The sequence below is a fragment of the Rissa tridactyla genome, chromosome 4 (genome assembly GCF_028500815.1).
Source record: "Rissa tridactyla isolate bRisTri1 chromosome 4, bRisTri1.patW.cur.20221130, whole genome shotgun sequence".
Lineage (NCBI taxonomy): Eukaryota > Metazoa > Chordata > Aves > Charadriiformes > Laridae > Rissa > Rissa tridactyla.
In genome coordinates, this window is record NC_071469.1 from 24,098,668 (window position 1) to 24,170,756 (window position 72,089).

Genomic DNA, 72,089 nt, shown 5'->3' on the forward strand with positions numbered 1-72,089 from the left:
TGCTGCATTAGTTGGCTACAAACTCTTCAGAAGGGACAGGCAAAGAAGGAGAGGAGTTGGGGTGGCTCTGTACGTTAGGGAGTGTTATGAATGTCAAGAGCTTAATGATGGTGGCAATAGGGTTGAGTGTTTATGGGTAGGAATCAGGGGGAGGGCCAACAAGCCTGATATCATGGTGGGAGTCTGTTATAGATCACCCAACCAGGATGTAGAGGTAGATAAAATATTCTACAAGCAGCTGGGAGAAATCTCAAGATCACTGGCCCTTGTCCTGGTGGGAGACTTCAACCTACCAGGTATCAGCTGGCAACACAATACAGCTGGGAGGGAACAGTCTAGGAGGTTCCTGGAGGGTGTTGGGGATAACTTCCTGACACAGCTGATGGGGGACCGACTAGGGAAGCAGCCCTGCTTGACCTGTTGTTTGGAAATAGAGAAAGACTCGTGGGGAATGTGATAGTTGTAGGTCGTCTTGGGCATAGCGATCATCTAATGGTAGAGTTTTTGATTCTCAGAGAAGCAAGGAGGGGCATCAGCAGAACTGCCACCATAGACCACAGCGCAGACTTTGGTCTTTTCGGGAGCCTGCTTGACAGAGTCCCTTGGGAGGCAGTCCTGAAGGGCAAAGGAGTCCAGGAAGGCTGGATGGTTTTCCAGAAGGAAGTCTTAAGGGTGCAGGAACAGGCTGTCCCCGTGTGCCATAAAATGAGCCATTGAGGGAAAAGACTGGCCTGGCTGAACAGAGAGATATGGATATAACTCAGGGAAAAAAGGAGAGTTTATGGCCTTTGGAAGAAGGGGCAGGCCACTCAGGAAGGCTACAAAGATGTTGTAAAGCTATGTAGGGAGAAAATTAGAAAGGCCAAAGCCCAATTAGAACTTAACCTAGCTTTGGATGCTAAGAACAATAAAAAGAGTTTCTATAAATATATTAGTAATAAAAGGAGGACTCAGGAGAATCTCCATCCTTTATCAGATGAAGGCAGTAACATAGTGACAAAGGATGAGGAGAAGTCTGAGGTACTTAATGCCTTCTCTGCCTCAGTCTTTAGTAGTAGAGTTGGTTGTCCCCTGTGTACTCAGACCCCTGAGCTAGCAGATAGGGGTGGGGAACAGAATGAAGCCTCAACAATCCAAAGAGAGATGGTGAGGGACCTGCTCCAATACCTGGAGATAACACAAGTCTATGGGGCTGGATGGGATCCACCTGAGGGTACTGAGGGAGCTGGTGGAAGTGCTCACCGAGCCACTTTCCATCATTTACCAGCAGTCCTGGCAAACAGGGGAGGTCCCAGTTGACTGATGTATAGCAAATGTGATGCCCATCCACAAGAAGGGACGGAAGGAGGATCTGGGGAACTACAGGCCTGTCTGTCTGACCTCGGTGTCTGGAAAGGTCATAGAACAGATTATCCTGAGTGCCATTATGCGGCACATGAAGGACAACCAGGCGATCACGCCCAGTCAGAATGGGTTCATGAAAGACAGGTCCTGCTTAACTAACCTGTTCTCCTTCTATGACAAGGTGACCCACTTGGTGGATGAGGTAAAGGCTGCAGATGTTGTTTACCTGGACTTTAGTAAGGCCGTTGGTACAGTTTCCCAGAGCATCCTCCTGAAGACGCTGGCTGCCCATGGCTTGGACAGGGGTACTCTTCGCTGGATTAAAAACTGGATAGAGGGCTGGGCCTAGAGGGTGGCGGTGAATGGAGTTAAATAGAGTTGGCGGTCAGTCACGAGTGGTGTTCCCCAGGGCTCGGTACTGGGGCCAGTTCTCTTTAATGTCTTTATCAATGATCTGGAGGAGGGGACTGAGTGCACCCTCAGTAAATTTGCAGATGACACCAAGTTGGGTGGGAGTGTCAGCCTGCTTGAGAATTAGAAAGGCATTGCAGAGGGATCTGGACAGGCTGAATTGATGGTCCAAGGCCAATGGTATGAGGTTCAACAAGGCCAGATGCTGGGTCCACACTCCATTTGGCTGTTTCCTTCTCCTTAGATCTACCATGTCTATATTCACGGTAGTTTGTAGTAATTACAATGTATCATAATTCAGCATCTTCTACATGGAAGTCACAGCATTCCCATAGTGAAATGACTTCACACTCATGGGGAGCAACTATTTCATTGAGTTTTGAAAGAGAATGGAAAGAGTACCATTGATATAACATTTCAGGACAGCTTTTTCACAGAAAGTGAAAAGACCCACTTGCAACTTGCAGCTGAGTGATGTCTTTGGGACATTCTTAATATTTACTGTGCAAAAAGCCAAGGCAGATTGGAAAACCATATAGGAGAGCAGGGAAGAATGCATATGAAGAAGTGACACTTGTGAGTGAATAAGCATATGGTTTCAGACTGGGATGTGATTCAGATGGATCAACCAGCAGGAGAGGTGACAATCCAGGACTGCTCAGAATTGCACGATTGGTCAGAGACATGAGTTACTGGCATCGAGCAAGAACACAAACCATTATAAACATTGGAGTTAGGTACTCTGACATAGCACAAATTTGTCAAGAGTAGAAGAGATCAGTTGGGTCACTCAGCTCAGTCCCCCACAATCTGTAAAAATGTTTAGTTCAGGTAAGTCTAGAGAACTTTTAAGTTTTCTGAAGATCAGACACCTCACTTGAGACCCTCGCTATTGTTTGACTAGTTTTTTGTGTCTCTCTACTACTAATGTTCGTCAAAGGTTTGCTTTTATTCTGAATAGTTCCCCAGCTTGGACAGGGGTTACTAGTGACTACTGTACTGATAAAAGGCATGGATGTAGCCAGAGAGACTTCCTATCATAAGAGCTATTTTCCTGAAAGTTGATCTTTTCAGAAAGGTGATGGAACCTCTGACACTTGAGATATTTAAAACTGCACTGAACAAAATGCAAAGGTGAATATTGAAAAGAGCAATACTATACTAATAGATAAATGGAGCAGGTGACCTATTACATCTTTTTAAGCTCCACTGCCATTTGATAGCTTTTTTTAAAGAAAAACCTGTACTTCCAAGTTACAATTGAAAGAAACATTGGATTGGAAAAGATCTCTTGAATTATTGAATTGAGTTTCCTGCTCTTGCAGACAATGAAGTGAAATAAATCCCATCAGTTGTTCACTATTGCAGGAAAAATGTTAACATATCAGGGAAGAAGATTGTCACCAAATTTCTACTCTGCCTGAAGGTAGTAATATTTACAATAAAAAATTTTTAGAATACGATTGTTAAACCAATTTAATTAGTTTTAGATCTTGGAAATCGTCATAAAAAGCTTCATATAGACTTTTGCAGTATCAGTGTTCATTAGTGCCTACTTCTACCATGCTGTATAGAGGAAGCAAAAATTTAGCTGGAAAAATGTAGATCATGGGTACTGCTGAGCTCTTACCATATAAAGTTTATCCAAGGCTATAGCAACTGTTATTTAGTAACTATAGATAAAGGCTTTATTTAATGGAAGATCATTGGTTTTCTTTTGCACATAAAATATGCTGACCAGCACTTTGAAATGGTAACAAGGTCATTTAATTCTCCACACTGGCTGAGAGTGACCTTACTGAGGAGGTATTGGTAGATAACTGCCAGTGAGCATATCAGCAGAATATCACTAAATATTTTGGAAGCTCACACTCAAAACTTTTCGTCAAGCCACCTTTCCTAATCATAGAATCATAGAATCATTTAGGTTGGAAGGGACCTTTCAGATCATCAAGTCCAACCATCAACCTAACTCTGACAAAAACCATCACTAAACCATATCTCTAAGCACTATGTCTACCCATCTTTTAAATACCTTCAGGGATGGTGCCTCAACCACTTCCCCAGGCAGCCTGTTCCAATGCTTGATAACACTTTCAGTGTAAAAATTTTTCCTAATATCCAATGTAAACCACCCCTGGTGCAACTCAAGGCCATTTCCCCTTGTCCTGTTGCCTGTTACTTGGGAGAAGAGACCAACCCCCACCTGGCTACACCCTCCTTTCTGGTAGTTGTAGAGGGTGATAAGGTCTCCCCTCAGCCTCCTTTTCTCCAGGCTAAACAATCCCATCTCCCTCAGACACTCCTCATAAGACTTGTGCTCCAGACCCCTCACCAGCTTCATTGCCCTTCTCTGGACCTGCTCCAGCACCTCAATGTCTTTTTTGCAGTGAGGGGCCCAAAACTGGACACAGTACTTGAGGTGCAGCCTCATCAGTGCTGAGTACAGTGGACAATCACTTCCCTAGTCCTACTTACCACACTGTTACTGATACAGGCCAGGATGTTGTTGGCCTTCTTGGCCACCTCAGCACACTGCTGGCTCATATTCAGCTGGCAGTCGACGAAAAGCCCCAGGTCCTTTTCTGCCAGGCAGCTCTCCAGCCACTCTTCCCCAAGCCTGTAGCGCTGCATGGGTTTGTTGTGACCCAAGTGCAGGACCCAGCACTTGTCCTTGTTGAACCTCATACCATTGGCCTCTGACCATCGATCCAGCCTGTCCATATCCCTCTGTAAAGCTTTTCTAAACCTCAAGCAGATCAACACTCCCACCCAACTTGGTGTCATCTGCAAATTTATTGAGAGCACTCCCAGATCCCAGATCCCCTCACCCAGATGATTGATAAAGATGTTAAACAGAACTGGCACCAATACTGAGCCCTGGGAAACACCACTTGTGACTGGTTGCCGACTGGATTCACCGCCACTCTTTGGGCTCGGTCATCCAGCCAGTTAATGCCCCCCCTTGCCTACCTCATAATCAGTGTGACCTCTTTTCTCATTTCACTCAGGGTTATTTTTCTGCTGAAGCAGGTACAGAAAATAATTTGACCTCTAAACTGTAGGAACACATCTAGTTCATTGCACTGAAAGTCTAATTGATAATTCCTAATTGGTAATTTTGTTTGGTTTTGGCATCTAAAATGTAGATACTGAACTGTTTTACAGTTATGAAAGCAGTAAGGTCTGTTGCCACTCTTCTAACAGATGGGAGGGAAAGAACATGTATTTTATGAACCATTTTCTGAGGTGTCATTAGCGGACCAGTCTGTCTTCCTCTCTCCTGAAAAAGTAGTGTAGCCCAGATTAATGTTTTACTGAATACCTAACAGAAAGTCATAAATCTTTGTTGACTTTCAAGGATTACCTCCTCCAACCTCAAGAGCTACCCATTCCAACATGCCAAAAGTCAAGCAAAGCTGGCAAGGATGAATGCATGGATGAGGAACGAGCTCCTGACTAAACTCATACATTAAAAAAAACACAAATGTACAAGAGATGGAAGCAGAGCCATGCGGCTGAGCAGGAAGTAGAGATGCTGTCCAAGTGTGCAGGGTTGACATTAGGAAAGTCAAAGCCCATCTGGAGCTGAACCTATTGAAATTCAGCAAAAGAAAATCCAAAGTCCTGCACCTGGGGAAGAATAATCCCATGTCTCAGGAAAAACTGGGACCAACTGACTGGAAAGTGAGTAATGCAGGGGTCCTGGTGGACGACAAGCTGACCGTGAGGCAGCAGTGTGCCCTTGTGGCATGGAAGGTCAACAGCATCCTGGACTGCATTAGGAAAAACATCACCAGCAAGTCGAGGGAGGTGATCCTTCCTCTTCACTCAGCAGTGGTGAGATCCCGTCTGGAGTGTTGTTCCCCAGTACAGGAGAGACATGGATATAGCAGAGCTGGTCGACCAAAGGGCTACAAGTATTACTAAGGAATGGGAGCATCTGTCATACAAGGATAGGCTGAGAGAGCTGAGATTGTTCAGCCTGGAAAAAAGAACCTCGGGGGATGATCTTATCAATATGAGTAATATTTGGAGAAAGACAGAGGGAAATAAAGAAGATAGAGTCTGGTTCTTTTAGGTGTTGTCGAGTGGAAGGATAAGAGGCAATAGTCACAACTTCAAATACAGGAAATTCCATTTAAGCATATGAAAAAAGAATTTTATTTTAAGGCTGATTCAACCCTGGAGCAGGTAACCTGGTGAGATTATGAAACCTCCATCCTTGAAGTTATTCAAAACCCAACTGGACATGGTTCTGAGCAACCTGCTGAAGTTGACTCTACTTTGAGCAGCAGGGGCTGGACAAGAAAATTTCCAGACTTCCAGCTCAACAATTCCCCTCTTCTCTTATTCTAAAAAATTCCTCAATATATATTTAGAAAATAATCCAATCTTTCATAGAAATATTAATCAACACTGCATACAGGAAAGATGGTGCTACTGATCTTGCTTGTCTTAAAAAATTGGTTCTTTATGTGTACTTATGTGTGTCCTGTTTGAAATATTTGTCTTTCTACAGAGAGTATAAAAACTCAAGACGTGTAACATGCTGGGTTTAGTATCTGATGATATTTGTGCTTGAATGCAATAACTAAACTTTATGTACAAGTCTGCTGAACACAGATATGAAAACAAGTATTACTATAGTGGACATGCGGTCTTTTGCAGTGATAAAAGAATAAGAGATTTTTATATTTTCTTTGGGCAAAATTCAAACCTGTAACCACAGAGCATGTCCAGACCTTTAGAGATATAGCTTTGAGTACAACTCATTGTGAACTTGTGCTGCAAAATGCCTGCAATTCCTTCCATTCCTCCACACGGGAGAAGATGTCAAACTAGCATAAAAACTTTTGCCAGTATGTGCAAAACTTCAGGCTTGGTGCCTGCTATGATCTCCTGCTTTTCTTTGTAGAGTCACTTAATCCATAAGTAAGCAACTTCACAAATCATTTCCACCACTCATCTGAAGCGGGTAGGATTCAATAAAAATCAGACAGTCTGGACTCCTGATTTATAGGAATAAGAGAGGTTGGTGGGGGAAATTACATTAGTCCTGGTTTGAGATCATGAGACAGCATAACACAAATAGGAGAGAAAAGAGGATGAAGAGCACATTTTCTACTTTACATCTCAGTTGAACTATCACATAAACCGGGACTGGGAATGATTATTGCCACCAGTATCCCTGGCTGTCATTGCTAGTTGCTCATGACCTAAATAAATGTGGGCATAGGCAACTGATATGTAAAAGACGCATAATTTACTAAGTCTTGTTCTTTGCAAAATATTGTTCTGTGATCATGTTAGGTCAGTTATGCTGTTTTTTTTAAATATAGATATTACTATGACTTCTTATTCTTCTCCACTTTAATAAAAACAACGCACTGTCTTTGGACTCAAGAGAATGAAGAAATGGAATTTAAACCCATACTGTCTGCTCTTTGCCCATGCAACAGCCAATTAGGAGCCGTGATGGGTGTCAAACAAGAACAAAGCACTTGTCACCGAGTCTTCAGCTTTTTTTAGAGTCATAATTCTGGACTCTCTAGAGGCATACAAGGAGATGGGTAAAACCCAAGCAACCCAAAATGTCATAAGGGAGATTATTATACATATGCAGTCTGCGTATTTCTTGTATCTTGTAAATGAAAAAATACTTCTTCCTAATTATTCAAAAAAAGATTCAGGCATTACTCCTTTGATTCGTTCTGTATACTTCCCACAAGCAAACTATTTCATAGCACTGCAGGCAAAACTGGATAATGTTTTGCTCCCATCATTTTCCTTGCTTCCTAAGGCACCTGTGGAAGTCAGTCCTTACACAGAAAAATATCAGTATAACATGAATAAATATCAATATAATGAATATCAATATCATGAATACTACCGTTAATGCAAAGTCAATATTTCACTGATGTCTGAAGATAATGGCTATAAAAGCAGTATTCCATGTATGTTGCTTGCTTTCTTGCTTATAAGAATTTTTGTGTTATAGCATCATGTGTTCTGGCCAAAATGTTACCATCATGGTTTTGTTTCCATCATACATTTGTGTATTCACGCTTAATACACTAAGAAGGTTTTTTGCTTTTATTCTGCCAGACACAATATAGCCATGCAAATACCAGCCAGGTTCTAATCTGCTTCCTATGTCGTTAATTAGATAATGCATATACCTTGTTTTGACAAAATAAATCACTATTTACTCTTCTTGAAATCAAAATAATGAGTAAAAGTCACTTGTGGAACATTTAGGTTTGACTGTGACCTAAGACACAGAACAAATCAAGAAATATCCTAGTCCAAGTCTGAGCCTGTGACACTCAAAAAAAAGAGAAAATAGGTTAGCTTAATTGAACTGGAAGCACCTGAAAGAGAGTAAATAAAGTAAGTTCACTCAGATACATTTCTCTTTTCTGATAAAAATAGCTTATTCAGAAAATCTATCTGGAAACACATTTACTGTTCCACTTGGTGGATATATAGGATGAATAAATATGCTTTCGGTCTTCCTTTTTTGTTATAGCTTCTCTTTATTCTGCTATGGCCTTTTTTTCTTATTTTTCTTTCACAGTGTACTTATTATTGCTACTTCCACCAGAGCCAAAGGCAACAGACATTCATGCATTAGTTATTACACTTACATTAAAAAAAGTCTCCTAAGCATACACATTTTGGCAGATTTCCTTGTACGCTCAACTCATCATTAGGGGATCATTTATTTCCTATGAATTTTGAATCTAACCTGGGTGATTCTTTCAGTAGATTTGAGTTTGAGATGCAGCTGAATGCGGTAGAATTATTATCAATCAAATGAAAAATTTTGAAGTGTTAAAATATATTGGGTTCTGAAACCTATTGAGAATTACTTAATTTATGGATTTAACACCTAGTTAGGTGTTAAGTGGTGTAAAAAAAAAGATCTCGGTAATAATCTGGTTACTTTTTAGTAGCTAATATTGCCACACAGGAAACTAGGCTAAACAGTGAAGGAATACAATGCCTAATAGATTCAGAAAGATTTTCTTTTTTTTTTTTTTTCCCTTTTTTTCTTGCTATAGATAGTGATATTATTATTCTGACAAATATCACAAGGTACTTAAAAAGATCATGGAAAAGATGTATATAGAAAAGAGGTATAAGGAGACAAGGAGCAGATGTTTAATTCACTATCCCTTAACTGGACTGTAGCACAGAAGTGAATTCATCATCTCTGAATCTTTTTTCTTAAAACTGGATCAGAACAGACAGCACACTCTGAGACAGACAGCCCACCTGCCATAAGGCAGGTTTTTAAAGACTCATTTTACATCTTATTTTGGGTAAGGTGATGCAGGAGGGGCTCACTGTATGTCTTTTTCATGGAGTTTGTATCTTATACAGAGTAAAAGAAGCAAACTTCTAGCCTGTTAAAAGATTCTTCCAAACTTGACAAAAAACATTCAGAAGGATTAACCATACATTTTAATGGAACAAGGCTAACACAACATGGGAATTTTGGGAAGAATTTTTTTTTTTAATATTTAATTATCTCAAAATTGTTGAGAGGAATCCTGAGGAGAAGGACTTTGTGGGTGTTAGCTGACGAGAAGCTTAACATGAGCCAGCAATGTGTGCTTGCAGCCTAGAAGGCCATTCGTACGTATCCTGGGCTGCATCAGAAGAAGCCCGGCTAGCAGGTTGAGGGAGGTCGTTCTCCCCCTCTACTCTGGTGAGACCCCACCTGGAGTATTGCATCCATCTTTGGAGTCCTCAGCACAAGAAGGACATGGATGTACCTGTTGGAGTGAGCACAGAGGAGGGCCACGAAGATGATCCAAGGGCTGGAGCAGCTCTCCTATGAAGACAGGCTGAGGGAGTTGGGCTGGTTCAGCCTGGAGAAGAGAAGGCTCCAGGGAGACCTTATAGCACCTTTCCAGTGTCTGAAGGGGGCCTACAAGAAAGCTGGAGAGAAACTTTTTACAAGGGCATGTAATGATAGGATGAGTGGCAATGGCTTCAAACTGAAAAAGGGTAGATTTAGGTTAGATATTAGGAAGAAATTCTTTACTCCGAGGGTGGTGAGACACTGGAACAGGTTGCCCAGAGAGGTTTTGGATGCCCCATCCCTGGAAGTGTTAAAAGATAAGTTGCATAAAATAATCATAAAAATTACAGAGAGGGCCTTACAGTTTTCTGTCATTTCAAGCAAATAGACAACAGTTTTATTTTCTTTTCATGCATTATTCTGTCATTGTGAAGTAATCTTTCCTAAAAGGTGATTAGAATGGTATTTTTAAGAAATGGCTTTACAATTATGATTGATATTTTATGACCAACATAAATACAACCAGTATTATGTGAGGCTGACTTGTTGTTTTCTTTGCTTGATTGCTTAATTTGGATTCAAAGCACAATTTGCTAAAGGAGAGATAAGAAATTTGAAGTTGCAGTACATGTACATACTGAAATCCGAAGAAAATGCAGAATGCAAAATTAAGCATAAAGAGAGCAGATAAGAATGAAGCTAGTCAATTTGAATAAAGCCGTTTCAAGACTTGATGATTTCTGATGTGTTCTAATTACTCTATCAGGACATCTGAAAAACAATCAATAGAACCAGATAATCACGATTGCCCTGATATTTATGCTGAATGCAAAAACACCCACTTAATAACTCAGTTGCACCACTATTCATTTGTTATGTCTTTATGGGTAGAATCTTGAGGCAATTGTGACAGTTTTATTGAATGAAATACCTAAACTCTTATGTTTATCTTGAGTGATTCTCATTCAACAACATTTATCAGACAAACATACTGGCATCTTGATCACTCAAACATGTCCAAGAAAACTCAGATTGTGGAAAAAGTGGGGAGATCTTTCAGCACACTTTCAAGTTTGAACATGTTGACTTGTTAAATGACGATTCTCTTCACTGGCTCAGCAATAGAAAGGCAGAAACACTACAGAGTGCTGTCTCTGTTGTGACTAGAATTTCCATAGAAAGGGAAATTCATGGTTAACAATACAATATGAAGCTAGTTCAGGGACTCTTAAGTAACGTAGAAGATGAACGCTCAGCTGGTAATTTCTAGTGCTAAAGGTAGCCTACAAAAAGTATTGAAAAGGAGTACAGCTGCTAGTGTTTTAGGCCCTGAGTATCCATTTAAATAATAAATTAAATAATAAATAACTAATAAATGAATTACGTTTAATAGCAAATAACTTTAGGGTGAGGGATCAGTAAGAGGCTAGCTGATATGCAGTTATTCAGAATCATTGCATTCAAAATGTTCCAGGAATGTTCATGGACTGTCATCAATCTGAGCAGAAAATAGTAGCACAGAAAGCATGCCCCTAGTCTTAAATCTAACCCTTTCTTCCCTTTCTAACAGAGCTTTAAATGACTACTTTTGAAAATTGTAACCATACGTTTTTATTAATTGCAATGGAAAATGCCCCTGGCTGGGGCACCGCAGTAAACCTGGATAAAGCAATGGTCAATTCACTATAGAAAGCAATCTTCTGCTTATCAAACATGTCAGTTATCTGTGAGTCTGTGAATAGTCAGTGATTCAAGTGTGACACAGTCATCTAGATCAGTACACAGCTTTCAAAACCTTTTCCTTATGGGCATCAATTATCATTCTGTCTTCTCTAAAGAAGGGAAAGCACAAGTTAGTTTGAATAAGAAGCTTGCTTATTTGCCCGGTTTTCTGTAAGCTGATGAAACCTTTTTGGCTTCATGTGGATCTGTCAATCTATCACCATTCACAAATTTATCCTACAAACTGCTCTCGTTTCTGTTGTATCGTTTGCATGAAAGCACAAGCTGTCAGCACTCGTTCATTGTCAGAAACGATGAAGTGGCCTACAGCCATGGAAATTTTTTTCCCCTGTATGATGTGCATGAATTACATAAGTTAAGTGTGTTTTCTCCAGGTATAGTCTTTCACTGAAACAATTTGGCCTAAGTGTTCCATTAGGAAAAATAATACAAAGTGGTTCTCTGGATATTACAGATATAACTACCAACTTTCTGTGACTCAAAATATAATGCAGGTGATTACCTAATCATACATCATAACAAGCAGCTCTGAAGCTTCCTGTGTCATCTTTGTTCTTTCGTGTCTAGTGGGTCATCTGCTGCGTTCAGCTCAGTGTGGCCTATGGTGTTAGAGCTACAGAGCATGAACGGAGGCAAGGAGGCTGAATTTTACGTGCTGCTTAATATACTGTTTCAGCTTTGATTTATTATGCAATGCTATACAGGACAAACAACTTCTAAGTTCATTGATCAGCTACACGTACGTAGAGCTAAAGAGACTAGTTAGTAGAGGCATCAATTGTGTTTTGGAGATCGTTATTGTTTCTTTTTTGAAGTCTATTCCTATAATATTTCAGTATATTGCGGTATTTTTAAACTGTCTTTTCAAGGATCTCTGTCTGTTAATGGTCCCTCATTCTGTCTTCTGTCCCCTCATTCTGTTTCCTCTATCTACATGATAAATTCAATTTCATGACAGCTTGTCAAGTCTGTTTCAGAGGTTGTGATCTTTCTTTGATGCTGTGGAGAGTTATCCATGCCTCTTGAAGCTGTGGATTTCATTGCTGCTCTGTCTTCTACTTAGCCCTGCCAAGATCATCTACTTGTGCTTCTGCAAAGTCAGTTGATCTCTTTTGTTAGCTGGGTATTCCTGTATAAGTACATCAGGACTTAAAGGGGCTTTCTCTGTTTCTATATGTAAATTAACAGACCACTTCTAACCTACAATTTAATGTCCTCTCTTTGCCTCTGCTGTTTGATGACCATTTTAGAGAATAGTTTTGCACTGTTACAATAGCGAACAATCCACCTGGCCTATTTTTAAAATAAAACAGTGGATTTAGCTACAGTCAACAACATACTAGCCCTACATGCATTTTGGTTTGTCCCAGCTTCTGTCCAATGCCTGGTGCAGTTTACGGTGCGGACATTAACTGTGGAACCTCTCTCGTCATCTTGCTTTTGAACAGGCTTAAACATGAGTTAAAAGTTTGATCCTGTGAAAACTGTAGCACTTTTGAGAATGTGCAGAAACATTTCCATTGATAGACAGCCTGAGAACTTTAAGGGAGTAAACAGACTTTTTACGTGCTTAGAGGGTCCGAGAACCTCAGCCACGGAATTTAGGTGACGGATTCATTTCTTGAATCTAACATTTCCTTCCCTAATAAGGGTCTGATGTCAGCAACGAAAGCAGACATAGTGCAGGAGAGTATTAGGCAGGACCACACAGCACCAACAATACCTCTTAATCTGCATTGCACCTGTTCCCAGGCTGTGTTCTTTAAGCAGGCTGCAAAACAAAACCTCCGAATTATGTCAGAATGATTGACAGCTGGCAGAGAGGTATGGTCATTATTGGCTGGAAGCACCAAATGAATTTTCACCTCTGTCCCATATACCACACCAAGAAACTGAAAAGTCAGTACATTAGATCAGTGCATATTTAATGCCCTTCCTTAAGTTATAACAGATGAAAAGTTGACAAGCATATACCAGAACAGATATGCTTCAGGTTGAAAATTTAACAGTCAGCATTTAGTTTGAAAAAGACCGGCTAAAAGGTTGAACTGAGTGGTTTTGGTGTGCAGAGGTCAGAATTATTTAGCAAATCACCTGCGACAAACAATCTGCATTGTCTTTTCTAGTGGGTTCTCCATGAATTTTCTGGATGGGCTGTGAAGTCAGAAACACAAAGACAGAGATCTGAAGCTGCAGCTCTGTATACAAGGATAAGAAAAAGAAATCGTATCACACATCCCTTTTCCTGTGCCATTGCATTAAAACATAAAAAAGTGCCATTGCATTTTAAAAAAAAAAAAAAAAATATCATGCATTTCATAGCATGATATAATCATAGTTAGTGCCTGACAGTTAAACACATAGATGGGTGCATTAAAAGAGTCTGGATTTGTGAACATGGGACTTAGGTGTGGGTAAAAGCTAAACAGAATATTCCATTGTTCTGTTGTGATCCGTGATGGTAGCTCTGCTATTGTTGCTAATTGCAAAACCTGTGTATGAGGCATCCACAGTAGTTGGTTAGAAGGATAAAATCCTCATGAGGAATAAGTCAAAACCCTGCCTTGAGCATAATTTTTGGTTCGCAACTTTGTGGTGCTTTCCCGGCTACAGGGCTTAATGTTAGTCTTCAGCACTGTAACAGAAAACAAAAGTTGTTTTTATTTTTAACTGCTTATCCCATGATAGAAATGTTAATAAAATGCTGACCTGGAGAAAGGGCCTGGTTGTAGAAATCATAAACTGCTGACCAGACAAAGTCAATAAGCACCGGGAATTCAGCACTCTCAAACAAAAATTGTAGAGATGAAATTTTGACCCCTGTGAACATAAAACTTCAAGGGCCTTCAATGCAACCAGAATTTCATGCTAAATCTCAGAAAGTAGGTACCCAAGATGAAAAGTGCCCAAACTAAGAGGCCCCTTTGGAAAACCAGCTTTTGAATGACATACTAGAATTCAAACAAGGAGTCATTGTCAGAACTGAGATGAACTCATGATTTCCTGGCTCTCGCTGATTGAAATTATTTCTTAGAACTGGCTAGCATAGCAATAAAAGCAAATTTTGTTCTGCAATCATTTCTGATACTGTGTTCGACTTTATAAAATATGTTCCTTGGGGGTGAAATTAATGAGCAACACATAAAGACTGCTTATTCACACTTTATGCAGCTGCACTTACGAGAGGATTGGGAAAGATGAAATCCAGCCTCAATGCAAGGCCGTGGTGTGATGTGGCCAAACTTCAGGGGGTCGTGGCTTTCCTTTAACCTTATAGGCTGGAGTAATAGCTGCTGAATCTCTGCATGTTCTTTGTAAGGATTCCAAGTGACTTGATCTTGATCTGACATTTTGCAGCTCTTTTCCAAGCCTATTCCTCAATGCTTTGCCACAGCTCTGTTTGAAGCAGGATTGGGCCTTCTTCCATGTTTTTCATACAGGAGGAATACATTCCTTCTCATAATTCCTTTTCAACAGTTTCTGCATAGGATCTACTTCTGGCGCTTCTGTGAGGTTGATGTCTTCACGTAAGTTATGGGCAACCCACAGAAAATGGCTTACAGAAGTTTCCTCTGGCACTGTCTGTGTTATATGGATAATAGTGAGCTTTCATACAGTGTTGTATGGTATCATTCACAGCCCGGACATTAACATATACAAGGCTTATCTGTTAAATGTGAGCTGTGGAGAGCAACCCAAGTATCAAGGAAGAGTGCCATACAGGTGTGGTTGCCTGCCCTGTTTTTGCCCTGTAGGTTCTGTGCTGCTCTTCCTTTAGACATGCAGTCTCAATTTTTAGCAAAAAAAAGTGTGGGGAGAAGAATCTTTATTGAGAAGGGGATAGGAATGAAGAGAGACCTAATACGTACTTCTAATCTCTGGTTATGACCTTTTCACTATGCAGGCGAAGGGTAGATTGCATAATAAATCATAATACCAGTGATTCTCAAATTATTTGAGAGAGTTTTGTTAATTGATATTAATTTGTTTCAGACACTGCCCTCTTTCTTATGGAAGACATACAATTCCTTTTATTATGAATCTGTCTTCTGAGGTCTAAATATTACCAACTTTGTTATATCAAAATTTCTTATAAAAATCAATAGGATTTGCACTGCAGAAAGACTGGAAATGAACTATAGAGTTTGGCTGTAAATTAGAAGGGCTGGATCATACACTTACTAAGGTACAGTAATACTAGTAAAAATTCATTAAATTTAAAAGTTATTTTGCTAATATCAAAGGGAGTACACATTTATTCATGAGCCAGACTTTGCTATATTTTTAAGTAGTCTTCTCCAACGATAACTGTGTCAAGATTCCAGTGTGGTAATATAGCATTTACAGTGTTATCTACATGATATTTTGTCAGCTGATGGGAGTTCAGTCCGCCCCTACTTGCAGTTAGCTTGACTTCATATAAACAGAGATAGCTCATCTTTAAGACCAGGCTAATATTTGTGTTAGCACCTCTCCAGCACTGTTACCTCACTTCAGTACCATAGTAATTACAGTAATTGCATGACTTCCAGTACAAGAGGAGTTTGGAGGTGGAGAGCGGAGTGAGATCATGTCAGTACACCAGTGTAGGCATGTCCGATGGTGTCAAATAGGGTGGGAGATCCTATCTTCTTAATACAGTAGATGAAGACAAGGAAACATTCTTAAAGGAAGAAGGGGGATGAAGAAGGATAAATGTATTAACATAGAAGAGGCTGAGAATCCCAAACTTGTCAGAAGGAAAAGCTATGCAGAATACTATGATAACTTCCTGAGAAAGAAAATAGGTTTAATGTCTTGTTCTTGAAGAGATTTACACTATATTTTCTCAGTATCCTACTTGTAGACTCTTAGGTGAGCTCCTAAAAATACTGAAGGTAATTATAAAGATTATCTGTTAGAAGTGTTGTTTGATTCTGAAGAAAGACACCCTGATGAAGACAGAGTTAGAAATATAGCTCTGGTAAAAGATGCATTTCACCTCACAAATAGATGATATCTTTTAAAATCCCTGTTGGATGGTCCCACCTACTGTGCTTATCAGTAGACACTCATGGTAATATAAAAAGAGGAACTGTTTTTGACTTCCCATGCTAACCGCATTGCAAAATAATCACTTTAAAAAGAAATGTCTGACATATTTAAAATAAAAGTATTCCTTCTGTAAAATGTTCATCTAGAATTTCCTGTGTTTGGTTACTGCTAAGACTAACCCTTTACCCCCTGCTTTTATCTAAATATTCATAAAACATTTCAGTTACTAGAACTGTTCTTGCTGTTGGTCTGTTGAGTTGAGCATGTGCCCTTATCATTTTATCATGAAGATTAATTTGTCTTTTCTATTTATTTTGATGACTTATGGGTAGCAAACAGAAACCCCTAAAAAGCTAGGAACCTGAGATGGCCTTCTGAAAATCAGCAAAACAAAATAGATCACCAAACCAAAAAAGATGAAATTCCTGAAAGCGTAGAAGGGAACTGCTTGAACAGGTTGTTTAGACCTTTTTTGTTGTCAACTTTCATAAAAATCAGGTGAAATAATTTTCCTTCTTTTTTGACAGTTGCATTTTTATTACACATTTATTTCATTTTTATTCAGCAGGTGTTTTCTTTGCACTCACTTTTGTGGACCCTCATAGCATATGTCACGCCATTGGTTTTGGAAGTTGCATGTCCCATTTAGGGGCGAGAACCAGAGATGAAAGGGAATGAAAATAATTTACTATATTTCTTACAAAGTTTCAATGTGTCTAGAAAGTGCTGTAAATGTTATTTTTTTGGTAACTCTTATTTCCTGTCAATACTTGATTTAATAAAAAATTAAATAGTTCATCTTAGAATATCAGATTTTGTTGCAGAGATGAGCTCTGGCTAGAATAGAATAAAATTGGTGTGCTTGTTTAGACTATTTGCATGTTTGAAATGGTGACTTTCTTCTCTATTGTGAAGATATGAAAGGGATCAGATTCATTTGATTACTTCTGAACATAATTATATTTTCTTCCTGACAATATGAATACAGTAAACTAATATATGAAGGCTCCAGGAGAACACTTCCACACTACCTCCTACTGGAAACAAAATAAAGACCCCACTGAACATTTAATGTCATGAGGTAATTTTGAACTCTCCCTTCTCTCTGCAGAACAGACTAAATGATGCCTTTCCAATTAAAAAATACACAGTGCTTCATAGCTTCTTAAATATTTTCAAGTATTGCTAAGTTACTATGCAAAATCTTCGATATCATTAAATCAATAATCACTCCTAGACAGTGAGGTTTCTTAATTGCAAGCTGGAGAACATGGTTTTCCATGGTTTTCCATGGTTTTCCAAATCTAATGGCAAAGTATACTGAGTAACAGTTTGTGTAACAGGCAACACTGAAGTTGTAGCAGTACTAAGACAAGCTGAAAGCAAAAGACTGTCAATAATTAAAGATGAAAGAAGAAAAGCTGGAAGAATCTTGTAGATTAGTTATACCTTTAGATAAATCTACCAGCCAAATTTCCTTTGCCTCCCAGTATGCTGTTTTTGTAGCACTACATGGCAAAGAAGGGCTAGTAGAGGACCGATTCATGGCTATTGTGTGTAATTGTGCTCTTAGGTTTCATTACAGTAATAAGGAATAGGGTTGCAAGGCTGATTCAAATCCTAGAGGACTTTGGTTAGATCTGTAAATGTGCAAACCTCCATTCAAGTTTTTAGCAACTCCGAACTTCACCCTGTACAGGCAAAGTGGACTAAGGATCCTACATGACACTACCCAGCAATGACTTCTCTAAACCCTGTGTAAAGTCACAGGACTGCATATTTGGTTAGTGTCTGTGTAATGTAAGTTCACATATTTATCAGATGTAATTCTGTTCCTTCCACATGGTATGGATGCTTAACACTCACTGACAATGGAGAGTTTAGAATGGATATCATCCTTCAGTCTGGGTTTCATTAAATGCAAAGAGATTATGGATCGTTAAAGAAAAAAGAAAGAAAAAGTCACTGCATTTGGCTCCTCCTAACCTTGAGAGGCCCTCTGCTGCAAGTTACATAATAAGAAGAAAAGAAAGAAAGAAGTCATCTAGTTTTTCTGAAGGGACAGTGTTTATTGAGTTTAACAGTGCAAATTCACCTACAGCACGTCTTTTACTTCAATGGGAGTATGGTCTCAGAAAAGGGGACAACCCAACAGAATAGTAGCAAGATTTTCTCTTTAATTATATTTTAGCTTTAGCTCTGTGTAGCTCAAGTGAGCAGACTTTACACTTCTTCTTTTCCATTGTTAGTATTGGATAAAGTACTTCTCTTAAATGAAATGGAATGATGGATCCCTGGAGTTTATTGTTAGGCCCAAAATCTTTCAATTCATCATAAAATTAAATAAATATTTCAAGTAATTTCATTTCTTCAAAACAGATTATGAAACACCAGAAGCCAAGCCAGGGAGCGAGAACAATGGTGGATATTTATTCTGAGCTATCTTTGCACAAACCAAATTTCATTTTTAGCATGTCAGTGATTCATTTTCTTTCTTATTTATCTGGTTTTCTTTCTGCACAACTTGGGAAGAAAGATATGTAGAAATGGAAATGTACAAATGTATATGTTATTCTTCTCACTGAAAAGAAAAAGTAGGAATTGCCTATAGTCTAAAACTAATTTCTTCTTTTATGATGGGAAGGACAACATTTTCAGAGGTTACTATACAGTGTGATCTTTTTGTGTCTTGCAAGTTTTCAATTAGATTTTGAATCTGAGCAGATCTTTAAAACAGAACAATTGAGACAGAAATGTCTTATAAGCAGACGAGTAAGGTTGAGGTCTCACATGTTCTCACATCCAAAAATTTCCTTCATGGAAATGCGTAAACAGAATAGATTAAAAAGTGTTTGAGAGGAGAAAACAGAGAACAATTTATCTAACAGTGTTTCGGTTTTATATATTTATTGTTTATATTGATTTTTTTGTCATCAGCTGAGAAACAAACCGCGTTCCTGAGTCAGCTTCCCCAGCAACACCCCATGCAAAATAACACTTTCATTAAAGTCTGTGTTTACAACAAAGAGAGTACTTATAGAACATTCTAATTCTACTAGACGCATTTAGGAGATAACTACATATTATATTTTCTCCTGAGAGCGAAAATTAGCTAACAGTGATAACTCAAGGTGTTGAAAAGAAGTAGAACATTAATGCTTTTTCCTTTCCTTTGCTACATTCCTAGAAGACAGAGAAAAAGAAGACTTAACAGAGTATACATTCCAAATTGTGGGGATCCGATCCAATTTTTGCTGACCGTAGGGTCTTCTACCTTCTGAAAAGTCAATGGGACTTGACAGAGTATAAGTATGAAAAAGATGTAGATTTCAGATTGTAAATTCTCCTGGTAAGGACTTCCAATGTACAAATTTCTCAAGTCTGCCTTTGTCACAGCTGAGACTGTTACAGTACCAATGTTATTCTGAACAGCTGCAAATACAATGGTTTATTATTTGTATATTTAACGTATCAGTGCACCTTGATCGCTTTGGACCTAAAAAAATCTGCTTTTCTAACTTGCTGATTCCCATAATAATCGTAGAATCATAGAAACATTAGAGTTGGAAGGGACCTTAAAGATCATCTAGTTCCAACCCCCCTGCCATGGGCAGGGACACCTCCCACTAGACCAGGCTGATCAAAGCCCCATCCAGCCTGGCCTTGGACACTTCCAGGGATGGGGCATCCACAGCTTCTCTGGGGAACCTGTTCAAGTGTCTCACCACACTTATAGTGGAGAATTTCTTCCTAATACCTAATCTAAATCTACCCTCTTTTAGTTTAAAACCATTACCCCTCATCCTATTGCTACACTCCCCAATAAAGAGTCCCTCCCCAGCTTTCCTGTAGACCCCCTTTAAGTACTGGAAGGCTGCTATAAGGTCTCCCTGGAGCCTTCTCTTCTCCAGGCTAAACAACCACAACTCTCTCAGCCTGTCTTCATAGAAGAGGTGCTCCAGCCCTCTGATCATCTTTGTGGCCTTGCTCTGAACTTGCTCCAACAGGTCCATGTTCTTCTTATGTTGGGGTCCCCAGAGCTGGATGCATTGCTCCAGATGGGGATCTCACCAGAGCAGAGTAGAGGGGGAGAATGACCTCCCTCAACCCACTGGCGAGGCTTCTTTAGATGCAGCCCAGGATACAGTTGGCCTTCTGACCTGCAAGCGCACATTGCAGGCTTGTGTTGAGCTTCTCATCCCCCAACACCCCCAAGTTCTTATCCTCAGGGCTGCTCTCAATCTATTCCCTACCCAGCCTGAATTTCTGCTTGGGATTGCACCAACCCAGGTGCAGGACCTTGCACTTGGCCTTGTTGAACTTCATGAGGCTGGCATGTCCCCACCTCTCAAGGCTGTCCAGGTCCCTCTAGATGGCATCCTTTCCCTCCAGCGTGGTGACTGCTTCACACAGCTTGGCAAACTAGCCGAGGGTGCACTCAATCCCACTGTCCATGTCGCCAAAAGAAGATTCTGAATAGCACCAGTCCCAATACCGACCCCTGAGGAATGCAGCACTGTCAAATGCTTTGCACAGGTCCAGGTAGATGATGTCAGTTGCTCTTCCTTTATCCACCTATGCAGTAATCCTGTCGTAGAAGGCCACCAAATTTGTCAAACATGATTTGTCGTTAGTGAAGCCATGTTGGCTGTCACTGATCACCTCCTTATTTCCCATGTGCCTTAGCATAGTTTCCAGGAGGATCTGTTCCATGATCTTTCTGGGCACAGAGGTGAGACTGACTGGCCTGTATTTTCCCGGGTCTTCCTTTTTTTCCCTTTTTACAAATGTAGGTTATGTTTCCCCTTTTCCAGTCAGTGGACACTTCACCCGACTGCACCTTCAGGTTCCTTAGTTGGTCTCAAACCTGGTCTTCTCCTGCAGTGGGCAGTTCTTCATTCTCCCAGTCCCTGCCTTTGCCTTCTGCAACTTGGGTGGTGTGGCTAGAGCCCTTGTTGGTGAAGACCGAGGCAAAAAAGTCATTGAGCATCTAAGCCTTCTCCATATCCTGGATAAATAGGTCTCCTGTTTCGTTCTGGAGGGGGCCCACATCTTCCCTAGTCTTCCTTTTACCAGTGATATACTTATAGAAGCTTTTCTTGTTGCCCTTGATGTCCTTGGCCAGATTTAACTCTATCTTGGCTTTAGCTTTCCTAACCTGATCCCTGGCTGCTCGAACAATGTCTCTGTATTCCACCCAGGCTACCTGTCCTTGCGTCCTTCCTCTGTAGGTTTCCTTTTTGAGTTTGAATTTGTCCAAGATCTCCTTGTTCATCCATGCAGGCCTCCTGATGTTTTTGCCCAACTTCATCTTTGTTGGGATGCATCGCTCCTGAGCTTGGAGGAGGTGATCCAGCTTTCTTGGATCCTTCTTCCCTCCAGGGCTTTATCCCATGGTACTCTACCAAGCAGATCCCTGAAGAGGCCAAAGTCTCCTCTCCTGGAGTCCAGGGTAGTGAGCTTGCTGTGTTCCCTCCTAGCTGCCCTAAGGATCATGAACTCTACAGTCTCTTGGTCACTGGAGCCAAGGCTGCCCCTAAGCTTTACTTTCTCCACCAGCCCCTCCTTGTTGGTGAGAACAAGGTTCAGCATAGCACCTATTCTCATTGGCTCTACATGTACAGTAAGACTCACAATCCTTTTCTGCATGTTTATTTTTGTGGGTGTGTATTCATCTGTTATTCTAGGTGTTTCTACTGTGTTTTTCACAATAGTCTCTAATTTCTGCAGAAATTTTGTGTTGCTTGGACAACTGGCATGTCACACCCAAGCAGACTCTATAGTATGAATGCAGGAGAGTGTTTATAGGCATGTCTTAAAGAATTGAAATCTTGGATGATTGTTCTTTATGTAAGAGTTTTGGCTGTTGTCAAGAAATGTCTTTTCATAGGTGACTGTTTCAAGTCTAAATGACATCACTGTTAAATAACTTTTTTCTGTTGTACATTTGAATTTATTGAGGTTAACCAAAAACATGTTGATACTCCATGCTGCACAAAACCTTAACATTCTAGAACCTGCCTTTTCATTTCAAAACATGGAAGTTCTTTACCCATATGGCTGCAAAATTAATCTTTGAATTATGAATCAAACACATTTCACAGCACTATGTTTTTTTTTACATCCTTTTGCTAAAGAAGTTTTCTTTGCACTGTTCTTTTTCCTTATATAAAGATGAATTAGAGGTGACAGGGAATTATAAAAAGAACATGCCATTTAGCGTGGTAGAGTATGTTTTATCAGAATAAATGTTGATATCCTGTCTTATAAAAGTCCATCCATGACTGTCAGACATTATGAATGAATACACTAAATTCAGCATATTTTTAATTAAATAGAACCCTTATGGTATTTAAAATATAAATTCCAAGAACTTTGGTGACTTTTTCAGATAAAATTGAATATTTTTCATCACAATCAGGCTTAACAGGATAAACAATTGTTCTTTGCCATTTGTGTTTCTACCCTTCAGGTGTTTACACAAGGTAATCTTATACCCATGGTTGTTATTTATCCAAGGTAATCATATACCCATAGGTATTTGTTTAGACTACACAAGCCCAACTTTAATTTTTTTTTAGTTCTGTTTTTTTGTCATAAGCCGGATTTTCCTTCGTCTTACTCATTCCTGTTGCTCTATTACTGGTTCCTTCTGATTTTTTTCTAACTGTTTAGGATAGCTAAAACTGAACAAAGCATGAAAGATACAATTTAAGAGAAGTATATAGAAATGGACCATAAACCTTCAGAATATATAATCAGAAGGAGACAAAAATACGTCTTGCGTTCAGGGTTCCAACACATTACAGAAAGTCATGTAAAAAGTTAGCTTTCTGATTTACTGCATATATGTCCTTTACTGAGTGTAATAAAAGAATCTACTTTAGTCATTAATGCCATACAGCCTAATACAGACCATATACTGTCCTTGATCTATTGCTGAAAGGTCTGGCAGAAGATTAAAACGTTTCATGCAAATGTCAAGGTGCCTATGTCCCTGATGGCTTGCCCAGTAAGTAGTAGGGTAAAACAGGGTAAGTAAGAATTAGGCAGTGCTTGGAACAGAAGTACCAAGAATCAAATTCCAAGGTGGCTCACAGGAATTTATTTCTGAGATCACGGACACAAAAGAAAATCAAGTGTTTGTGCTCATCTGCAGAAATGTGATCCTGGAAGAAGTCAGCTCTATCTCCAGAAACGAAGTTGCAACTAGAAAAGTTGACATTAACCTTGGGCTGATCTTCTAAATTTCACGGAATCACGGAATCACGGAATCTTCAGAGTTGGAAGGGACCTCTAGAGATCATCTAGTCCAACTCCCCTGCTAGAGCAGGGTTGCCTAAAGCACATCCCTCAGGGCTGCATCCAGGCGGGTCTTGAAAATCTCCAGAGAAGGGGACTCCACAACCTGCCTGGGCAGCCTGTTCCAGTGCTCTGTCACCCTCACTGTAAAGAAGTTTTTCCGTGTATTTGAACGGAACTTCCTATGTTCTAGCTTGTGCCCATTGCCCCTTGTCCTGTCGCTGGGAACCATTGAAAAGAGCCTGGCTCCGTCCTCCTTAAACCCACCCTTTAGGTACTTGTAAACATTAATCAGGTCCCCCCTCAACCTTCTCTTCTCCAGGCTAAAGAGTCCCAGCTCTTTCAGCCTTTCCTCATAAGGGAGGTGCTCCAGTCCCACAATCATCTTGGTTGCCCTACGCTGGACTCGCTCCAGTAGTTCCCTGTCCCTCTTGAACTGGGGAGCCCAGAACTGGACACAGTACTCCAGTTGTGGCCTCACCAGTGCAGAGTAGAGGGGGAGAATGACCTCCCTCGACCTACTGGCCACAGTCTTCCCTATGCAGCCCAGGATGCCATTGGCCTTCTTGGCGACAAGGGCACACTGCTGGCTCATGGATAATTTGCTGTCTACCAGGACCCCCAGGTCCTTCTCCTCAGAGCTGCTTCCCAGCATGTCCGCCCCTAACCTATACTGGTGTTTGGCATTCTTCCTTCCCAGGTGCAGGACCCTACACTTGCTTTTGTTGAACCTCATTAGGTTCTTCTCTGCCCAGCTCTCCAGCCTGTCCAGGTCATTTATATTAACTTGCCTTTTATGGGTAACTGTGCCTGGTCAGATATATGTGTACAAGAGTTGTAGGAAAAATACAAGCATTGTAGGCAACAAGTTCTTGATGTGTAGATAGCAGCTCTTCCATATCAAATGTGTATTTCATTTAAGAAATAGGGGCACATCTTGCTCGCTGTAGAACGTGGAATACAGCAGACAGTAAAAAATGTACTGCTGAGGAAATGGGGACGTCAGATGAAGAGGGACTGGGCAATAGCATTAGGAGTTCAGGTACAGGAAATGTAAGCTATTATGTTTGTTATGCAGAAATGTTCATTCTATTGTCTCAGTTTCATTTTAGTGTGGACAACTGTTTTAGCCTCTGCCATGTCAAGAATAACTAGCCAAGCAGCACTTGTGGTTTCAGTGACACAAAATGCATTACCTATGTGTTATTTCCCACCTCTTGTTTTTCGCAGTCGATTTGTGTCAGAAAATTCTTCCACTCTGCCCCAGGGAGAGATGCACTTCAGAAATTCCTACCTTCATGAATGACTACCTAACTAGTTCAAAATGCTGTCTGCAGCCATGGACACTATTATACATGTCAGAGAAAGGTGAAAAACCTCCTCTTATTAAATGGTTCTCAAGAATTTTGTAGCATTTGAAGTGCATGTAAAAATATCTGCGCTTCAGGAGTCCAGGGCTGATACTGCCTTCTTTTAATTTCCTAGGAGGGACTGGTACTCTGCAAAGCTTACTAACATGGTACGTCCCCTACCTCTCTTACCCAGTTTGGGAACTGTTTCCCCAGGTAAGAATCATGAACCAATTTATCTATCAGAAGCTCCCCCCTGCACTTGTCTGTTAGTGATTACTTTACATACTAGGGCATGAAAGCAGTATTTTTAAAATACACCTCACCTTGAAAAGTTTACTCACCCTTTGCTGAAGCTGGATCACATGCGACAGAAACTTACAAACTGTCTAACTCCTACTATTATTTCTGTTGGATTCAGAAACAAGGATACTGATAAGAAGCAATGTGCAAACAAAAAGTAGAAAATCATGATTTAAATGACAGGCACATGCATATTGTCAACGACAAAAATATCATGTTACTTAACACATGAGTACTCAAAATTCAGGAAGATTTGTCACAACTTCTGTGCACACGTTCCCCGCACCTCTCCTGGTGAATATTGCCATTACTGTGTACTATAGCACTGAGTTCCTTTGGTGATTTGTATACTGTGTCAAAAAAGTTCTTTCTCCTTGCATTAAAAGACAAATCAGTAGGAAGAACTGGTTTATGTTGTTTTAACACTATTGCCAAGACTGCGTTGAGTAAGAATGAGCTGAGTTGAACTTCAGAGATATCTCACAATGGCTGGAGATACAGCTCAGCATATACAGTTGAGTCATCCTATAGAAAATTTTTATTTTCAATAGAATAAAGCTGTTGTAAACCTCCTCTCATCTTCTTCCTCTTTCTCTCCCTCTCTCTCATACACATGTAAAATTTATTCTTTCTCTTTTCATTAATTCAGGCTACCATTTTATGTAGAAAATAGACAAACATTCTTTATTTTTTTTCTAAATTTGAAGCTCAGACTGCATGATAACATAGTTAAGTCTAGCATTTATGCATTACACAGAGAAAAACTATGTTAATTTTGAGTTTTGCCATCTTTCAATTAATCATATGTCCTCTTTTCATCAGTTATGGGAAAAGGGAAGAAAATTAAAATGTCGATTTCTTTAAATACTGTTGTTAATTTTACTTGTCTTATTTAGATGCTCACTAAACCTGGCACGATTTTATTGAGTTTGTTTTCATGTAAGTGTTTTCCAGTGATTATTTTTCCTGTCAGTGCATCTTTGACCTCGTTATCATTAACATGGTGTGGCTCCCACTTCTTAGTCAAAGCTCAGAAATGAGTGACCGACAGTCCTGCTCAAGTTTTTGTGTTTTCATTACACCACATTCCTTCTGCTTTCACACCTGTCAAGACTTCAGGTAGTGGACTTATGACCTGTACATAAAGTAACATTCATACCTATATTAAAGTCCTGAAAACAAATGTGCACTGTCAGAGAGAGGCAATTGGATCATCAGTGGTTTCGTTCTCTGTTAGAAAATATCTTCTATTATTTGGCAACTGAGAGTGAAATGAGTGCTTAGAATGAAGTGTGGTTTATGTCTTATCAAAACCATTAATTCGGTTTCGGGGAAAAAAAAAAAGAAAAAAGAGTCTTTAATTGGGAGGCTAGAAAGCAACTGCTCTAATGTATTTCTGTAACCTTTGCAACAACAGAGAAAACATTCAATAGGCTACCCTCGAAGCACAGCCCCGTAGAAATAATTGTTTGTTCACATACATTAATAAGGTTCAAAGAGACGTTGATTTATTAAATGATGGGTTGTTAGTAGTGAAGGGAAAAGTTAAACAAACCCGCAAGGAAAGAGTATTAATCTACAAGATGGCACTGTAGCTCTGGTTATCACTAGCATATGTAAATCAATTTAAACTGAATTACTGAAAGTTTTACTGTATTTAAGATATGCAATTTCATACATTATTTCAAACTTCAATGTGTGCAGGGTTAATATAAGTTGGCATGGTTCCAGTCTTTCCAGCAGAACTCTGGTGATTTACCCCACCTTAAGATCTTGCTTATTAACAGCAATTATCCTCCGTTTGTTATAATAATATTAATACATGACTATTAGTAAATTTTTTTAAAGACAAATATTTAGAGAGTCATTGATACCTTGCGTCTCATAATGCCTGTGGAAATGTAGGTTGTCTAGATATAAACATACTCTGAAAATGAGAGTAATTGTCCCGCTGGAGAGAAATTGCAATCAGTAATAATGCTTTTTACTTTTAAAAAGCAATGAAATGTTATGCTAAGAAAACAATAATTTAGAAAATGTCACTGAGTATATCTTGAATGTATTCAATTTTCTTTGTAACAAACATTTGCTTTCATAAAAATTGTGTTTCATTGTTTTTGTTTGTGCATAGCTATGATCTACTTAGAAAGTAAAATAGGTCCCTTTTCAGGTAGAAGCATAAGAGGTACCACGTTCCGTAAGGAAAATAAGCTGATTTGTTAAGAAACGTTGTGGCCGGGGAAAAAGAATAGGAAAAAAGCCAAGGGGGAAAGCCAGCTAATGTTTTCTTAGGTTTATTCCTGCATGCTTATATACAAATACATTCATGTTAGATAAATTAATTTTATTATTCTGAAAACATGTCATATTATTTTATGGATGATGCAATTTCTAGTTTTGAATTGATAATACTGGACCACAAGTATTATGTACTGTGGTACATAATTAAAAGGAGTACCAAAGAGGCAAGTAAAAAAAAGTATCTAGAATCAGAGTTATAACATATGTAAGGAGAAATATAACATGGGTATACAGAAAGTGGGGTTTTGATAAAAAGCATTCTGCAATGTAGTTTTATACTGTGACATCAATGTTTTTTTGAGACCATTTGAAAGGCAAAGGGTTTAATATTCTTCCCCACTGTTTATGCAGTAATATAATATTCATACTTCATGCTGATAAACTTCATATTGAGTGAATACATATATGTAAGTTATAAAAATAATGGGTTTGAAAAATGCAGAACCATTTTTTATTTAAATACCAGTTACACACTTAATTGATCTATTATGAAAATGTGACTCATTTATTGAACCCAAACGAATAAATTAATACTGTTTAAAGACAATACATTCTAATATGTTTAAAATACGTATTGTAACAGTTGAGTGTACTTAAAATATATCTTCAAGTCAGCAGGAACATTTAAAACTTCAAAGGGCAAAGATGCGTTACCACTTTGCCAGCAACTCCGCATGAGAGAACAACACAGCAGCTCACCATAATGCATGCAGAAGGAATACCAAATGAAAGAAGGGAGTGAGGAGGAGTCAGCAGTTGGTTACACAGTACAGTCAAACCTCAAACAGCTTTTACTCAAAACTTTTCCATTTTCAGTCAGCTGCATGCTGTCGTATTTGAACAAAGAGTTAATTTTCATCTGGAATGCTATTAATTTACTGAAATGGTAACACTAAAAGAGTCTGAAACGTTATGTTGTGTTCTGGAGTCTGCATCCCTCTTCCTCCCTGCCAAACCTGAGAGACCATCTGACATCAGAGTGCTGAGGTTTTTTGTTTGTTAGTTTTCTTGTTCAAAACCACATCAGGGTACTTCCAAATTAGTGGAGTTGTACCAGGCCCCTCTGCAGAGGGAATCGGCAGTGATCCGTCACAGCTTTCACATCTGGCCTTGTACTATACTCCTCAATATATTTCAGATGTTTTTAATGTAGGCCTTGTACTTCAACATAAACATACTTTTAATTTTATGATCCTAATAAATTTAATGAATTAACCCAGCCTATAAAAACATAACAAAAGCACAAATAAGTATTTAGAAAAAATTAGGTCACCTCATGCGTGAATGTAGTAATAGTCTTTTTCCACTTCCATTACACTTATTGTACGCTTTTAACATTCTACCTACAGTATTTCTGGATGTCTCTTAGCCCGAATCTTGCTTAAACAAAGTTGCTAAAGATAGCATGAAAAGTGCCTTTGTTGTATCTTAGTTTTTCTTGGCTCTATTGGGCACAGCACGAAAGCAAGAAGTATTTGGCCCTGTGTATCTAAGTTGTCATTTGGAAATTTCAAGTTTTGGTTTCTTTCCTGCATGCTGAGGTTTAATTTAAACCATGTCACCCACCTTGAGTAATGATGTCATATCCCTCTGTGATAGCACTCTGAAGTTCTCTGAAGTTGCCAGTGAGTTAGTGCCATTCTCTCCTCTCATAAATGTTGAACAAGTGCAATAAAGAAAAATCTAGCACTTGTTCATGGAGCAAACTTTGTAATTTATAGAACAAAAACCAGAGCCAATGTTTAATCCTCCATTAACGTAGAATGAAAAATAATTAAAAAGGCTTCCAGAATTTAATTTTAGCTCAGTTTAGTCATATAATCATTATGGTTGTTCTGACTTCAGGCTTTCACTTCCATTTCCAGGAAACTGCATTTTCTTGCTTTACAATAGCAGGTATTGTGGTTCCAGATCTACTCATGCCAGCTTTCAAAGTTTTCATAGATTCATGGTAGGAGAAAAGACTTTCTATGTTATTTTATCCTTTTCCCTTTCTAGAAATGGATTACTTTCTATAATGGACACTGTAGAACTGTGTTCAGAGTAGCTTCAAATGGCTGATCAAATGGCTTCCATCACCACTTACTGTTTAACAGATATAATGATGTAGGTAAACTTTGTTTTTCAAATGCGGCAGAAACTGTATTCTGAACTTTTACTCAAACGACCTATTTATACTGAAAACCAAAGAAAGAGATCCATCTGTATGTACCTGGTACTTCATTCCTGTACCTACAGGAGTGATTCTGATTTGTAATCTGATACAGATGATCTGATGAGACAGAAGAAGAAACAGAGCGGAGACGAACAGACAGGCTGTGAGGGTGGAGTAGGGGCTGGTGTGGTTCAGAAGAGAACCTCGACTGGGAGATGAGCAAAACTAATGTAAACTTGACCAAATTATATTTTAGCTATATGGCACATAGAATCAAGCTCTGTAAGTCTTCCATTAGATACCATTTCTTTGTGTTAGCAGTCTCTGTGAACTTCTGTTTGTTGGAAAAATGAGATTAAAGGGTTAAGGTATGCAGCATAAGTTACTTTTATGGATGGTACAGAAAGACGAACACATCCTAAAAAAGGGGGAAGAGCTGAATTCTGGAGAAATTTTGTTTATGTTGACTCTAAAGAGAGCCTAAAATGTAGCAGAGGTAAGGTGACCAAATCTGAGATGGGTAGAGTTAGGTGAAATGCTGGCTTAAGCCAAGGCCCGTACTGAGCATGAGCTGCTAGATTTTAACTATGTTCAAAAACTGTTGCACCCTCCAAAGTTTCAGATGTCTAGAAAATTTGAAAATATTTTGAGAAACCAAGTTTTCACAGAAACCATGATTGTGTAAAAAGTCCCCACAACCTTTGTCAAATATTAAATAAATACTTTGTGATATTATACATTGGATAAACACTTCGGATTTGAGGCATAAGGAATGTTTGTGCTAACATGACAAACTGGTAACTGACTGGTAGTAATATTGATGAAATTTAGATTTATACATTTTATTTTCCCTATATACAACAGGGCTAAATCAATTGTTATAGACCATTTTAGACAAGCCTGTCAACTCTAAGAATGTTTCTACAGCAGAAAATAAAGACTTCGTCCTTTTTCTTAGATTTTTAAAATCTTGCTTGCAGGTATACCACTGAAGATTTTTATATATTGCCTTTGTTTCTGCTTGAAGAGTAATTGTTCTTTCTGTAAATTATTTTGCTCTATTCCTTCTTGAATGGAGATTTTTGCATATGAACAGACAGGTGCTGGAAATATTTTTTATTGTTTATGCCTCTCACCTGAAAAGCGTGCATTGGGGATGTTTTTGCTTTGTTGTTTGTTTTTTTGGTGCCTTGTTTTTTTTTTTTTTCTTCTTATAGTACTGTATATATTACTTTCCTTGGAGAAAATAATTTAAAACATTTGGTTCAATTCCCACCTCTAACATTTTATTCCTAAGGAAAACAAAACCAAGACCAAAAAAGCCTCCAAGTTTCTCTATAAGTCTTTCGTGGTGTGTGAAAGTAGTATCTTTTTCACTGATACTTGGCTCTCTTTTGTAACTTTTCTTTGAACAACTGGAAGCTTCGTTAAAATAGAATGTATCTTTCACCACTCCAATTTAATAAAATATTTTCCGTAGAATCATCTCAGGAAGTGTAAGGGTATGGATTTCCTGATTTATGCCTGCACCTATATTTAAACAGTTTTGCACTGGCCTAATTTTGTTCAATGGAGACTGCATCAGTATAATTCTCCTGTCAAAAATACAGCAAGTTTTAGGTGTGTAACACCTTATCCTAATATAAACCAGTGTAGGCTACATAAGGATAGTCCACTGTAAAATGTTCAGATGACTTTGGCATAGTAATAGAAGAACCTGTGAAGGAAGAGAGAAACCCTTCAGAAGCCTTCTGTTTCTGAGAACAGAAGGAATATACCTCAAGGGCAGGGAAGTAATTTGTCCTTCCATACTCACATTGTGATGGGAATGGTAGTCAGTTATCCTTTGTTTCAGTAAGTCTGCTTTTCAAGAGCGAGAAGACTGATGTGACGCTTCTGTTTGTGTACCTGTGTGGCTTTCCTCAGGGTGAAACTTATAAATCCAATAGCCAACATGAACCAATTGGACAAATGAAACAGAGCTATCACAGACACTAGATGTTTGATAGGATTTGTCTATTTTGCAGTACCATACGGAGGAGATCCTATAAGTTTGACCTCACTAAGGAAAAATCTCTCAAGTTCCCCCTGGACTGACAACAGAGCTCAGACCTATACTGTCAGACAGGTACCTGTCAGCATCAGATTTGTAACTTCATTTCCAGTAATTCGCAGAATCACAGAGTTGTTGAGTCTGGAAGGAACCTCTGGAGGTTGTCTTGTCCAAATACCTGTCCAAGCAGGGTCATCTAGAACAGGCTGCCCAGGACTGTTTCCAATGGCTTGTGAATATCTCCAAGGATGGAGATACCACGGCCTTTCTGGGCAATTGGTGACAGTGTTCAATCACCCTCACAGCGAAAAAGTGTTTCCCGATGTTCAGACAGAAAAAAGACATTCCATGAGGGTTGTTTATCTTTTTCTAATATATATCTCTCACGTTCAATGTCCTCTGGGACCCGGGTAATCTTCCCATGACAATTATAATTTAGTATCACTGTATAAAAATGTGTATCTATAAAAACACACACATATATACTGTATATACCCATACTATATATACACATATTGTCTATATGTGTACACATATATTCACATATATAAGTACATATGAGGGCTTCAGGTCAAAGTAACCTCAAGTACTTGGAGGGCTGATCTACCTGTGGAGTTCTTACAAAATGATGCGGAGACTGCATCCTGATGTTTGACGGCACCAGGACTGATTGAACAGTTTTGAAAGGTAACGTGAGGTGGGGAAGCCAAACTTGGCATTTTGTCATTCCTTATTATTCACAGGAAACAGCCTCCGCACCTGTCCCAGAAATCTCCCCCAGATTTGATTTAGCAGAAACGATTTTCTTGGTTCCAAAAGAAATCCCAGGAGCTAGACAATCTGGAGACCAGTATTCAAGATCAAAGCTTTTCAGTGTATACACACACCCAGAGTATCTAGGGAGCACTGGCTTTGAAATCCAAGCTTTATTGACTCTATTGTTCATGAAATGACTTGTTTAAATATCTTTTCTTTCCAGTGATATACTACTTATTGCTTTTTGTGATGTTTTAATTAATGTTCACAAATGTTATCAGATGAAGGGGAATAAATAAGGAGAAAATATTTTTGCTATTAAATAGTAGCTTGCAGAAGTAATAGCATCAAGCTGCCAACTATGCTTTAGTATGCGTCTTTATTTTCCATATTAATTTGTTTACATCCAAGTGCAGAATATCTATAACTTAAGTAAGTTCCCTTTTCTCTGCTGGAAATCTTTTTTACTTCATCATGTAAATGGAAATGCTTTCATATCCTCCCCCAAATATTTAAGTCTGCATGCATGGCGGGATATTGACTCTGTATAATGTGTCTCCCAGGACAGTGTAACAGGCTCTGCCTGGGAATATGTGTATGCCCAGTATGCTAAGAAAATATATTGGAGATCTCAGAAACAAACATTTATTTAGTTTGGTTTTTTTGGGACAGTGGTAATGCTATTAGGGAGACATAAACCTTATTAACATTCCAAATAACATCCATGAAAATGTAAAAAACATTTACTTTCTGTATTGGTAGCCATTCTTCATCATATTTTTAATTGTATTTCTGACACAGAAACAAGAAAAAATGCCTGCTTTTCCTAATAGATCATTCATGTCCTAATAAAGAAGAGACTGTATAAATCGTGCTTTATATCATCAAATGTTAATATCAACTGTAATGAAGCAGGTACGTGTACATTCCAACTACATAAAAAGATTAAGAGTCAAATGCAATCTTTCATGTCCTACTTACTATCTGTTAACATCTAAAATTATGCTAATCTTTTTTTAAAGGAGTTATTGATCTCTATTTATTTTTAAAGCATTTAACTACCAAAATAAGAGGAAAAACAAAGAAAAAAAAAAAAAGGAACAGAGTACCTTCTGCCTTCATTGTCTAGATAGCAGGAGGTCATTGAGAATAAAGAGATTTAGCTGTCAGTGAAGACAGAGCCTGTCTTTCCTTTGCCACGTTGTTTTCATGCTTTGTTTCTCATTTCTGTCTTGTTTGTTTTGCTCATTTGTTTGTTTTTACTGTTTTAGTGAAAATGCACACCAATCTGAGTAATTTGCATGTCAGGGATGGGACACACTGTATCAACACATCATCACAGCCAAGGAAATAACAAGTAACTCATCTCTCATTGTATAATCTAGAAAACAGAGCTGTAAGGAAACCTTTAGTACTCTGTTTTTCTGTCTTCCTGCTGTGCAATCTCAAATCCCTTTTAAAAGACTCCAAAATATCACTTAAGCAGGCGATGCAGGAGATTGAAATCTATTAAGCCAGGTAACGCTTCATTTTCCACAGACATCTAGATCAGAAGAGGTCATTTTTAAAAAAAAAGAAAAAAAAAAGGTACTTTAGTCATGTAGTTAACATCTGAATGTTAAATGAAAAATGCTGCCTCTTCTAGTCTGCAGAGCCGACTTCGAAGCGCAGATTTCTTTGAAGGATAAAGCTATAGCACTCTAATGTACGCAGAGTCCTTTAGTTTCACATAAGGACTGATTAGCATGCTGTCCCTGTCATTACTGGATGAGCTGTGTGACATGAACAGTGTTAGGCATTAGGAGAACAGGCCAGGAGGATCCCTACAAAGTTCAACAAGGAGAAGTGCAGACAGAACAACTCCATGTGTCTGTACAGCTGGGGACCACTCTTGCAACCAAGGTCCTAGGACCCTTGGTGGTTCAGTTGAATGTGGCTTACCAGTGCACTCTTGCAGCGATAAAGACTCCACACTCCCTGGGCTGCATTAGCCAGAGGGTAGCCCTCAAGTTGAGGATTGTACTTTCTGTCCTCTACTCCTCACTTCTGATCTTGCATCCTGAATAATTTGTCCAGTTTTGGGTCCTCTGTAGAAGAGAAATGTCAACAAATTGGAGAGAGTTCAGTGGTGGGCCACCAAGATGGTTAGGGAGCCGCACCGCATGACCTGAGAAGAGAAGAATATGACTCAATTTGTTTGGCTTGGATGAGGAAAGGCTGGAGAGTATAGGTAATAGTTATATTCTATAATACTAACAGCAGTCTTCAACTACTTAAAAGAGGAGTTATAGAAAACGTGGAACCAGACTCACTTTGCGTGCATAGTAAGAGGGTAGAGTACAGGGATCTCAAGTGGCAGCACAAGAAACACAGTTGAGCATATGGTAAAAATTCTTCCCCTTGTCAGTGGTTAAGCATTGGAACAGGTGAAGACTTTCAGCATTCAGCTGGGTAAAGCTTTGTGGTGTCTGGTCTAACTTTGAAGCTAGCCTTGCTCTGAAAAAAAGTTTGGAGCAGACTTCCAGTGGTCTCTTCCAACCGTAATTTTTCTTTGATTCTATGTTCAAGAGTTTGAAACTTTATTTCAGAAGACTGGTTTGGAGGGTGGGTTTTTTTTTGGCCCTTGTAATGTCCAACATGATCCAGAATTGCCTTGGTTTTCCTTAAAAAAATGAGCTTACAAAAACTCGGGATAAATACAGAGATCCTTTCAAAACTAGATTTCGGAATTTCTTTGTTTTAGCTAACGTCTATATTAGTAACTCCATCCTGCATTTCCACAATCACCCTAGATAATTCCAACACTGGAATTTTAGCAATGATCTCCTGCTTGATTAGAGAGGTTAAACAGGAAATACTTAATAACCCTGCTCTGAAGAAGGCAGCATTAGATAGCTTGTTTATATAGTTTCATAGACGGTTTTCATCAGTGATACCACCTAAGCATCTCACAATCCCCTGTTGACTGGAAATTCACTGATCACAGGAACTGCTTTGCACAAGAAAGCAAAAAGGAAAGCAATTCTCTGTATTTCAAATTGCCACATTTATAAGACTAGCTGTACTTCCCCTCACCCCTGTCCCCCCCTTTCTCCCTTAACACTGCTTTTATGGTCCTATGTCTTTTGTCTCTGAATAATCCAGGGTAGAATTTCACAGTTCTCCCAGCCATCGGTTACCGTAACTTGTGCATTAAATACTGACTAAGCGCAGGCATCTGTTGTCTTTCTCTTACAGAATATGAGATCACAAAGTATAAATGAGACGCTTCTCAAGCAAAAATAATATTTATTTGAAATAGATAGGAGAAAACAGTGAAATGAAAGTCTACGAGAATGTCTATCTCGTGGTAACATGAGCAGTCTGAACTTTTTGAGTCATATGTTAGTGAACCTATCTGTTTTCCTCAGGTTGGGTTCAGTTATTTTAGAACTTTATCAAGCTCTTCAGTCTATCAGCACTAGCAGAGCAACTGCACCTTCTGGGCTATTCCTTCCCTCCTTAGGTCTTTAATCACACAACTTCCATTAAAAATAACCCAATATATACTGATACAATAAGTGTCTCAACAACTTACAAAACATACAGTGTACTTAAGCTGTTATTAGCAGCTTCCAGTCTCTCTCATAGACTGACAGTAAGTGGCTATCTTCTGGGACCAAGAAGAAACCATGATAAAACAACAAGTTTTCAGAGTCACTGTGCCTGGAGCTGCTCCAATTTGCACAACACCTTCAGCCTGGGGTTGTGTCAAGTTTTATTAGCAGAAGCCTGCAGGCCAAACAAATGCTGAGGCTAGTTCAGATAAGTTTCCAAACTTTTGAATTTTAACCGAGTTAACCATAAATTCATAAACTGCTGGGATGTACGCATGGCTGTTAGGTTCAAATATGGAGGGGAGAAAATATTCCCTGCCAAAATGAAAGAAAAATTACGTCAGGATTTAACACGATTAGTATTTTTCATTATGCTCCTCTGTGAGGTAACATTTATTGACCAAAACCCATGATTTTTGCATAAAACCCACTTTAAGTGATTTGACAATAAATAAATGAGAATAATTATTTCAGAAGCTAAAGAGATCTGAAAACATTTTAAGAATGTTAGTGGGAATTATGTATGCCTCATAATTACTTATGCCTCCTCATGTTGGTTATAAAGACTTGTGAAGCTGGGATAGTTAACAATGAAATAATCCAAATTGCTTATATGGCAAATTAATGGTCAAGAAAGCCACGATGGAACTACCCAAGACAGGTAGTTTGGGCTGCTGTTCACGGCGAGTAACAATTTGATTAGTTTTTTTAAATGCTTGTCCCTAGGGTGACCCATTATCTTCCTTTTCATTTTGAGTAATTTTTTTCCACAATCTACAGTTTTTCTCACACTGATAAACACATTCCTTTTATGCAAAATTATTCCTGACCATTTTATTACAAAAACTAGATGATATAGAATCATAGAATCATAGAATTGCTGAGGTTGGAAGGGACCTTTAAGATCATCAAGTCCAACCTTTAACCTACCCTGACAAAAGCCACTTCTAAACCATGTCCCTAAGTGCCCCATCTACCCTTTTTTTAAACACCTCCAGGGATGGTGAATCCACCACCTCCCTGGGCAGCCTATTCCAATGTTTAATAACCCTTTCAGTGAAAAAATGTTTCCTAATATCCAATCTAAACCTCCCCTGACGTAACTTGAACCTGTTTCCTCTCGTCCTATGTCTCTATCTTGTATGTATTGTAATGTACATACATTACATATGTTATTGTATTATTATATGATATCGCCTATAATGTATTTCTTGTAAAAAATATGCAAGATATCAGTGATGGGAATTTAGCTCTGTGTCTGTTCTACTTCATTTTCATTTTTAACATCCTAACATATTTGCATAAATTGCATTAAGGGAAGGCATAAATAATACTTTTTCTGGTAATAATTCTTTGCTGTCTTTTTTAATATTCCTGATAAATGTGTTTTATTTCTCTCATTATGACAGTCTATAGTTCAAAGATTTTTTTTTTTTTAATTTATTTAAACTTTAGATATTTAGGCTGCTCAGTCGCAGAGAGAGGTCTAAGCTAAGACAGTTGCATCAGAATCAGTCTTTTGGAAAATATTAACATATTTGGTTCAGCATTTTCTGTTTAGATCTGTCTTAGTCAATACTGGCTTTCACCCCCAAAAGGAGGCAAACTTCTTTTTCTCCTCATTTTAGCTTATAAATATCTTCGGATATATGCAACAGGGTCTTGGTTGGTCACTTCCTCTTGCTGCAGTTTTGTCTCTCAGAAAACACTGCACAAGATAACAATATAGTCTCATGCAAAATGACCTAAACAAAACTCTTACGGTAGGAATAAATGACTGTACTGTAAAGACGTTAGTGCTTTTCATGTAGTTAGTTAAATAGCTGGCGTTGGATTTGCACGGATTACTCACCCTGTGATCTTCCTTTTGAAAGGAAGAAGAGGAAAATAATTTCTTTCATGAGCCAATGCAATCCTATCTTCTAGCTCACTCAGTTTTCTGTTGTTCTGGTCTTCTCCATTTTCCTCTATTTTGTTTAATCTTGCTCTATTTTTTTAAAATTTTGTTTGATGTTGATAAACTCAGAGACCGTTAATTCTCTCAAACTGTTCTAATTTTCACAGATTTCTTGGAAAAATTTTCCTCTAAAATCTAGAAATGTATACTTCTCTGGTGTCAGAAATGCAAAAAGTTGATTTTTTTTCAATCTTGAATGCAAACTATCTTATTTTGTCATGAAAAAGTAACAGGAGATTTATTTACTCATAATACAATAGCTGTTGAAATAGAACAGATATGATCTTTGTGATTATCATCTTATAAGTTGTCCAGGCTTAGTTAAAAGAACTGATTAACATTCTTCAGTGGACATTAATAAACCCACCCACCTCCCAAAAATCCCAAGAAAAAGAAAGATTAGAAAGAAGCAGGAAGTTTAAAAATTCTAATGGGGAAGAAAGTACACTATTTGCTCACAGAGAATGTAAATTCTCTGATGGTGTGAAAGATGTATGATCCATAAGATGCATGACCAAGAGACCACGATGAAAAGAAAGAAACAGAGACTGAGAAAGGGTTGTGTTGTACTACTCTGATTTTTGCCTTCCTAAATGCATAATTTCATGTGCTTTTTTGTCAAGGTGAAGGAAGGTATTTTATATTAGATGTTAAATGGTTATAAATTGAGCTTAGAGGCCTAATCGTTGGATCAGAGAAGGGTGTGATGAAGCTTCTGTGCCAAAAAGCCTCTACTTGTTCTATAGTTGGGTCTGCTGGCCTAAAGAAAATTGCTTTAACTTTTCTACAGACTTTGCTTTTATTTTCCTTTTTAGATTTTCATTGCTGCAGTAAGCTTTAGAAACCGCATACATTTGGTATATTTTTATTTAAGAAGAAATTATTTACCCTATCAGTGATGTTATGAGAAATGAGGAGAGTCACAGAATACTTGGACCTTAATTTTCACTTATCCGTAGCCCCCTTGATTTGCTCTGCCTGCGTGAAGTGGCTTTAAAATTACATTTACCATGTCTTAAAGGCTCCTAATCAGTACCACTGCCAGAGAAAAGGGCCTTAGTGTAAATGAGAATCAGGCCTCCTGAAGAGTGTTTGCACAGCAGGTTGTCACTAAGGTTATTTAGCTGCAGCTGCTTCTGCAGTAGAGGCACATTTAGAAAATTCACTGTTAAATGAAATTCCAACTCCCATTTGCTTTGCATCTCCTAGGACGATCACAAGCAAAAGTATAATGATGCAACACAAAGCTTGTGGACCTCTAAGAAATATAATGTATCCAAGTAACCTCTTTTTTTTTCAGGATGTGGTCCTCTTACTGTTTAACAAGCCGTCTAAGTGTGTAAGAACAAAATGTAGTGTTGGAATGCTTTTAAATAGCTCACCAGTGCCGACAATTCATTTCTGTTATAATGTTCTGGAAAGGTCTAATTTCTGCTCAGTACTCCACTTGAAGACAACTTCAGTAAGAGATAGATTTCAATGATTTCCATATGTAAGTGGAAAACTACAGTTTAGTCTTTTTGAGGAAAAAAAAGAAGTTAAGCACACAACCTCTTGCAATTTTAATTCAATATTTGTTGGGTTTTTTTCTTATTTGTACAAAGAAGATACAGAAGAATTAGAAAAAAAAAAAACCAGAAAAATCCTTTTCCTGTTCTTCCAGTATGGGTTGCTGATTCTTCTGTGTACAGCTGGAATAAGGATGGATTGTTCACTGGGTTACAGTGGCAAATGCAGTGTTGCCTGGAAAATGTCTTTTGACAAGCCTGCAAAAGATTTGTTTGTAAAGGAAGTACACAGTCCTTGACAGAAGGATGCATTTTGAGTTTATAACTCCTTTCACTCAGGATAATGTTCTGAATCTGGTAGGTTTGTCTTCTGAAGAGTAAACATCTCTTCATGGGTAACTTTAACAGCCAGAGAATAACATTTTAGTCTAGCAGGAAAAATTTACTATTCTGTCCAGAAAAGCAATAAATTCTCTGTGGAACATAAAGATAGGTGAAGATCAGATTCATCCATGCTGTAACAAAGCAATATTTGTATTTTGTAGTCTCATTCAACATTCTATTACTAAAATATATTGATATTCGTATATATTGTATCTGCAGAATACATTTATGAACTTGTTCCCATTTCTTTAACATTTGTTTCTTTATGTTTTCTTCTGTCTCGTTTTTCTTTCCTATCATTTATCTTACATCTTCCTACCTACCTTTTACTATCTACTCCTTATATTCTTTCGTCATTGGAGACAAGTTCATACTTTATAGGAAGCTGTTGACATTTGAATTTCAAGCTCTTTTGCTCTCTATTGGTAGTAGGAAGGAAGGAACACAGCTAATTGCTTTCAAAAAACCCTCCTTTTCAGCTTTTCTGAAGGTTCAATCAGTTCACAAACATCTGTGGAACCATTTGCCCTTGAAGAACTTTCATTGAGTCTTTTGGAGCTACAGCCAACAGTCTGTCATGACAAAATTTCATGTGAGCTTGCAGGCTGTTATGCATACAGTCTGATTTTACAGACATCTGATCTAAGTGCAATTTTACTGGATTAACCTAAGTGTCTCAAGTAATATCATAGCCCTGCAACTGCCATTTGGAAAGACTGTGTCTTAATGTCAGAGCATTTGTGGCAGATATCTTTCTTTCTTATTCTTTCCGTAAAGCAAACAAAGTAAAAATTATTTAAGTAGCTGCTTTATTGAAATCAGAAGGATAAGCTATGCAGATCTAATATTTCAGTTTTTCTAAATAACTTTTCCTACTCTAGTATCATAACAAATTAAAAAGATATTGTTATGTATTTGAACTTTGACAAGGTTTACTTGCTGCTTCATTATGGCTCCAAATACCCTTTCGCATTTAGTTTCAGTTAAACTGAACACAGTGCTGTTCGATATTTTCATCAGTGATTTAGACAGTGGGATCAGATGCACCCTCAGCAAGTTTGCTGATAACACAAGCTGAGTGGTGTGGTCGACATGCCAGAGGGATGGAATGTCATCCAGAGGAACCTGGACAAACTACAGAGGTACAAGCTACAGAGAGCTACAAGCTAGAGAGCTACAAGCAAACCTTATGAAGTTCAAGGCCAGGTGCAAGGTCCTACATTTGGGTCAGGAAAATCTTCATTATCAGTACAGGCTGGGGGATGACATGATAGAGAGCAGCCCTGTGGAAAAGGACTTGGGGGTACTGGTGGATGAAAAGCTGGACATGAGCTAACAATGTGTGCTTGCAGCCCAGAAGGCCAATCGCATCCTGGGCTGCATCAAAAGAACCGTGGCCAGCAGATCCAGAGAGGTGATTCTCCCCCTCTACTCTGCTCTTGTGAGACCCCACCTGGAGTACTGTGTCCAGCTCTAGAACCCTCAGCACAAGAGGGACATGGACCTGTTGGAGCAGGTCCAGAGGAGGGCCATGAAGATGATCAAAGGGCTGGAGCACCTCTCCTATGAAGACAGGCTGAGAGAGTTGGAGTTGTTCCACCTGGAGAAGAGAAGGCTCCAGGGAGACCTTAGAGTGGCCTTCCATTGCCTGAAGGGGTCCTACAAGAAAGCTGGGAAGGGGCTGTTTGCAAGGGCATGTAGCGATAGGACGAGGGGCAGTGGCTTTAAACTAGAGCAGGGTAGGTTTAGATTAGACATTAGGAAGAAGTTGTTTACAATGAGGGTGGTGAGACACTGGAACATGTTGCCCAGAGAGGTGGTGGAGGCCCCATTCCTGGAGACATTCAAGGCCAGGCTTGATGAGGCTCTGAGCAACCTGATCTAGTTGAAGCTGTCCCTGCTTACTGCGGGGGGGTTGGACTAGATGACTTTTAAAGGTCCCTTCCAACCCAACACATTCTGTGATTCTATGATTCAGTTAAATTGCTGAAGTCAGCTTTCTTAGATTTTTATGCCTGTTTTCCCAGACCAAAGAAATTGATACTTTGAAATATTAGTATTTGAGTCAATATCTTTTTACTGTTCATGAACATGTGGGTTTATGCTTACAAGTTTATAAGATCTGTTTCTACAAATTATATTTTCTCTCCTCATTCTTTCTGTTTTCATTTTCTTAACAAAGCTGAAGCTAGTCTGGATGATGAAAACATCCTGTTGATCATTCAGCAAAGAACAAACAACTGAAACAAATCACAACCTGCCTTTGATTTAAATGTTTAGTTTGACTGAAAATTCTGCCAGTAGCAGAAATACTATGAAATTAACTAAATTATACATGCAAAATGGACGAGTTACACGCTTGAGCATTTAGTAGTACAAAACAGAGTCTTCCTACTCCAGCTTCTGGTTTATTTTCAACCCAGACCTGTAGCAACCATAGTTAAAATCTAGTGGATGTTTTGTAACTCATCATAATGGACATGGTTTACAAATAGACAGAAAGGAAATAAAACCAAAGAAGAGCAAAAATAAAACAGCGGCAGTGCGGAAGACTGTACATATCTTGAAACATAAAAATACTATTTTTAAAATTTGCACATCTCTCCTAACTATTTCTTCTTTTTATTGCATCCACATTTTGGGGAGCTGTTCATTGAGACTCATCCGTCCGCTATCTGTTGCTTGTTGGATAAAAGCCCACTGACTGGATGACCAGTAGAATTTTATCAGTTATTTCCATGGGACAAAAATTTCAACCTTAATTTTGTCAGAAGCTTCTGTAAAACCTTAAAAGCTCATAAGTTCCCCCATTTCAGTAAGGAATAAATGTACTGTCTGTAGCTGTTGAAAATAGCTTAATGAGAAAAGAAAGTCTTGTTTTCAATTGACCTGTTTAAAATAAATGTGTTAGATTTTTCATTGGCTTCAAATTAAATCTTTTATCACAGCCATGGTAAAATGATTATAAAACTACTCTTTAATTCCAATGTTTTAGAGAAATATGAGAATTAAAAGTCAAGTTAATATCTAAGGTAAAACTTAATCTGCAAAAAAAAACTGGAAAAAATTTTAAAAAAGTAATTTCAATAGAAAAAAGGATGTTGTTTGCCAAGAACAGTTATCTTGCTTTTGTTAACTTCTGAAACAAATCGCATTCATCACATGATCTCTGTTGGTATGATTTCAGTACTTGCAATATTAAGTGCCCTAAACACTTGGCAGGCTGGAATAAGTCTGACTGTCCTATCAAATTGGGCTGATGGAGGCTGTCAGCTTTGTTTAGGTGATTAGCTATGCAAAGTCCATGTGATATAACACACTGGTAGAATCCATTTTGAATGGTTGCGTCCAATGGTTGCAACTGCAATCCAAGCAGACTGAATACACATCCATTTTTTTTATGCTAGAAAAAATGTTGGCATTTTTTTATAAAGTCCAGGTATGTGAGGTTTCATCTGTATGGAAACAGCAGTCACGCTCTGAGTTCTGCTGGGGAATATGTCCAGGCTGATACTAATATAATTGGTTTTAATCATGGATGCAGGCTCTGCTATTGCAAAGAAGAGAGGATAAAAACTGTGAAGTGCTATACTGCAATAACATTTACTTGTAGGACTAGTTTATTTCATTTTATTCTGTTCTGGTCAGGCTTAACAAATTTTGGAGAAATGCTTCAGAGTTCTTTTTTCAGGAGTTGATATTTAATATTCAGAAGGTTGCTCAATGCCACTGCCTTCTTGTGAGTATAGCTGCACCTTGCTGATATTTCACCTGTGATGATGACAGCTACCTCCAAAAAAACGAAATCCTACGGTGTGAATCTGTGGAATCTGTAAGTGATTCTTCTACAGTGTCTGCCCCAGTAGAAGAAACCTCTTTTGCTTCCACAACTGATGTAAAAATTAGCATATTTATAATACCTTTGCTTAGAATACCATGTAATGGCACATTTCATTTGACCCTGAGAATGCAAAGTAACTTACAGAGATCAAGGAATTACAGTACAGGGTATGTTAACCCTCTGCAGTGAGAAACTCCTCACCGTGTTCGGGCATTATAGACACATTGGAGTCTCTTAAGAATAACAGCTGGCACTGAGTTTACTGGGGCTTTTTGTAGTTTATCTTTTGTCACGACTGGCTCTTTGGTTCTCTTACAGATTATCAGCAGTATGTTAAGTACGTAACTATGTATGTATGATTGAGAATATTACATGGCGTCTTCCCAGGTGAGGCCAAAGTTTCATTGCAGAAGTGTAAATGAGGCCCATTAAAGAGCTGTCTCCGAAGTTCCGACAATGGATCCAAACAAAAAAGGTGTTCTAATCCAAGAAAATAATTAAAGGATCCTTTTGAAATTCCATACCACAAATAAAAGGATAATGTAAGGGTAATCCCAGCTTTCAGTTTCCTGATGTTAACCTTGAAAGTAATAAGCATGAATAGTGAAATATACAAGTAGCAGTTACTCCAGTGTAAGTATATTCTCCCACCAAACCTTTAAAAAATTTACATGAGATCATAAAATATCAACTGTTTTTTTAACCCTAAAAAAAGAGAAAAACAAGCAATACTAAAGGCTACACTGATTTTTTTAAATAGTTCCATATTCATACTAAAAACTAGTATAATTTCAGACATTTGACTAAAATACAATCTGAATTAACCTTTTTAAACCATTATATTCTACCTTGCCTTAGAGGGAGGAAGATCCTGTTAATTTCATGTATAGTTTTGTGTGTCTTCTTTTTTTTATTTTGGGATGTTTTTTCCCATCTGAAAAGCAGATTCAAATATTCAGATATTCAAATTCAGTCTAAGTACACTGAGCAAACTACTTCTGTTCATCTATTTACTTTTACTATGAGGGATGCTTAATGTTTGACTGTCGTTTGAATCTGTATTTTCAAAGCTCCAACTAGATGACACAGCTGAAATCTTAATAGTTTTCTGACAGAGCATCATAGCAAGAGTCAAGTAGTTGTGGGGTCGGTCCTTAGTTGCCATTTTTTGCCTCAGTTCCACATCTGTAATAGAAAACACTTCTTTTTTTCTTTTATCCTACCATTTGCTTTTTTATTACTGGAAAAATGATATCTTAGTATGTTTCTCTACAATGGCCTTCAGCTTTATCTGGGATCCCAACATAAGACTTTGTGATACAGACACAATTCAATGAGTGGTTAATGATGGACTATAACAGAATAGTCTGATATTTATGATTACTGTAGGCAGAGAGGAACATTATTCTTCTCAAAATAATGAATTCTGAACCACATGTGGAATCAGTTGCTGAGCTCAGTCATGCATTCAGTGGACATTCTCGCCCTTTTTTTTCATTGGTGAGGATGTGAGCAGACTAATACAGACATCAGAATATCTTACCGGCTCAGAAATTGCTGAGTCACATTGGCAGAGACACAGCAAAGAAAGCCAAGAGTGTAGGCAGTATCTCTTCCTAACTGTGGGGATTTCCATCACCACCACTGTCAGGTACCTCCTCTCAGTGAAAACAAATTTGTTTAAATTTTATGCATCTACAGAAAAAAAGAATGTAAAATAAAAAAAAAGAATGTAAAAAATGCATCTGGCCTAGAAAACTGTCATCCAAGCTTCAACTTTAAATGATCTAAATCAGCTTTGCCCATCCCCACAGTTGTGGCCTCCGCTTACAGAACTTGAAATACAATGTTTCTGATAAAGACATAATACTGTGAAGACAGGTGGGAATATTCTATTTATGGATTTCTGAAAGAGGTTTTGTGAGAACCTCCACCACCGGAGTTTTGTTCTTAAGCCTGCGGACATGAGGCATCAGATAGTAATAAAAGTGCGCTCTTCTCCATTAGCATTGCCTGGTGTTGCTAGCCGTGCCAATTAGCAGTTTGCAACACTTTCACATCTACTGAGACAGCCTCTGAAGCATTCCTCGTATGACCACAGCGTGGAAATATGACTCTATACCTATATTGATATTTCAAAAGATTTTTGTTTTTGAGTTTAGAGGCATGAAGGGGGACAGCAGTGACTGCCCTCCTCTTCCTCCTCTTCCTCCTCCACTCCCTCCCTTTTTCATTGCAAGCAGTTGTGTATGGGGATGAGGGGAAGGACAGAAAGGAGACTCTTTTTTTGCCTGTGTTCCATTAATGTGCTTGAGTTGTCACCAAGAGTCTGTAGAGGAGAAATAAACTCCATCATTTCCACGGCAACAGTAAATTCATAGCCCTTGGGAACCTCTTGGCACTGCCCCCTGCACACGGCTGAGTCAAAAATTTCAACCTCCACTTAAAGAATCAGCAAATAAACCAACACATATTTTTAAGAATTACTAAAAACAAAGCAACTGTATCTGCCAGGAATTCTATGTTTTGTGATTAATTGAAAAGCAAGTACATTACCATCTATGTATATCAAGTCTTTATGTCTGGAAATAAGCACTTTCTCAAAAGACAGCAGCGAAATTTAATATTGCTGAGTTTTGAGAGGGCTGAGTTTCTGTTCTTCTCCCCTCAAGGGCCTTTCCCATTACAAATCTTCTATAGATTCTCAGACAGTTAAAAACTTTGGAAATGTAAAGTTCTGAAAAGCCAAGGAAGTGAGAGGTCACTTAGTGATAATGTAACTGATGTCGCTTCCAATGTATTTAATTGGCTGAAGTATTTCAAAATTTCAGCCATTTGCAGTAACTGCATGTATTATACGTACAGCTTAAATTGATGGTGAGGACATATATAAAAGAAACGATAAGATATGTTGGAGAATATGGACATATTTGGCAGCGTCTTTACTGTAACAGGAACAAGTAACATTAAGAAGTGAAGCAGCAGGGCTCCCTAAGGCATGCTGCTGTGCTCAAATACTAGAAATTGTTTAGCACAGATACATATCTTAAGTATCAGCAAGAAAACACCTCAGACAACCTTCTGCTTTTTACTGTGTATTTTGTAATGTAACATAAGATACCCTGTCGGGTTTAGAACGGTAGTTTTCTCCAGTACTACACCAAAAAGGAGGCAGCATCATTTTCTTCTTTTTTCAGATGGGAAAGTGGACAAATGAAAGGTCAAATACTTTGCTGAACATGAAGAGTCAAGGTTTCACCTTGACATTTTATGTATGTACTAATCAGTGAATATATATATGCAATTTCAGACACAGTGAGAGCCGACTTCCATTCCCACTCTGGATTTAAAACACATGTGAATATTTTATAAAGTTCTTTGGTAAATATTAGTTTAAACTTTCTACTACTCAGATTTTTGCTCTCATCTGAATCATGTTCGAAAGGAAAACCAAAATATAGAAATGAATCAATCTGGTATTTGACATCAAGCTGAATATGAAGTAGGAGGAAAATTGATAAGAATCCTGGAAGATGAAGGCTAAGTAATTTTGACTCAGAGCTTGGGGTTCCTGTTTTATATTGTCTTGTTACCACATCATCAAACAGGATCATACTTTCTGCTTTGCTTCAGTGAGGACTTCTGAAATATGATGGTTATCTTTAATGCTTGTAGAAAGTTGGTTGAAATTGCTTAAACGCTTGAAAAATTCTGTACATAAAATCTGCAGATATACTTTTAATGGATGATTCTGATCAGCTTAGCCAACAGAATTCGTGAGCGGAAAGGATGCTGTGGACAGTGAATGCACTGCTACCCAGTTTGCTGCTACAGCTAAGTGAATTTTGAAATATGTTCTTTCTTTAAAGCTTAAACAAAGGAGAAAGTAAAAAGGCTGAAAATATGAACATATATTTTACCTTTCTTTTGGTCCCATGCATTCTTTTCTATTATCATTGAAAGTTTCCCCGAAGGAAAAATACAATCTAGAAAAACACATACTTTACTAAAATAGGATTTTTGAAGTTTCCAAGATCTACTATTTGCTGTTTAGCCATGATGGTGGTAACCTTTGTTCTCCCTGAGATGATCAAGTATTTAGTTGAGAATCCTTTTTCAGGTATTTATTTGATAGTTCTTTTTTTTCCTATCCTTTTCCCTCTCCATCCTCCAAGAAATGCCACCATAAAGCTTACAGTACAATTACACAGAAGCTTGGGGGTTTTTGTTTAATTCTTTTGTTCTTTATGTTGGAGTTTTTTGTTGGGTTTTTTTTTGACATTGTTGCTGGATTTTAATTTTTTTTAAGTGAAAATATCTGTCTTTTTATTTCTCTGGTTTTGACAGGACAAGACGTAACGGATGCAAACTTGAACAAGGGAAGTTCTACCTAAACATGAGGAGGAACTTCTTTACCCTGGGGGTGGCAGAGCACTGGAACAGGCTGCCCAGGGAAGTGGTGGAGTCTCTGTCTCTGGAGACATTCAAAACCCGTCTGGACACATTCCTGTGCAATCTGCTCTAGGTGACCCTGCTCTGGCAGGGGGGTTGATGATCTCCAGAGGTCCCTTCCAACCCCTATCATTCTGTGATTGTGTGATTCTCTAAAGGAATTTCTTCACAAAGACGTTCCCAAAGATTTCTTCCTGTAGCCAGATGTAAATGAACAATTTATACACTATTAAATCAAAACTTTCTCAAAGTTTTGTAAGACAGAATAAAATTTTGAATTAATACAATTTATAATATTTCCACAGCTGAATCCATCAAATGCCAACCATTTATTGCCTGCTCTTATGCATTTGCTCTTAGATTTTGCTAAGTGCTTCAGATCAGGGAGTTACTTTTACTGAAGAACATTGTAAGAACATAGCAAGAACATAGCTAGAGACTAATTAAATGATATGTAATGACTAGATTTCTAATGCATGTTTAGATGAAAACATGGCTCAGGTGTCACTGCTATTGGAAGCAAACAGGAAGGCACAAAAAACTGCAGTATATAGGAGGGATGGGCTTCCCCTTCCAAAAAAATTCCTCATTTGAAACAAACTGGAAAATTTTCTTCTTAGCCCAGAAAGTGAAAACATGAAGTATTCAGTAGGGTAACAGCAAATGCATGGGTAAGTTGATGCACATCCTCACATATGTGAGGAAATCCAGAAATTTCCAAATAGTGGAATTAGAGGGATTACTGTATGAATACTACTGACAACAATGTTTTTACTTTTGCTTTAACTTTGAAATATTTTCTATTATACTGTATGAAATCTCTGTTTTACCTCTTAAATCATTCCAGTCAATAAAGCCAAATACCCTAGTAGAAGAGAGTTAACATGGCTTTAAGTGATTATGGATTTGTTCTTCAAGAGCTGCGTAGAGACTGGGATTACGTTTACTGTGTTATAGAAAGAGAACTTTTCTCAAAGTCACTGTTAAGGTCCAATTTTTAGGGTCTGCCATTAGTAAATCCATTATGTGAAAATGTTCTACCCGGTAATTTTGGGGAAAGTGAGGGATCTTTTATAAAACCTCTATGAGGTTGAGAATTGAATTCAAACAAGGCTTTATATCACTGACATTCCAGTATTCCATCTAAATCCTTACCTCATCAGAACCAGGAGATTAAAATGAACCAATTTATTACAAGCAGCAACATTTCTACAATATAAAATCTTGAAATTTGACAGAAATACATGTGAGAAAGAAGAAATATTTGTGAGCACGCACCTGCATCTTTCATTTGTTTTTCTCACAGTCAATAATTCTTTCAAAGCGGTGACATAATTTTGGTAATTAATCGTAAATACTGTTAGTTAAAAAGCACCAACAGCATAGGCTAAAATTTGTTTATTTAGAAATCATTCTGATTAACAGTGTATTCAGAACAATGACAGGTTTCTAAACAAATCACCAATTAATTTGCAATAAACTGTGTTCCCACAGTACAGAGCGCAGTTTTACCACATCTACTATTCTTATAATTGTATTCCAGCAGAAGAATCCAAGAGTTCAGGTGCTCTCATCCCTAAGAACTAACTATTGATCAGACACACTTCCTCTGCAAACCATGTAATACCACATAAAGGTCACCGTGGACAGCACAAATTGCTTTTATTGAACAGTATAGTGAAGAGGCATTTAAGACAAAAAAGCACCTTTATGTTATTTTGGCAGGCAGTTGATTGTGTGTGAGTGTATAGTTCATGGTTCTGAAGTCTGAAATGGTAACACTGGCTTGCCTGAATACCTAAGACTATTTACTTCGGGAGTTCAGTATCTCCCAAAAGAATCAAACTGAACAATCTGTTTACATGGAACAATAAATGATGAAAAGGGTAATGAAATGCATCTGCAACATGTTTTCTGAACACCCACATGGGAGAAGGGAGTCACTCTTTAAAAGACAAACATACATTTGACTATGTCAGATACTTTAAATCACATTTTGTTATTTGATTATTAATAACTGGCATAACCTGCTTCAAAACAAGTGATTTCACTAAAACACTATTTATAGTCATAGATGAGCGTACCATAAAAAACAAAACCCAAAACACATAGACATAAAAATCCCCAACCATATTGGATTAATTAGAAAAATGAAGTGTTTCGATCCTTCTAAAGCTAATTTCAATTTCATTCCATTTCTTCTTTTGGTAGAAAAGATATTCAGCAAATTTAAATTGTTCCCATACAATATTCAGATTGTTCAGAAAAGAGAACATTCTATTGAAAAACTCCCAACAGCATTCACCAAATCTGAAAAGGGAGAAACGTATGGTTTGTAAGAGAGCTAATGTTTAATTCCACGTTCCACCATTGCTATTGAGACTGTTCCAACAGTCTGAAACAGCTATTAATGAGCCTGTGAATCTTGTTTTATGGGGAAATCAGTGCCATGTTCTTCTAGCCCAGCTTCATTACTTTGATAACTGATAGAGGATAAGTCATCCAAGGAGGTTCCTGGGGGACAATTCACTGTCTGAAGATCAGTATGTATGCATTCAAGCATGCTGTCAACACTCAAATGTAAATGATTCTGACAAATTGTATTTAAAAAAAAAAAAAAAAAAAAAAGAGCACCATTCAGTAAAGAGACATGGAAGGATTTTCCTTCGATTTTCCTTCTAATAGGCATAATCAGCTGAAGAAATATTGGATGGGGAATAAACAGCTTTGCAAAACATTTGTCAGAAGTTTGGAGAGATTCTGTAGGAAAGCAGTGACACTGGTCAGAAATCAAAAAACCATAATATATGGGAAAAGGTTAAGAGTTTGGCTCATATAAAAGGCACTGAAGAGCGTGAGGGCTATTTTGTAATGCTCTTCAGACAAGTATAAGCCTACTGCAAAGAAGAAACAAATAACATGTTTTTTATCCCCCTAAAGAATGGAACAAAAATCTTTAGTTGCAGCAGTAAGAATTCAGATTAAGATAAACTTTTCAACTGCGAAAATTATTAAGCACCAGCCTGTGGAGCCTAGAGAACATCCAGCTTTGGAAATTGTTAAGGATAGGCTAGTACAGGGTTAGGGATGGCCAGTGGTACCATTGACAAGTTCTTAGATGGGACAGTAGACTTTTTCAAGTTCTTCGGTCTTCTGTGCTTTCCTCATGGATCGTTTCTGTTTGTCATACCATTTCAAGGTTATATCTAAGCAGTGTCAAGTCCCGGTATTCATTACTGCGGAACCTAATTTGAGACAGTAATTAAAGTTTTCTTTACAAGAGAGGTTGAGGCAGCTCTGAGTTCATGTGTGGCAATGGCCATTGCTATAACTAAAATAGCAGGGGTTATCAGTTTTAAACTTTCTAAAAACAAGTGGATCACCACCTGGTATCTAGAAGATATTTGTCTAACAATATCAAATGGCATAGTTAGGTTCATTATGGGGCATTTATCCATTTCTCCTGCGGCACTGGTTGCTCTGGCAACCCGATACTATATTAAATAGTATCAAGTTATTCTGTTCTTGTGTCACACTTTCTGTGCTGCTAAATGAAGCACAGAGAGACTTCTCCAAGTTGGAAGGTGAAAATATATATCCTTCAGAGAGGAAATGGTCATGTTTTTTCAAGTCGTGAAAGCATAACGCTAAATACTTGAAGAGTATAGAATCCCCTGTATCATATTCAGCATTTAGTCATCCTTGAGACCATGAAAAAGCTAAAGTACTCTGCAAGTAAGAGCCTGTCTAGACAGCAAACGAAGACAGAATAGAAGATCTATTGCCAGCGATGGCTACTGTGGCTTATCCCAAGAATAGGGATAGTGAAGATGTGTAGAAATCCTCACCAAGAAAGCAAATGAAGCAAAGCACAGACCATTGAAGGTAACAGAGGGAGCGGCAGAGACGTGAAAATGGCTGAGTGGCTGGCTAGGCAGTAAAACAACAGTCCCAAATCACTCTGCTGGAAATCAGCTGACAAACCTGGCTAAGTAATTCTTTCATTCAAAAACAAAAGCAGGAAGTGCAGTGCAATTTTCAAGCTCCGCTTTGCTGTCTAGCACATACAGATATGAAATGTGGAGACACATAAAGATGTGCATTGCATTTTAGCAGCTAATTGAAACTTATCCACAATCCAGGTACAGACTTCACCTCCAATACAAACTGAACTGGTTGTTAAGACTGTTATATCTATAGATGGTAAACTTAAATGCAGAGTTTGTTTTCATATGGAAATCTGTATGCTCTGACCTACCTTCAGATAGACTAGAATACTCTGTTTTCATTCACATTGTTGAAGATGTTTTATTTCTGGGTAAATATTTTTCTAAATTAGATCAAAGTCAGGCCTTGTGTTAATACTTTTCACATCAGTTTCTGTGATTTTGTGATTCTGTGATCTTTTTTCTCTCCCCGCCCCCCCCCCCCCGTAAGGCAAATCCAATGAAAGCAAAATAACCCCACCAAAAGATAAAAAAGTCTCCGAAGTCCAGAGTTCTCCCTCCTGTGATCATCACCAAACTGGTAAACATTAGCAAAATCTTTCTGTTTGCACATATTCTTATTCTACACTTTCCTAAACCATCCAAAATTTGAAATAGAAATATCAAACAAAAATACATATCAAAGATTGTAATTAATATCACCTGAGACCTGAATTTTCTTAAAAGAAAGAAGTTCTAACTGTCCAACAAAACCAGGTTCTTTTTCACCCAAGGTTGTCATTTCAGAAACAGTTAAAGGATAAATAGAGATAGAATTAATTATACTTTAAATCATCCAGTTAAAGAAAAAAACCCAACTAAAGTCCTTGATAAGATTTCAGTTTTGGTATTGATTTCCCTTTTTTTAGCTGCAGAAAATCAAATACTCTGATTCACTATGGTATGATTGCAAAGTTTAAGCTTCTGAGCAAATGTGAAGAAAATCACTGTTTGTAACACACAATTCTCTAAAAATCCGAAGGAATAATTTTTGTCACCAGAAGTCTGGAAGTAATACCACTTTAGAAAAGACTCAAAGAGTTACTTGAGTGGAGAGTTTGTTAAGGAATACAAATCACAAACATTTTCATATATTTTTGCCTACCGTTTTCACATCCAAATCCTTCACCTGGAATTCAGACTAATAACAAGTATAAATTTTCTGATAGTGAGAGTGTTAAATAAATTCCTGCAGAAGAAGTTGGCAGCTTCATTGTTTAGAAACTTTAAGCACTAAAATAAATCATAGCAGCAGCCCAATGCTGGCCTCAAAGAACTTGTTTTTATTCCTCTTCGCACAAAGCCACCTTCTGTGCTTGCTGTGCCTGAATCCTCCTTCTAGCTAGAACAGAAAGAGAAAGAAAAATCTATTTCAAGACAACTTCTGATATTTCAAAATTTACTTTTATTTTTCATTCAAACAAATGTCATGTCTGTCATTCACTTGTAAAACAAAAAAAGTGCGTGAGGTGGCAGTTCATGTAGTTTCATTACTAAAGGATATTAATCTAGGAAATATGAAATGTGCTGTGGGATTCAGTTTGTCTAAGTTCAAAGATGTGTTTCATCTCCAAATTAAGACATGTGGGATTCAATGTAGATGCCCACACATGGATGTGTAGTAGGGTTTGAAATATCCGTTGCTGACTTTCAGCTATTGTTCCAGAAGGACACAGTACTTTCCTTGATCTTTGTTGCTGCTGCCAATTGTGTGCAGATTTTTGGATTTGGATGTTTTGAGGCACCTAAAACACTATTATGCATGTATGTGGTGGCAATGAATCAAATCCATGAAGAGGGATTCATTTTGAAGTTAAGATACGTAAAGGTATGCAGGCTCACACTGTGGTCCATGGGGTCCAAATCAATGCAGTTAGGGATGCACAGAACACTCTTCAGCTCACTCTGAAGTAGACTGTGCTGAACTGAGCCTCTGGTCTTTACAGAGCACCGCTTACCTTAAAGCAGCTATCTAAATTCACATTTTAATCTGAAAAGATCAGGACAATACAGCCAATGAAGTTGAGAGAGGAATTCTTCTTATCCTAAAGCAGATGGCTCTATACATGTCTCCACTGCCTGTGTTGACTTCCACTTACTAAAATGGAAATCCACAATCCTATGTCAGAAGTAGATGGCTAAACCCGTAAACACCAAACGTCAGTGGGAGGAATCCCACTTCTACTTTTAAGTCTTGAGTCAGGACAGCCTTTTTGTTCATATCAGTCTCCATAGAAACACTTGAATGAAGATTTCTTTGTGTTGCAGACCAGCTGATACATCCATGAAAGTCTCCACTCATATATAGTAGTCTTTTTTAAACAAAGTTTGAAACAAATAATTCTGTCAAGGACTTTGTCTTCGTAGAGCATGGCTTTTCAATGAAAGTAACTTTTAGTGAAAATCTTTTTCTTAGGTCTGTTAAAATTATCCTTCTCTTCACAAGTCCGAGTAGGCCTCTTACGGAAGGTATCTATTAAGTTTTCTTCCTTAATGTTTCAACAAAAATGTAGACATTCTGAAAGTCGGAGTTTAAAATATTTTCCTTGCAGAGATCAAGTCTAAACCCACTGAAGTTTCCAAACTTTTTTGTTGATTAAAAAAGATTTTAGGCAAGAGTTTAAATTTTGGGTAATATTGATGACTATTTTATTTCAATTTAAGAAAGAGTAATTGCTTCTTTTACTTTAAAAAAAGGTATTTTAGTATGAAATATTCTATTAAGAGCCGCAAACCCAGTATTTTCCCAAAATTAATGGACACATACTTCTATGATCTCCTGTCATTACCCTTCCAATTTTTTTATAATTTCCCGGTTGTAGTGGGATATTTACACTGACAGTACAGGCTAGATATGTAAGGCGTCTGATTACTCTGTTTTAACAATGGATATAGCTCATATGAACAACATTCTTGTTACTGGAATGGAACAAACATATAGGTATCTGTACATGCATATGCATAAGTAACTAGAATGTTATAAATGGTTTTAAACACATTTCTCATTTAAAGAATAACATTCAAATCTTGAAATATAATAGTTCAGAGGAAATTTTCAAGGAAAAAAAAAAGACATCTAGATGTTAGTGACCATTTTCATAACATGTAATTTCACTACATGTCTTATAATTGGAGCTGAAACCTTATACGGCCTGAGTACCTTTTAAAATATTCTGATGTTGTAATTCATTTTAACTGGATACAATGGGTTTACATTGCGCTACAGAAGCTTGTATTTTTGGACACATAAAAGACGAGTATTGGTAATATTATAAAGACCTGGGAAACAGTATGCATATTTTCGATTGTAAACCAGTGTGTGGTTTCAAGGAAAAACATATGCAAAACTGAGTTTGAAATGTTACAATCAAATGTCCCTTGAATCCTCTTTTGCATACAACGGGTCTTCAAAAGGAAATGTGTCAGGGGAAAGCTGCCTCTGAGCTACTGAAATTGGCTCTGAGAAGGCAACGTATCATGATGAATAGAACAAAGGTGTTATTTAGCTATTGTCTTGCAGAAGTGTTTCATGATTTTCCTACATCCTGAAGAAGAACCACAGAACAGAGACCTGGAGGATAAATTATTTTGCTACATGACACTTGATCATGCTGTAGCTAAGAACGATGAAGACTTCATTACCTGCCTCTATATCGAAAACTATTTGACTCTTAGTTTTACTAGAGCTGACTTAGGTTTTTTGCCATGACATAATGCAAAATTAACAATTTTCAATAATTGTATCCTATGGTATGAATGTCAAATAATAAGGAAATTTTATACACAAATAAACAATTAGCTGGAGACCTCGACCACTGCAGGTATGAGATGATTGCAAAAAGCCTTGGACTTGTAAAGTTGTAGAAAATAAGCTGGTATTATTAGTGACACAAAATAAATGACCTAATAAAAGAGACCTGTGTTTACAGAACTTCCTAATTTGGTCTGTGAATTGATTTCTTTCACTTTGAGAACTAAATTTGGAGAGAAATAGAACGGCCCTGTCCTGGATAATGCAAATGCACATATAGTGTTTCACACTCCTCATCCTTCGTCTTTCATCATTGATACATCATTGAAGGAAGATCCTTCTATAGTTAAAAGTTGCCTGATACGCTTGTTGCAGTCACCCAGTCAAAGCTACCTTTAGTCAAGGCCTCTCCAGATAATCGCAACAGGAAGCAATGAATGGATGTTGTAGAGATACTATTTTCCTTTAATTTTTTTTCCCTTTTAGAGTAAACCTCATGTTCTTTTAAAAAAAGCCTTTAAAATTGGGTGATGACTTTTCGAAGTCTCAGAACATCTGCCTAATGTTCTTATATCTGTAATAAAAGGCTCCTATGAAGTTCTCTGAACTCTTTCACTGACCTTCTCTTTTGTAACATAGTTTTATCTAAAAGTATTTTGGTTGCCTAGGACCAAGATATCTACAGACAGCCTGAATAAATGGATGGCACATAAGTATTTTACAGGTACTTCTTCAACAGGAAAAAAAGTGTGTGATAGTGATAAGGTTGTAGTGATAAATCTATTTAACAATTAATATTGAAAATTCAGGGGGCCTACAGGAAGGATGGGAGGGACTCTATATTAGGGAGTGTTATGATAGGACACGGGGTAATGACCTCAAACGGAAAGAGGGTAGATTTAGATTGGATATCAGGAAGAAATTCTTTACAGTAAGGGTGGTGAGGCACTGGAACAGGTTGCCCAGGGAAGCTGTCAGTGCCCCATCCCTGGAAGTGTTCAAGGCCAGGCTGGATGGGGCTTTGATCAGCCTGGTCTAGTGGGAGGTGTCCCTGCCCCTGGCAGGGGGGTTGGAACTAGATGATCTTTAAGGTCCCTTCCAACCTGAACCATTCTGTGATTCTGTGAAATTGCTAGAACAAAAGTAATAATTTCATTAATTTATACCTTCCATCATGGAGTAATGTTTTACTGCCCTAGAACATGTTAGAGAAGTTGTAAATACATGAAAGAAAGATGGATTTGCTAGGAAGTCAGTAAAATTTTGTGAAGTAACAAACCAATGCATTTTCTATGGAGAAAGTCTTCATGTGCACAGCAAAAGCACACATCCTTCTTAAATATGCCCCAAAGAATGTTCATCAGTTTAAAAGGAATCGATCATACTAATGCAATAGTAAGTCAAAATTCAGTAAGCAAAGCTGTGTATCGGAATCTTTCATCTTTTTACAAAGTCAAAACTGAATGGCATTTTCAAACCAGTTAGTTAACTTTAAGCTCAAAACCTTTTCATGGATAACTGCTGCATTTATTTCTAGTTTAGGGTTCTTGCTCTCATGCTGTATTATAAGCCAGGAATTAAAGAAATGGAATTTGCAGCAACTGAAATAATTCTGAAAAATATGGTTTCTGTGGTTTTGACCTATCTTGATAGACTGAAGGTAGGGTGATGAAAACTGCAATCTTAATAAATCTCCTGCAGCTAAAGATTTAAAACTCACACTGTTTCAAATTAGTGAGGACAGCAATATTTATTTGCTGCTGAATTCTAGCCAGCATGACATTTCAGCAGGAAACACTTTATAAGACTTCAACTTATGACCACAGAAGTTGCAAATTAGTACTTAAACCGTGCATAAGTAGGAAGGTTTGTATATTGAACAAAAAGACGAATAAAATTGAGTGCCATTTCTGTCTTCGATCTTTCCAGAATCAGAAAGCTACACATTTTGCAAAATATTCTGCAGTTCACAAAATGGACTATAAGTAAAGGAAGCCTAGACAGGGCAGGAAACAAAAGACAGCATACAAATTACTGTCCCTGCAAGCTCAGGGGCAAATGAACAACCTTACAGTCCATCAGATCTAGTGCTTTCCAGCAGGATGTTTATGTAAAATAACAACTAGGAAGACGTGCATCCAGGTGACACCTTTCCTGTTTGCTTGTTTGTTTGTTTGTTTGCTTGTTTTCTTCAAAAGGGAGTTGGATGACTAGCTAGCAGAAGGAAATGGAGACTAAAGCTTATCAGAGGAGGAAGGAGTTACCAATAACGGCCTCAGCCACAGCAAAGGGTAAAAGCACATCACAGCTCTTGCTGCTAGATTTGCTTATTTCCAAAACACAGGCTTTACTATACTGAACCAGCTTTGCAAACCCAGAGTTACGTTCAGTCTGCTCTCCCTTTGTGTCCTGACATCTAGTTTCATGCTGAAGGTAATCTATGCTTTCAGAAGGGGTGATATGACTGACCCAAGTAAGTATCAGCCTATCTCAGTACTCCCAGTTGTCTTTGAAATCACTTTAAAAGATGTGGTTCAGGTTCAGTGGGCACCCTACTCGAGAGACCGTAATATTTTCTTTCCATATTGAGTAGGTTCTGTAGCTAAATGAGATGCCTTGGTTGCCCCAGTCTCATGTTCATATAGACTTCACCGCTGACAAAGTGAGAGAGTGACAAATAAATCTGATGACTCACACCACGCCACTGTTGTCACGCGCATTTCAATAGTTTAATGAGTTGCTGGGGAAAAAAAGCCGCAACTAAGGTCATCAATGAATTTTCAGAGTCATGGGAAAGATGTTTTTATATAGAAGAAAAGCAGCAGTGTCCGCTTTTTCTTGACTAAAAGGTAACAGGCAGCTTGTGTTTATTTTGACTAAAACGTAACAGGTAGCTTGCAACCACCTTTTCGTGTGGAACTACATAATTTAGCGAGTTTGGGATTAGAAGAGGAACCTTACATGAAAAAGAAGTATTGGTGTTACAATAGAAAATATTATTTCCTTTAAATCAATATGATCCAGTAATTTAGGGTCAGAGAAACTCCAGGTGGATATCTGTAATCACTTTAAATTCTGTTAACTATGATGTCAGGCAACCTAAAATGGTGCAAATACAGCTTATATGCATAGGAATTAATCAGAAGTTCCTTTCCAAAGCAACGCTTTTTTAAATAGAAAAATAAACGCAGGAATATGTCAAATATTGCCACTTCTGGCAATACTTTTAAAGATCTAAAAAAAGAAACATTTCAACACTTTGTATTTGCAACACTTTCCTTTTCATGCAGATATACCTTTCATATAACAAAGGGTGAAAAAATGTCAAAGTAAAATATTTCAGTAGGCTGAAAATAATGAAAGACCCAACCCTAAACAGTCATGATTTCATATTGTGAAGCATTTCTACAGGAAGCTCTGCTGTGCTCTTTTTGAAAAAAAGCAACAAATAAAATTTCATATGACTCAGGGAACGCAAAACCAGTTCAGAACTTTCTTATAAATGAATGAAAAGTACAGGTTATTGTCATTTGGATGACACATCCTCTAAATTTGGTGTGCTGGCCGTCTTCCAAAATGAATAATTACATTCTGCTTACCTGATATCCTCCTGCTGTTTTTCTTGTAAGATGTATTCTTTGTTACATCCTTTTCCAATATATTGTTAATGATGCTGTCTTCACAACACCATTTTTATTCTGTTTTTAAAGCATTAAAAAATACACTTTCTATAGAATGCATGCCTTAAACAACAAACAATAACAGATAATCTCTGACATCCAAAAATGACTAATTCTGTAGCAACATATCTACCTGCCTTTTCCTGAGGCTTCAGCAATATGAAATTAACTTTGTAAAAAATCCACAGCACCTGTCATGCTAGAAAACTCTGGTTTTGAATAACCTCAAGACCAGTCAAGAGCAAAAATGAAATCTAGAGAATTCTTCTGAACTGATGCAGCTAGTGTAATGATTATGATCAAAGATTAAATTGGACATTTACCTAATCCAAAGAGAAGGATTTAATTCTTGTGTAAGCATTCTTTACTAAGGTCTCAAGTATTTGAAATATCAACGGTACTATGTCATTTTCTAAACAAATAAAAATCCACTGCCCGTATTGATTAGTTCTCCCACATACTCCCGATCCATATTTGCACTGGCTATTAGTAAAATTCAAAGGTATAGGAAGAAAATTTTACATATATTACTTTTATTTTAAAGTTTGGAATTCTACTTTTTGAATAGCTCCCTAGAGTGCTATCTCAAAACACTATTTCTTGTCTAAATTTCTAGGTCCAGCCAGGTTCTCTGTATATAATCCTTCATCACTAGAAATTCTATTGGACTGGTTCCATCTCCGTCCTCCAGGAAAAACGTACAATGCATACATGCCAGAGTATCTTTGCTGGTAGGCTTAAATACCTGTTCTGGAAGGCATAGGACTTCTGTGCCATTCCAGTACTTTGCAGCTACTGGGATTTCAGCTGTTCATATTATCCCACAATTCAAATGGTAATCATTAAAGGAGTAATACTTTATTGCTAAGATTTAGAGTTTAAACATATTGATGGAGAATCCCTTGTTAACTGCAAATGGAACAAATCCTGGCCTATGAGATATTACAAAATAAATATGTAGAACTAAATGAGCAGGCTGTTCTCCAGGCAGTGGGCAAAAATCCTTCTGTAGAGAATTGTGATAAATAGTGTTTTAGTCTTAAGGATGGAGAACTTGAACAGTATATTTCCCCTTGCTTTGCCTTGCCTTGCCTTGCCTTGCCTTGCCTTGCCTTGCCTTGCCTTGCCTTGCCTTGCCTTCCCCTCCCTTCCCTTCCCTCCTTTCAGCAGATGTGGCTGTCAGACCTTACCAAATGAACTCTCTATTATAAAGACAGAGATTCAACCATTGTTTTTAGTGAATGTGAAATCAAAAATGTTTACATGATTCCTAAATTTTGGCATATGCCCTCAGGAAAGGTGTATCTCCTTCCAGTAGGGATTTTAAAACTGGTATTTAATTTTCATTTTTGAGTCTATTTAGAGCAATGCGTTCTCCAAATCTTTGGTATTCCTGGCTTTCATATGATAATCAGACCTGCCATATGTTTAAGAGATTTGCTTCTCACTTAACTGCTTTAACTTGCAGAAATAATCAGCATGACTCAAAGCCAAATTCAATAGCTTGATGAAAAGAACACTCACGAAGCAACTGTCCATCAGTTTTTCATACTGTGACAAAATGGTTTTCATTTTACTGCAATTATTTTGAGCATTTGTTGTGGTGTATTCACAGCATTCTGTTTTAAACTCCCTTTTGAGAACAGAGCGGAGTTAATTTCAATAAAATAGCTATTGCACTTACATATACATTTTGCTTACTGCTTCATGGGCATGATAAACAAGTATAGCACCTGTCCCAAGTCACCATGTTACAGAACTTAGATTTGTGTCATAAATCAAAACCTAGTGTAGCTATGTTTTGCTGAATGAAAAACCTGACCAGGAGATGCTTACCAATTCAAATGTAGCTTCCTTGTGTTCCTGCTTGACTATTAATTCAAATTTAAGCAGTGAAAAAAGAAAAAGGATAAAATTTTGGACATGATTTACATAGACTAAAGGCAGACATTTAGTGCCTTCATTAGGAAATCCTAGGTAGTACATTTTACGCTAGAAGCATATACATTGTATGCCTGAAAAAATACTGAATCTTTAAAATCACTGCATTTGATTAAGCCCTAAATGAGCTTCACCTGCTGATACATCTTTATATAAAATAAAAATTTAAGATTTTCTCTAAAAGGTAACTTCACTTCTTATCCTGTTTTCATACAAATTGTAGGAAGGTAAGGCAATAAAGATAACTAGTAAATATATTTCCATTAATCCTATAAATGTGTATAAATGTGTATAAACGTTTTTATTATAATTGTCAATATTGTGAAGTCTGAATATTACTAATCAGCTGTGCTCATAAATTCTGTTTAGTGTTTTCTACCCCTCTACCTGAAAGTAAAACTGTCTTGTTTATTCATTAGCTGCACAAAAGTGTAGGTTATGTCATACCTTTCTATTCTTACCATGTTTTATCCATATATTTATTTGCACATATGTATTGTATAATTTTTACTTAACAAAGAAAAATGGCAATATTTTCACCTTACTAAGCATCTTATTACAAAATTATACATTAAGATCAACATAGAAATACCAGAAAAATCTCAGGAGAGAAATCAACGATTAAGAAATGCTTCCATTTTTGGGAAAAAGGAACTAAAAGTTAGCCTAAAAAAATCTATAACAACTAGAAAAAATACTTTGCTAAAGTCTTTTTCTCCAGGAATCTGATACATTAATATCTGAATTGATTTTTTTTATCAATTTCAGTGATTAGGCTTGACTTTCTTTTTTTGGTTATACTTTAGCAAGTAAAGTAAGTTTGTTTCCTCGTATATAAATGTCCTTGTAGCCTTTAAGTAGGCATAAGAGCACAATGGCGTCAGATGAAATATTTTCTATTGTCACTCTCTTCTACCATTTCTATCATGTCAGAAATCAGGTGGAGCTGGTTATATAGCATATAAGCATATAGCATTTTATAAATATATAAACATATATATATATAGCATGTGTGTAGCTTTGCTTTGCTTATTTTTGTGCACTTTTAAAACCGAATTTTAGAGCACACAAGAAAAGCACCGGGAAGTAATTAATACAAGAGTTGATCACAGTCAATTGAGTGACAGTGATTGGAGCATGATTACACTTAAAGGTTAGATGCTATCGAGAGTTACAGTCACAGAAGACTTCAAGAAAGGAGGTACTGGTAAAATGTGACAAGTACTAATATTAACTTGAAAGGTTGCCATATCTTAGAAGTAATACGAATGTTACTTAAGAAACTGATAATACTTTTTCAGGAGAAGCAATATAATTATCTCATATTTTCCTAGCTCAGGGGTTTTACACCTCCTGCTGAAGATGCCAGCGTTGGCTGCTTTGACAAGCACATTACTGGACTGCATGAGCAACTGCGTGGCCCTGTAATATGTTGTTGCCATTGCTAGTAACAGGCCATAATGCTTGTAGCTTTGTTTTACTTGGTTTAGCTGTAATAATAATTTCTCTAATTGACCAGTTGTCTGTATCTAATTTATTTTTTTAATTCTGCTTATCTTTGTGTGATACAACTATAGTTTTACACAGCAGTAATAAGCAGATTTTCCAGGTAGAATGAGATATTTACAACGGACACAATATAGTGTAGAGAAGTAAAGACCTGGTATGACAGTACAGGCCTTGAGAAGTGCAGCTAAGGGTTGCTAAAGAATTCTACCTGCTTTATTATTCTTCATATAATGATCATTTTTTAATTAAACTTAAGATTTTCGTTACTCTGACAATAAATTCATAGCTTTACTTATACACATTTATACCTGAGATATGTTCCATTTTTTACACATAAACAGGATTTTGAATGTAACAAATTTGTGTCTGTTCATATACTTACAAGCTGTGTTTAGACGTTTAGACAGATGCTAGATATTTTGGGATAGGGTTGGGGTGAAGGGTGGGCTGTATCCGAATATTTTGTATTTTGTAGGAGAAAGTAATTTTTCACTCAGCATTAAAACTCAGTCCCATTCTATATAACGTCTATAAGTTTTTCAGTTTCTCAGTTTTTTACAGTTGACACATTTTAGCTGCAAGAGAAGTAAAACCCATTACAAAGAATATAAAAGATTTTAGTTTTTTCATAATGAAATATGCTATCATACTTATCATAGATCATTCAGTCACCGTTCAATTTGATCGTCTAGTTAATATGACCAAAGCTTGAGGAGAAAAATGATTTGCCTTATCAGTAATATTATTTTCACCTTTTGCTTTGATCAAAATACCTGACATAGTTGGAAAATCTAGTTATTGGCTGTAAAAGAAGTACTCGTTTAATCATTATTGATGGTCAAAATATTATATTAGGTAAAACTGAGAATATAGGAAAATAATTTTTCATAAAAATGACTAAATTAAGCCTTTCTAATGTAGCATTCATATCTGATTTCTTTTGCCTAGAGAGGACCCTTCAATTGCTTTATTATTATTATTATTGTTAATTATGATGACTAGTACTACTACTTCTATAACTATTAATATTACTATTTCTATTACTATTACTATTTTACTTCTATCTGGAAGATTTAGAACATTTTTAAAGTAAGTGTGTTCATATGATTTCTGAGAATCAGAAATATTCCTTTTTTTCTTTTTTTTTTTTTAATTGAAATATTCAGCTTCTTTATGCTGCACAGCCTGGCTCAAATTTTCCTTTGTTTCAGTAAGCTTTCATTTGAATAATGCCCAAAAAAATCTACCTAGGTCTTCAGAATCCTAAGCACTGTGTTTCGCTTGTACCAAAGAGGTGACCCATGTTTAAAAAAACCCATGAGGGGCTAATGCAGGAATTTTGTCATAGGATTGTTGGCAATTCTAGACTAAGAAATTCGCCCCTTTTCTTTCCCACTTTTTTCTTTCCCAGGCACTTCATAACCATCTGAGTGTGGAAGTGTTCTCTCACTCTGTTGACACCACTGTGCAGTGATCACCTACTATACACTAATATACTTGTATATGTACTAAATACATCTGTAAGGAGCTGACCTCCAGTGAAAACAGCGACAACAATGGCACTGCTTTTAGGTGTGACTGCCTTGCTGTGGAGTACGCAGACGAGTCTGGCACTTCCATACCTTGGGCAGTTCACAGGAACGTTCAGTGTCGCAGAAGGAGAGTGATGGTAGATGATGGTATGTTGAGGAGGATGTCGCTTAGTGCCAGGTGAGCAGCTTGCTCTTTCCACCTGATGGCGGTGTACAGCTGCCCACTCAGACTTGTTACTAAAACCAAACCTGTGATCACTTCTCATCTATATTCAATCGACAAGATTTAGGTTAACTTGAACGGTTTCCAATCACCTTGTTAATGAGGTTTTTTTGTTGTTTTTTTTTTTTTTTTTTTTTTTTTCCTGATCTAGATAGTTTGGATTCATTACAGGAATGGCCTCGGTTTTGCTGACAAGTGTGGGGAAAACAAGGCTGAAGGACAGCCAGGAATTCAACACGTCTCCAAACTAAGCAAATGTAATGGCAATTGCTCCCTTTTGCCTAGAAGAAGAATCATTTTTTGAAAAACACATAATATATTCGTAAGTATATTGGCTTGAGGAACTTAAGTGAGATAGCCAGAAAAAGACTTCGTCTGAAAATCTTCATGGGATTTTGGAGTGACTTAGCTTCTGCTAAGCATTTTAGCAGTGTCTTAGCTGAGCAGAGTTAAGTTCAGCTCGGTTGATACTGAAGCACCACTAAACAAGTTCAGAAGCAGAATTTCCCAGGAAAGCTTAATGCATGAATCCAGTCCAGATCGAAGTGCCTACATCTTCACTAATTCCAGTTCTAAGAGCCCAAGTCCTTTTGCAGTTCTAGTTCCATATATCCACCAACAGCTTTACATATATCAACACTTTAAAAATATCACCCTGATTTCCCATAAATAAAACAAAGTCAGTCAACAGAAGAGGCAGATAAGTGAAAAGTCAGGTTTAATTCATATCAGCATTTTCTTACATGCTACTTTTCTTACGTACATTTCGTCCCATTTATTTCTTAATTTCCACTCTTCAACAGATAAAAATACTTCCACTGTATGCTATATATGATAATTTCCAATCCCTTTTCCTGAGAAACCAAAGATCAAAGAAACGAAGGCTAGTGTAAAAACATGTTCAGTCCTTTTTTAACTGTGTTTGAGATTGCACTTTGAAAAAAGATAATGATGAAAGAGATAGAGACAGCTGAAATAGAAGAAGATATTATAGAATCGGCACTACGGTAAGTTTATTAAGTTATGTGGGGCTCAGACTGGTTTAACATTGCCTGGACTGAGCAAGTTGTTCAGAGATACCTCCCTGGAATGTTTGGGACGACATACCTGGAAAATTGTGTCCAGGAACCAGGGGAAGTGGTAGAGATCTGGTGAGCAATTCCCCATTACCTGGCTCGAGGCTGTAGTTTGTTCTTTTATTGTGCAGTGAGAACACTGACAACTCTTTTTAAAAAGACCAACGGATGCTCTAGAATGATTTATTGTATTAAAGAAAAGTTCATTTCTTTATCTAACCAAAAGGCAGATTTAATACTTAAATTGCTCCTTCCATTTGATTCACCTTTGCCTAAATTGCTCCTTCCATTTGATTCACCTTTGCCTACATTTGTGCCTCAAGTTGCCAAAATTGGTGCGTCTGGGTTAAGATACAACCTGAGCCTATGACTAAGATAACATCTTGAGGTGCTTGACTTTTTGCTTTGGCAAACAGATTGCTTACCCCAAAGAATAAAAAATGGAGCGTTACCTTTAGGTCGTCCTCAAGGGTCTGGATACACTGAAAGCAGACTCATGCTATAAATCTGATTTACTTTCAATCTGATATCTTGTGTAGCAGGAAAAGTACTGTTAGAGTTTTGGACTGGGCAAATTTGTCTGGGACAATGGTGCTTAGACTAGTTACTTTCACCAAAGTCTATGTTATTATAGTTTTGGTATTCTTGTCTCTACACTTTTAAGGAAGAAGGCACTAGTGGGATCACGTGTGCATTATAGGATACAAAAACATCTTCATCAGTTGTTTTCTAAAATCTGGTTGATTGTTTCAGTTTCTTCCAACACTTTTCTCACAGCAGTTGGTACAGAATTGTTGTACTACAGAATGTATTTAATATATTTATAAAGATACATAAATCAAAATATGACAGCAAGAACCTCCCTGACAGTAACTCAGATTTTATTCCGTTCTTTTATGTAGAAGATTGCCTTTTAGACAGTAATTTGAATGACATTACCCTGATATTTGCCATAAGAATACAGCAGTAACATCATCTGGATATTCAGTATACTTATGTGTTAACATAACCATGAAAATATTGATTTTCTTTATGTAATACCAAAATTTCATGTTGACTTGTTTGAATACATCTTTCCCAATCAAATATACCAACACCACAGGAGCTGCTGAGAAAAAAAATTTAGCTATTTCGAATAAAATAGCATTGATGTAACTTCTGCCTCTGAGACAGATATTTCTGTGCGCCTAATTATTTCTCTGGGCTGGTATTAATTGCATATCACATTGACAGAATTGCTTTTTTCTTGAGAATGCAGATCTGAGTTTCTCCTTCTTTTACCTCCCCCCAAACAAATAACCTGATCTCTTACGCGTAACGGATGGATGATGCTCATTCCCTACCACCTAATACACTGCAGAGACCCACATCGAACAGCAAAGGCCATTATTTCATTGCAGCCACTGAGATATTTTTAGGCATTTAGGCTTTGCGACATTAGTGTCTTGTAGCTGTGAAGAGAGAGTTTCTGCACCTTATTCCTTCCTAATTTTCTAATGTGCTCATTATTTTGTTTACGGCCTTTCATTTTCACCTGGTCTTACAGACATATTTGCAGACTCCCAAGTGCAGTTTATGTAATACTGGGGCAGGATTGCCTAGTAAGTCACTGACTGAGGTAAAAAAAAAAAAGGATTATGGAAATCTTTTGCATTCAAAAGGTGCATCCACTCCACAGACATATATGTTGAGAAAACCAGCACCAGAAAAAGGGTTCAAAGTCTTTTTAAGAACTTCGGGTCCTGGTTAGCTTTTTATCAGATAGGAAGCCAAAAAAATAAATGAAAAAAAATATAGAGGAAGAAAGGAAGGAAGAAAATAAAAAAGCTCTGAGTCTGGCTAAGTATGATAAAATGGTATGAATCAAGGACATGGTCTGATTGCTGGTTGCACAATTATCAGGAGGTAGATAAACTGCTGTCTGGCATTCTCAGCTTTGTAAACTTGAACACTTTCATACCTACCAGGCCCCAAAGGTGTCTGCCAGATGTCTTGACTGAAAATGTACTAGAATAGAAGAAAATTTAAAGGGCAAATCACTAAAATAAATCCCTGAATTAATCTCCAGTGTTTCCATCAAAAATGCTTGAACTGCAAAATAAAAAATAAAAAAGTATTAAACCAGCAAAAGGTAATTCTATAAGCCTTGCGTAAAAGTATTGGTTTTGTCCCACGCACAATTTTAATCCACAAAGATAAGTTTACTTTAAGGCTGAATAAATAGCAAAGTGCTGTTTTAAATAGATAACATTATAAGCTTGCATACTGCAAAATAATTAAAGGCCATAATACCCCATTATACAAGATCAATATGCACTTGAGATCAGGGCAGGATCTATTTCTGAAATGATATAGCTCGCACTGCTTTCTATCACATTTTCAGTATTGATCCGATGTGAAGATACTTCACAGCTTGTTGTTTGCAGAGGCTTGAAGGCTGCCTGTGCCTCCAGAGTGAAATTAAAGTCAAAGCTGTTTGCATGTCTACATAAACTGCTGTTAGCAGGTCTCAGTCACAGATTCTTCAAGTAAGCAAGCTGTGCATTCATTTGAAAATGATCAGTCACAGCTCTGTTTTAATAATTTCTAAGGAACTGGTTTTCATGAGAAGTCCTTTGATGGGAATGGTGAGTGCAAGAAGCACGTAGCTATAGAATATACTTTCTCTCACATGTTGTTTACCCTTTTACGTATGAAGCAGCTCTTTACAGTATTCTGATCGGAAAAATGCTGGTGCAGAAATTTTGGCAATGACTGTCAATTGGCTTTACTTCAACTAGATACAGTTGGTATCAGTAATTATTTGGATAAAAAGAACTGAATTAAAGGAATGACAACGAATCGCTGCAGAATTGCTTAGAAGCAAGACAGCCAACAGAAAAGGCCAATCTCATTTTTCTTAATCTATTGGAATTAGAAACTCCAGAAAGACACCTACAGACTTTCATTTGCACACGAGTCCAAGATATCCTTTTCACTTCACTCCAAGCCAAATCTCCTTTTGTTCCTGTCGTATGGGAGGAACAGGAACTTTGGTGGCTGGTGGAACTTCTACTACAGTCATTGGCAGGGGTTAGAGGTTGGACCCCCAAAACTCCAATTTTCAAAACTACTGCTAAGCTTCCATACAGCATTTCAAGTGCACAGGTTCAGGTGAAAGTAGTTAACTTTTATTCAAACATCAGGGGAAGTTTAAAGCTTTCTTCAAGATATGCCAAAGGAAGACTGACAATACCAAATACTGTGGTTCTTAAATCATGTTGGGATTTATGGATGGACAGAAGTTTCGGCACTTATTTGTACTAAGGATCTATATGCACATTTGTTACATAAAAGAGGAATAGAAGATAAAAACATATTTCTCTCCTCATCTATCTGGAATTTTAAAGGTTACATGTCAATTTGAGACAGCTGGGTTCAGGCATGAATTTTTGTGCTCAAGATCTTCTGATTGTCATAACCATGAGGTAGTAAGCTGTTTTGAAGTGGATCATCCACCATCCTTGTAAAGTACTCTAGAGCCACTGGGTCAAAGTCCTTGACTTGAGTGCTGATTGCAGTTATTATAGAGGTGAAATAATTACAGAAAAGGTTTCCTATAAAATATATTCATAGTCCTCTCAGAGGTAATGAGATGTGTGTGGGAGGAATGGTACTAAAATCCAAGACAGAGAGGTAGGGTCTCATTTCTGGCCACTGTGAATCTTAATTTTTTTGACACAAAGCAGAACAGCTTCACAAGAAGAGAGTAGGTGTGAGAGTGCTCTTACCCACATCTTTGACTTCAGCCTGCTGATTAGGACACTCCTGTGGGAGGTGGGATGCTGGTTTTGATGCCCTGGACTCCCACATCCTATATGAGGTCTCTGATGCTCCAGTATGAAATGAAAGGATCACAGTAACAGATCCTCCTCCAGCTGTCCCTTAGAGAAAGCGGTGACTCATGTTCCATTTAGAAAGAGAGGTGAAAGATACCTGGTACAGCGAGAAGGCCTGGTGAACAGAAATGTTTCTCAGTAGCATAGAGTTCATCCATTAGCACAACCACTGCTTCTTTGGGCTTCTCTTTTGGCTTGTTTAGGAAGTTCCCCACTGAGTAAACTGTAATATTCTTTTAGATTCTATTCCAAGATGCATATTTTTCTTCAGGCTGATGGCAAACACTAAGTAATTTGGTCAAAGAATGTATATTCTGTTATGAGGATCAAAGACCAATCCCTTTTGGTACCTGAGGCTCAAACTCTTAGGTATTTTTTAAATTTCTATATTTATTTTTACACAAAGAAGTAATGGAAGTTCTTGAACTTAAAAAAAAATCCTTTACAAAGTGGTAATATCCTATCTTTTTGTACAAAGAATCACTCACTTCTGTGATGATATAGAACCAATACTTGTATTTTATGCATGACTTGGGTCTTCTGATATTTACAGAAGTTCCGCTTTTTGGTCAGACTTAAAGTTGCAAAAGAACCCTTCCATCTAGAATCCTCAGAAATCAAAAGCAGTTTCCAACAAGGTAAGCAGTTTTTTATTGTAGATTTGTTTGTTCGATTGTTCGTTTTTTAAGTCTCAGTAGCTTAAACTTGCATTTCGCTTGACTTCCAGGTAGATCTGATTTTAGTTTGTCCATATTGATTGTCCCATTCTGATGGGAAGATACACATTTCCATGAAGGGATAGCCTCCTAGATTAGGTAAATCAATGTAGTTCAATTGACTTTCGCATTATGCTGATCTGCACAAACTGAGGATCTGGCCCGGTTATACTTCGTCTAGATTCCTAGGTATGCAAAACAGCTGACATCCAGTGCTTCTAGTGCTGCTTAACCACTAGGAAGTACTACGGACAGCAAAACAAAAGATTTGTATTTTACTCCCATGCCTCCCTACATCTTAAATCTACAAGATTAAATGCTTAAATGTTGCAGTCTCTACAGTAGTTTAACATTCAAAGAGCATTTACTCAGTTGAATCACTTAAGTGGCTTAAGGAGGTTAATGAAAATGCAAAAAAGACTCAAGTTTGCTAAATAGAAGTTGGAGCGTGAATTTCAAAAAATAAAAACTACAGGATCTGAGATATTTCAAAAGGACAGTGCAAAGCTCCTTTACCTGATCTTTTTCACAGTAAAAGAAGAAAGATCATCAGCCTGTTTTATCAGTTTGGACTTGTTTATTAACAAAGATTTCATAAAATGGCGGGTACTTATTTCTGTGCAATAAATTAACTAAAATACACAGCATAAAATGTAATGCACCAAGACAATTTAATAAAATGAAAACTCTGCTTATGCAGGTGCATTGAGATCTAACTGGCAAGCAAGGATGGTGTGACCACCACCTTATTTTACAAAGTTAATTGAGGAGGTTCTTCTTGACCTCTGTTCAATTGTGAGAGACAGGGACTTGGAACCAGCCTTTCTGCTGGAATCCCAGCAGTGTTGCTATTCTGAATGCCCTTGGAAAAATATGAATCTGTACCTTAACCATACTTCCACAGTGAATTTATTCAGGCAATCTCCCTGTTCTTCGGTAAACCTGACTACAGGTATAAATTCCCAAAGCATAATGAAGGAATAAGAATATTTCAGTGGTTTCTCATAGAAACCAACTATGAAACAGAGTTGCTGCCATGTCTTTCAACAAATGTGTGTAGGTAGATGAGGTTAAATATAGCCTACTTGTAGACTTCCTGCTGTGAGCCTCTGCAAAGATCAGATAGTAGACCAAAACAATGCTAAAGAGTGGTGGTGTTTTTTACTCCTCCTTTCAAAAATTTTCTCATTCTTGGAATTTTTTGTTCCCAGGTTGAAAAGTTCCTGGCATCATATTTACTTTGCAATCTAAAATATTAATATACAGATCTCTAGACAGCACAGTAAACTTTTTCCTTTAATCGTGTTTTTAGTTACTGTAATGTATAGTAATAAAATTACCATCACACATGCACCACAAAAATGAAATAGATTTAATAATTTCATAGATGTAAAAGAAATCACCTATCAAGAAATAGCCAGAAACCAGAATTTGCTTACAGGGTTTTTTGATTGTGCACTTAGTTCCATATGAGCCAGCATCGAATCATAAGGTG